We start from the raw sequence: 71,339 nt of genomic DNA on the forward strand, positions 1-71,339 counted from the left end.
GATGTCAAATTATACAGTCGTATTTGCCGTGCGATAACGCGTCTAATGACGTGTAATGTAATGAGATTCCACCACTTTGAAAACGAACTATTTTTGATACACGCAAATGTCCATGGTTTTGCTTCTGAAACCAGCCCCGTTCGAAAGCAGATTGGCGTGCAAACGATACACAATGATTATATAAACATGCATTGCCGTTGTCGTCATAATGGAAATGAACACTAATCTAACAACAGCCACTTTGTGGCGAAAGAGTCAAAGTTCTAAAACGTTTTTTTCCGCTCAAGTGGGGCCAAAAGCAAATTCTGTGTGTGTAAAAAACCGGGGAATGTTCTGTTCCGGTTTACGGGTTTTACACGGAATGACCATTTTTCGATATGATTCCACGTTGGTTGCATCTAACTCAAAACTGAACAGCATTGGACAGTTTAGGTCGCACAATAGCATGGGCAAGGCAATTCTGCGTGTACCGCAACACATTGGCAAGATTTGAAAACGGACGATTTGTGGCTAGTAAGACGTCCCAATCCTGCATCTCTCAAAACAATGGAAAAGAAAGCTGCTTTGACTTGGAAACGATGTAGAACGACTTTGCAATTTGTTGACGACATTCTCAAACCCCGCGTGACGACCAAAAATTTGATTGTGACCATTTTTTCGGAAAAAGTTAAACCTAGAAATTGTTTTTTTTGTTATTAAATTAACGGCCGTAGTCCTTTTAGCGTGTGTATGATGCGGGAAGCGTTTCTGTGCATGTAAACAGTTTCTACAGCAGTTGCAGCTTTTTAAACGCAGCTGGTAAGGATTTTTCAACTAACTCCAAAGAATGCAAGTGAGAAATGTTCCAATAACACCATTGTATTCACCGCCCGATTACAAGTCCAATGACGTATAATATGATAACATTACACTACTTTAAAACTAAACAATTTTTGACACATGCAAATTTCCATGTTTTTTTTCTTAAACCGGCTTCGTGCGAAAGACGATTGCACGTAATTTCGATTGACAATAATGGTACAAACATGCATTGCCGTTGTTGTCAACGTGGAAATGAACACAAATCTCACCATGGCCACTTTGTTGCAAACAAATAAACTTTTAAAACGAATGCTTTGTCGTGTCAAATGACGGCCAATAATACACACTTTAGAGCGTGTGCGAAGTTGGTGTATGTTCTTGCTGTAGAAACTGTTTGCATGCTCTGAAACGCTTGCCGCTTCATCCACACACTAAATTAATCATGCCCTTTCATTCTGCAGTAAAAAGTATCCTTTTAAAAATTTTCGTTTTTTCGAAAAAAAATGATCACACCTATATTTTTTCCTCATCACCCGATGATCAAGAATATAATCAACAACTGTTAACATCATTTGAAAGCAAAAGCAGCTTGCTATTTTAATAGGTTCGAGAGATATGAGGTTGGAACGTTTTGCTACCCAAAAAACAGCCGTTTCAAGTTCTGCGCAGGTGTTGCGTTACACCTGTTGTGACGCAGAATTGCCTTGCCGTGCTATCGTGTGACATAAACTGTCCAATGCCGACAGGTTTTCAGTTAGGTACAACCAACGTGAAATTATTTTTAAAAATAGCCATCTCGTGCAAAACGCGTCAACAGGGACAGAACATGCATCCGCTTCCTACCCGCGCTGAATTTGCTTTTGGCCCTCATTTGAGACAAAATCGTCCGTTCCTAAATTTTGACTTGCTTCGCAACAAAGTGACCGCGGCGAGACTTGTGTTTACTTGGATGTTGACAAGAACGCCACTGAATGTTTGTTCCATCACTGTATATCGTTTGCACGGGCAATATGCTTTCAAACGGAGCGGGTTTCAGAACCGTGCAAATTTGCGCGCATCAAGAATGCTGCATGTTTCAAGTGGTGCAAAGTTGTTGTATTAAAGGTCATTAGACGCGGAATTGCACGGCGAACACGATGGTGTAACTTAAAAGATTAACACGTGTATAGTGTTTATGTTATTTAAAAAACACTCACAAGCCGCGCATGATGCAGATTTTGCAATTGCTGTAGAAACTGTCTAACATGCACGAAACCACTTGCCGCTTCATCCACACACTAAACGGACCATGTCCTTTCATTCTATAACACAAAAGTCGCCTTTAAAATTTTCATTTTTTCAAAAAACAGGTCACGCCCAAATTTTTTCGTCATCACCCGGGGATCCAAAATGTGGTCAACAACTGGTGACATGGTTTTACATCGTTTGCAAAACAAAAACAGCCTTCTATTTTCATTGGTTCGAGAGATATGAGCCTGGAACGTTTTATTACACCAAAAACGGCCGTTTTAAACTCTGCACAAGTGTTGCGTTGCAACTGATTTGACGAAGAATTGCCTTTGCGTGCTATCTTGCGACATAAACTGTCTAATGCCGACAGGTTTTCAGTTAGGTACAACAAACGCGAAGTTATGTTGAAAAATGGCCATCTCGTGAAAAACGCGCCAACCGCCTTAGAACATGCATCCGCGTCCTACGCGCACTGAATTTGCTATTGGCTATCATTGAGACGAAAAAACATCCGTTTCTGATTGGTAAAACAAAGTGGGAGCGACAAGGTTTGTGTTCACTTGCATGTTGACATCAATGCCACTGAATGTTTGTTCCATTATTATGTATCGTTTGCACGGGCAATCTCCTTTCAAACGGAGCGGGTCTCAGAAACAAAGCCATGGAAATTTGCGGCAATCAAGAATGCTAAATGTTTCCAGCAACGCACTGATGTTTTACTATATGTCATTCGACGCGCAATCGCGCGGCGAACACGATGGTATAACTTAAAACATTAACGCACGTACAATTTTGACGTTGTCTCAAAAAAACGCTCTCAAACGGCGTTCGAGGTTGATTTTGCAACTGCTGCACAAGCTGTTTGCATGCACAGAAACACTTGCCGCTGCACTTACACACTAAATGGACCATGCCCTTTCATTCAGAAATGAAAAAGTCGCGTTTGGGAAATTTCATTTTTTCGACTCATTGGCCCCCCACAAAAGTTTTCGGTCGGCGCCCGGTGATCGAAAATGTTGTCAACAAGTGGTAACATCGGTTTACATCGTTTGCAAGTAAAACCACCCTTCGATTTTCAATGGTTCGTTAGAAATGAGTTTGGAACATATTACTACCCGAAAAACGGCTGTTTTCAATCTGAACATGCATCCAATTTGTACGCGTGCTGGATTTCATATTGGCCCTCATACAGGTCGAAAAAACGTCCATTTCTGAAATGGGCAGTTTTTCGCATCAAAGTGGCCACGGCCAGACTTGTGGTCACTTGGATGTTGACAACAGCGCCACTGAATGCTTAATCCACCACTGTGTATCGTCTGCACCGGCAATCTGCTTTAAACGGAGCGGCTCCCAGAATCAAAACCATAGAAATTTGCGGCAATCAAGAATGCTATATGTTTCGAGCAACGCACTAATGTTTTACTATATGTCATTCGACGCGCAATCGCGCGGCGAACACGATGGTATGACTTAAAACATGAACGCACGTATAGTTTTGAAGTTACTTTGAAAAAACTCTCTCAAACGGCGCTCGATGTTGATTTTGCAATTGCTGCACAAGCTTTTTGAATGCACAGAAACACTTGCCGCTGCACTTACACACTAAATGGACCATGCCCTTTCATTCAGAGCTTGAAAAATTGCATTTGGAAAATTGTCCTTTTTTCGACAAAATGGCACCCCCAAAATTTTCAGTCGGCACCCGGTGATCGAAAATGTTGTTAACAAGTGGCAACATCGGTTTACATCGTTTGCAAGTTAAAGCACCCTTTGATTTTCATTGGTTTGTTAGATATGAGTTTGCAACATTCTTCTCCCCGAAAAACGGCTGTTTTCAAGTTGAACATGCACCCTATTTGTACGCGTGTTGGATTTCATATTGGCCCTCATACGGGTCGAAAAAATGTCCGTTTCTGACATGGGCCGTTTTTTCCATCAATCTGGCCGCGGCCAGATTTGTGATCACTTCGATGTTGACAACAGGGCCACTGAATGCTTGTTCCACCACTGTGTATCGTCTGCACCGGCAATCTGCTTTCAAACGGAGCGGCTCTCAGAAACAAAACCATGGAAATTTGCAGCCATCAAGAATGCTATATGTTTCCAGCAACGCACTAAGGTTTAACTCTATGTCATTCGACGCGCAATAACGCTGCGAACACGATGGTATAACTTAAAACATTAACGCACGTATAGCTTTGATGTTATTTCCAAAAACGCTCTCAAACGGCGCTCGATGTTGATTTTGCCATTGCTGCACAAGCTGTTTGCGTGCACAGAAACACTTACCGCTGCACTTACACACTAAATAGACCGTGCCCTTTCATTCAGACATAAAAAAATCGTACTTGGGGAGTTTTCAATTTTTTCTCCACAAAATGGCCCCCCCAAAAAAATTTCCGTCCGCACCCGGTGATCAAAAATGTCGTCAACATGTGGTAACATCGGTTTCCATCGTTTGCAAGTTAAAGCACCCTTCGATTTTCCTTGGTTCGTTAAATATGAGTTTGAAGCATTTCACTACCCGAAAACGGCTGTTTTCAATCTGAACATGCATCCAAGTTGCATGCCTGCTGGATTTCATATTGGCCCTCATACGGGTGGAAAAAATGTCCGTTTCTGAAATGGGCCGTTTTTCTTATCAAAGTGGCCGCAGCCAGATTTGTGATCACTTGTATGTTGGCATCAGCGCCACTGAATGCTTGTTACACCACTGTGTATCGTCTGCACCGACAATCTGCTTTCGAACGGAGCGGCTCTCAGAAACAAAACCATGGAAATTTGCGGCCATCAATAATGCTATATGTTTCCACAACGCACTAATGTTTTACTATATGTCATTCGACGCGCAATAGCGCGGCGAACACGATGGTATAACTTAAAACATTAACGCACGTATAGTTTTGAACTTATTTGCAAAAAAACCCTCTCAAACCACGCTCGATGATGATTTTATAAATGCTGCACAAGTTGTTGCATGCACAGAAACACTTGCCGCTGCACTTACACACTAAATGGACCATGCCCCTTCATTCAGAAATAAAAAAGTGGCGTTTGGAAAATGTTCATTTTTTCGATCAAATCGACCCCCAAAAGAAATGTTCCGTCGGCACCCTGTGATCGAAAATGTTGTCAACAAGTGGTAGCATCGGTTTACATCGTTTGCCAGTTGAAGCATCCTTCGATTTTCATTGGTTCGTTAGATATGAGTTTGGAACATTTCACTACCCGAATAACGGCTGTTTTCATTCTGAACATGCATCCAATTGGTAGGCCTGCTGGATTTCATATTGGCCCTCATACGGGTCCAAAACGTACGTTTCTGAAATGTGCCGTTTTTCACATCAAAGTGTCCGCGGCCAGATTTGTGATCACTTGCATGTTGCCATCAGAGCCACTGCATGCTTGTTGGACCATTGTGTATCGTCTGCACCGGCAATCTGCCTTCAAACGGAGCGGCTCTCAAAAACAAAACCATGGAAGTTTGCCGCCATCAAGAATGCTATATGTTTCCACAACGCACTTTTTTTTTACTATATGTCATTTGACGCGCAATCGCGCGGCGAACACGATGGTGTAACTTAAGACATTAACGCACGTATAGTTTTGAGGGTTTTTTTCTAAAAGACTCTCTCAAACGGCGCTCGATGTTGATTTTGCAATTGGTGCACAAGCTTTTTGCATGCACAGAAACACTTGCCGCTGCACTAACACACTAAATGGACCATGCCCCCTCATTCAGAAATAAAAAAAGTCGCGTTTGGAAAATATTCATTTTTTTCGATCAAATCGCCCCCCCCAAAAAATGTTCCGCCGGCACCCTGTGATCAAAAATGTTGTCAACAAGTGGTAACATCGGTTTACATCGTTTGCAAGTTAAAGCACCCTTCGACATTCATTAGTTCGTTAGATATGAGTTTGGGACATTTCACTACCCGAAGACGGCTGTTATCAAGTTGAACATGCATCCCATTTGTACGCGTGCTGGATTTCATTTTGGCGCTCAAACGGGTCGAAAAAATGTATGTTTCTGACATGGGCCGTTTTTCGCATCAAAGTGTCCGCGGCCAGTTTGTGATCACTTGCATGTTGACATCAGCGCCACTGCATGCTTGTTCGACCACTGTGTATCGTCTGGACCGGCAATCTGCTTTCAAACGGAGCGGCTCCCAGGAAAAAAAACCATGGAAGTTTGCGGCCATCAGGAATGCTATATGTTTCCACAACGCACTAATTTTTTTACTACATGTCATTCGACGCGCAATCGCGCGGCGAACACGATGGTGTAACTTAAGACATTAACGCACGTATAGTTTTGAAGTTACTTTGAAAAAAACTCTCTCAAACGGCGCTCGATGTTGATTTTGCAATAGGTGCACAAGCTTTTTGCATGCACAGAAACACTTTCCGCTGCACTTATACACTAAATGGACCATGCCCTTTCATTGAGAACATAAAAAATTGCGTTTCGAAAATTTTCATTTTTTCGACAAAATGCCCCCCCCCCAACAATTTTCAGTCGGCACAAGGCGATCAAAAATATTGTTAACAAGTGGTAACATCGGTTTAAATCGTTTTGAAGTTAAAGCACCCTTCGATTTTCATTGGTTCGTTAGATATGAGTTTGTAACATTTTTCTCCCCCAAAACGGCTGTTTTCTAGTTGAACATGCATCCAAGTTGTACGCGTGTCGGATTTCATATTGGCCCGTCAAACGGGTCGAAAAAATATCCGGGTCTGACATGGGCCATTTTTCGCATCAATGTGGCCGCGGCCAAATTTGTGAGCACTTGCATGTTGACAACAGCGCCACTGAATGCTTGTTCCACCACTGTGTGTCGTCTGCACCGGCAATCTGCTTTCAAACGCAGCGGCTCTCAGAAAGAAAGCCATGGAAATTTGCGGCTTTCAAGAATGTTATATGATTCCAACACGCACTAATGTTTTACTATATGTTATTCGACGCGCCTTCGCGCGGCAAACACGATGGCATAACTTAAAAAATTAAGGCACGTACAGTTTTGAAACTATCTCCAAAAAACGCTCTCAAACGGCGCTCGTTGTTGATTTTGCAGTTGCTGCACAAGCTGTTTAAATGCACAGAAACACTTGCCGCTGGACGTACACACTAAATGGACCATGCCCTTTCATTCCGAACGTAAAAATCTGCGTTTGGAAAGTTTTAATTTTTATTCGAAAAAATGGCCCCCCCCCAAATTTTCAGTCGGCACCCGGTGATCAAAAATGTTGTTTAACAAGTGGCAACATCGGTTTACATCGTTTGCAAGTTTAAGCACCCTTCGATTTTCATTGGTTCGTTAGATATGAGTTTGTAACATTTTTCTCCCCAAAAACGGCTGTTTTGAAGTTGAACAGGCATCCAATTTGTACGCGTGCTGGATTTCATATTGGCCCTCACACGGGTCGAAAAAATATCCTTTTCTGACATGGGCCGTTTTTCGCATCAATGTGGCCGCGGCCAGATTTGTGATTACTTGCATGTTGACAACAGCGCCCCTGAATGCTTGTTCCACCACTGTGTACCATTTGTGCCATACCACCTCAGGACCTCAAAACCTCAAAACAAGACTCAGGAAGTTTGCGGGAATCAAGAATGCTGCACGTTCAAGTGGTGGAAACTTATTGTATTATAGGTCATTAGACGAAGAATCGCACGGCGAACACGATGGTGTAACTTAAAAAACTTGACACATATACAGTTTTTAAGTTATTTGAAAAAAACGCTCACAAGCCACGCTTGATGCAGATTTTGCAATTCCTGTAGAAACTGTAAACATGCAGAGAAACACATGCCGCTTCATCCACACACTAAATGGACCATGCCATTTCATTCTGTAACATAAAATCGCGTTTGGAAAATTTTCATTTTGTCAAAAAATTTTCCCGCCCAAATTTTTTCGTCATCACTTTGTGATCAAAAATGTGGTCAACAACTGGTAGCATGGTTTACATCGTTTACAAAAAGCGGCCTTCTATTTTCATTGATTCGAGAGATATGAGCTTCGAACGTTTTACTACCCAAAAAACGGCCGTTTTAAAACTCTTCGCAGGTGCTGCGTTACACATGTTTTGACGCAGAACTGCCTTCCCGTGCTATCGTGTGACATAAGCTGTCCAATGCCGATAGAATTTCAGTTAGCTACAACCAACGTGAAATTATGTTAAAAATGGGCATCTCGTGCAAAACGCGTCAACCGGCACATAACATGCATCCCCTTCCTACTCGCGCTGAATTTGCTATTGGCACCCGTTTTAGACGAAAAAACATCCGTTTCTGACTTCTAACTTTTTCGACACAAGGTGGCCTCGGCGAGACTTGTGTTCACAGTCATGTTGACAACAACGCCACCGACTGTTTGTTTCATCATTGTGTATCGTTTGCACGGGATATCTGCTTTAAAACCGAAGCGGGTCTCATAAACAAAGCCATGGAAATTTGCGCACATCAAGAATGCTGCATGTTTCAAGTGGTAGAAACTTGCTGCATTATAGGTCATTAAACGCAGAATCCCACTGCAAACACGATGATGTAACTTAAAAACATAACAAGTGTATAGTTTTGGGTTATTCGAAAAACTACTCACAAGCCGCGCTTGATGCGGATATTCCAATTGCTGTAGGAACTGTTTGCATACACAGAAACACTTGCCGCTTCATCCACACAATAAATCGACCATGCCCTTTCATTCTGTAAGACAAAATTCGCGTTCAAATATTTTCATCTTATCCGAAAAAGGTGTCACGCCCAAATTTTTTCGACATCACCCGATGATCAAAAATGTGGTAAACAACTGGTAACGACGGTACACATCGTTTACAAAAAGGAGCCTTTTATTTTCATTTGTTCGAGAGATATGAGCTTGGAATGTTTTACAACCCCAAAAATGGCCGTTTTCAAATTGTGCACAGGTGTTGCGTTACACCTGTTTTGACTTACAATTGCCTTCCCGTGCTGTCGTGTGACATTAACTGTCCAATGCCGACAGGTTTTCAATTAGGTAGAACCAACGTGAAATTATGTTGAAAAATGGCCATCTCGTGCAAAACGCGTCATCCGGCACAGAACATGCAGCCGCATCGCGCTCGCGCTGAATTTGCTATTGGCACTCTTTTGAGACGAAAATACATCCGTTTCTGAATTTTGACTTTTTCGCAACAAAGTGGTGGCGGCGAGATTTGTGTTCACTTGCAAGTTGACAATTACGCCACTGAGTGCTTGTTGCATTATTGTGTATTGTTTGCACGGGCAATATTCTTTCAAACGGAGCGGGTCTCAGAACCGTGGAATTTGCGCGCATCAAGAATGCTGCATGTTTCAAGTGGGACAAAGTTGTCGTATTTTAGATCATTAGACGCGGAATAGGACGGCAGACACGATGGTGTAACTTAAGAAATTAAGATGTGTATAGTTTTTAAGTTATTTGAAAAAAGCACTCACATGCCGCGCGTGATGCATATTTTGCAATTGCTGTAGAAACTGTTTTCATGCGCAGAAATACTTGCCGCTTAATCCACACACTAAATGGACATGAACTTTCATTCTGCAACAAAAAATTGCGTTTAAAAGTTTTCATTTTTTCGAAAAAAAATTGTCACGCTTAAATTTTTTCCTCATCACCCTTTGATCCAAAATGTAGTCAGCACCTCGTAAGATCGTTTTACATTGTTTAAAAAAGCAGCCTTCTATTTTCATTGGTGCGAGAGATATGACCATGGAGCGTCTTAGTACCCAAAAAAACGGCCGTTTTCTAAGTCTGCACAGGTATTGCGTTACATCTGTTATGACACACAGTTCTGACGACAGCCTTCCCGTGCTGTCGTGTGACATAAACTGTCCAATGCCGACAGGTTTTCAGTTGGTTACAACCAACGCGAAATCATGTTAAACATGGCAGTCCGTGCCAAACACGTCAACCGGCACAAAACATGCATCCGCATCGTACTCGCGATGAATTTGCTATTGGCCATCATTTGAGACGAAAAAGCATCGCTTTCTGATTCGTAAAACAAAGTGGCCGCGGTAAGATTTGTGTTCACTTGCATGTTGACATCAACGCCACGGAATGTTTCTTCCATCATTGTGTATCGTTTGCACGGGCAATCTGATTTCAAACGGAGCGGGTTTCAGAAACAAAACCATGGAAAGTTGGGCGCATCAAGAATGCTGCATGTTTCAAGTGGTGAAATCTTATTGCATTATAGGTCATTAGACGCGGAATCGCACGGCGAACACGTTGGTATAACTTAAAATATAAACACGCGTATAGGTTTTGAGCTTTTTGAGAAAAAACACTCACAAGCCACGCTTGATGCAAATTTTGCAATTGCTGTAGAAGCTATTTACATGCACACACACACTTGCCGCCTTATCCATACACTAAATGGACCATGCCCTTCCATTCTGGAAAAAATCGCCTTTAGAAAATTTTCATTTCTTTCGAAAAAATGGTCACGCCAAAATTTTTTCGTCATCACCCGGTGATGAAAAATGTGGGCAACAACTGGGAACATCGTTTTACATCGTTTGCAACTAAAAGCAGCCTTCTAATTTCATTGGTTCGAGAGATATGAGCATGCAACGTTTAACTACGCAAAAAACGGCCGTATTCAAATTCTGCACAGGTGCTGCGTTACACCTGTTTTGACGCATAGTTGCCCTCCCGTGCTTTGGTGTGACATAAGCTGTCCATTGCGGACAGGTTTTCAGTCTGGTACAACCAACGTGAAATTATGTTGAAAAAGTGGGCATCTCGTGCAAAACGCGTCAACCGGCACAGAACATGCATCCGCGTCCTAGTCGCGCTGTATTTGCTATTGGCCCTCATTTGGGACAAAAAAAACATTCGTTTCTGAATTTGAACTTTTTTCGCAAAAAAGTGGCCGAGGGGAAATTTGTGTTCACTTGGCTGTTGACAACAACGCTACGGAATATTTGTTGCATCATCATGTATCGTTTGCACGGGCTGCTTTTAAACGGAGAGGGTCTCAGAAACAAAACTGTGGAAATTTGCGTGCATCAAGAATGCTGCATATTTCAAGTGGTGGAAACGTATTCTATCATAAGTTATTAGACGCGGAATCGCACGGCGAACACGATGGTGTAACTTAAAATATTAAACAGTGTATAGTTTTGGGGTTATTTTAAAAACACTCACATGCCGCGCTTGATGCAAATTTAGCAAGTGCTGTAGAAACTCCTTACATGCACAGAAACACTTGCCGCATCATCCACACACTAAATGAACCATGCCCTTTCATTCTGTAACAAAACACTGCGCTTGGCATATTTTTATTGTTCGAAAAAATGTTCATGCCCAATTTTTTTTCTTCATCACCCGATGATCATAAGTGTAGGCAACAACTCTTAATATCGTTTTACATCTTTTGGCAAAATTGCAGCCTTCTATTGTCATTGCTTCGACAGATATGAGCTTGAAACATTTTACTACCCCAAAAACGGCCGTTTTCAAAAAGTGCACAGGTGTTGCGTTACACCTGTGTTGACACAGAATTGCCTTCCCGTGCTATCGTGTGACATAAACTGTCCAATGCCGATAGGTTTTCAGATAGGTAAAACCAACGTGAAACTATGTTGAAAAATTGCCACCTCATACACAACGCGTCAACCTTCATAGAACATGCATTCGCTTCCTACGCGCGCTGAATTTGTTATTGGCCATCATTTGAGACGAAAAAAGCATCCGTTTCTGATTGGGAAAGCAAAGTGGCCGCGGCGAGATTTGTGTTCATTTGCATGTTGACAACAACGCCACTGAATGATAATTCCATCATTGTGTATGGTTTGCACGGGCAATCTGCTTTCAAACGGAGCGGGTCTCAGAAACAAAGCCATGTAAATTTCCGCGCATGAAGAATGCTGCATGTTTCAAGTGTTCCAAATTATTGTATTATAGGTCCATAGACGCGCAACACTCAGCGAACGCGGTAGTATAACTTAAAAAATAAACACGTGTATAGTGTTTGAGTTCTATAAAAAACACTCAAAAGCCGCGCTTGATGCAGATTTTACAAGTTCTTCAGAAACTGTTTACATGCACAGAAACATTTACCGCTTCATCCACAAAACAAATGGACCATGCCCTCTCTTCCTGTAAGGGAAAAATCGCCTTTGAAAAATTTCACTTGTTTTCCCAATAATGGTCACACTCAAATTATTTCAACACCCGGCGATCAAAAATGCTGTCAACAACTGGTAAGATAGTTTTACATCATTTGCAAAAAAGCAGTCTTCTATTTTCATTGTTTCGAGAGACATGAGCTTGGAACGTTTCACTACCCAAAAACGGCCATTTTCAAATGCTGCACATGTGTTGTCTTAAACCTGTTTTGACGCAGAATTGCCTTCCCGCGCCATCGTGTGACATAAACTGTCCAGTGCTGATAGGTTTTTATTTAGGTACCACCAACGTGAAATCATGTTGAAAAATGGCCATCTCGTGCAAAACGCGTCAACCGGCTTAGAACATGCATCCGCTTCCTACGCGCGCTGAATTTGCTATTGGCCATCATTTGAGACGAAAAAACATCCTTTTCTGATTCGCAAAAAAGTGGCCGCGGAAAGAATTGTGTTCACATGGATGTTGACAACAACGCCACGGAATGTTTTTTCCATCATTGTGCATCATTTCCACGGGCAATCTGCTTTCAAACGGAGCGGGTCTCAGAAACAAAACAATGGAAAGTTGCGCACGACAAGAATGCTGCATGTTTCAAGTGGTGGAAACCTATTGCATGATAGGTCATTAGACGCGGAATCCCACAGCAAACAAAATGGTGCAACTTAAAAAACTTAACACGTGTATAGTTCTTGAGTTATTTGAAAAACCACTCACAAGCCGCGCTTGATGCAGATTTTCCAATAGCTGTAGAAACTGTTTGCATGCACAGAAACACTTGTCGCTTCATTTACACACTCAGCGGACCATGCCCTTTCATTGTACAATAACAAAATCGGGTTTAAATATTTCCATCTTATTCGAAGAAAGTGTCACGCCCAAATTTGTTCGTCATCACGCGGTTATCAAAAATGTGATAAAAACTGGTAACATCGTTTTACATCGTTTGCACAATAGCAGCCTTTTATTTTCAGTTGTTCGAGAGATATGAGCTTGGAACGTTTTACAACCCAAAGAACGCCCGTTTTCAAATTCTGCACAGGTTTTGCGTTACGCCTGTTTAGACGCACAGGTGCCTTCCCGTGTTGTCGTGTGACATGAACTGTCCAATGCCGATAGGTTTTCAGTTGGTTGCAACCAACGTGAAATTATATTAAGAAATGGCAATCCCGTGCAAATCGCGTCAGCCGGCACAGAACATGCATCCGCTTCCTACTCGCGCTGAAATTGCTATTGACTCTAATCTGAGCCAAAAAAACATCCGTTTCTCAATTTGTCCTTTTTCGAAACAAGGTGGCGGCGGCGAGATTTGTGTTCAATGGGATGTTGACAACAACGTCACTGAATGCTTTTCCATCACTGTGTATCGGCTGCACGTGCAATCTGCTTTCAAAACGGAGCTAGTCTCAGAAACCAACATGCAAGTGACCACAAATTGTGCCGCGCCCACTTTCTTGGAAAAAAATCATAATTCAGAAGCAGACATTTTTTCGTCTGAGTGAGAGCCAATACCAAATTCGGCGCGAGTTCAAAGCGGATGCATGCTCTGTGCCCGTTGACGTGTTTTGTACGAGATGGCCATTTTCAACAAAATTTCACGTTGTTTGCACCTAACTGAAAACTTGTCGGCACTGGACAGTTTATGTCACACCATAACACGGGATGGCAATTGTGGGTCAAAACAGCTGTAACACGACACCTGTGCAGAATTGCGCCGCTGCCGACCCAGTCGCCCTCCAGCGGCTCGTCGGCAGCGCGCCAGCACCGGCGGCCGCGGCGCCCGGCCCAGCCGCGGCCGGGGGCATCGGTGAGCCGCCGCAGGTGCAGCCCCGCCCGGTCTCCCGCACCACCCAGTGGCGTCGCCGGCGAGGTGCTGCTGCGGCGGCCGCCGCTGCCGCCGGTGATGCGCCGCCGCCGCCCCTGCCCCGTCGGCGCAATGTTTACCGCTGCAGGGTGTGTGGGTGGCCCATGACCGACGCCGGTCATACACAGTTCCGCGGGCAGCGGTTCTGCCCGCACAACCCCCTGCAGCGGCTGTCGGCGGCCGAATGGCTGGCCGAGCGACGGGCGGAGGCGGCGCGTAAAGGCGGAGAGTAGTGTTTTTTTGTGTGTTTTATCATGACTTTGCCAAACACTTTCCCCAAAATAAAGTTGGCGAAGTCGAATGTTGGTCTTTTTGTTGACATCACTGCAGTGTCCAGCGTGCCATGACGCACGGAAGCACAGTTAAATGGCAATGTCATTGCTACATCAGCAAATGTTGGTACTTGGTGTACGCACTGATCGTTCACGCCTTCATCGCGCCCGGCACGTAAACGCCCTCTTGTCGGCCGGCTGACGGCTGCGTTGCGTCGGCGCCGTTTACCGGCCGACGCAGCCAGCCGCCTGCCGGCGGCGGTCTGAAACTCGCCTCTTTTCCCCTCCCCTTCCCCATCTTTTCCCCCGGCACGGGGAACTTTATCCTCCAATCGCTTTGAGGTCTCCGTCAATATGAAACAGAAATGAAACAAATTAGAACAAATTGGAACACGAATGACACAACTTGGAACGATTTAGAACCGGGCATCTACCAATCACCATCCAGCTTTTCCCCCTTTAACCAATCACTGGTCACCTCACAGATGGCGGCCCGGTCGACCAATCAGCGATCGCGCAACAGCCGCGATCGGTGTGGCGAAGGATGCTGGTTCAAGTCCGGCTGTGGTAGTTTTTTTCACATGTGAGACGTCCATGCGAGTTGACCGATGCGGCGAAGGAAACAAACGATACTGAAGGCAACCGTGTTTTCTTCGTGCACGTGGCAGGAGCTCGCTTTGCGCCATGAATGTTGTCTACTTGAACAGTTTTGCTGTCAGTGCTGTTCATATCTCCCAGCTTTCCGGTGCCCAAACAGTCCGAACATGTGGCAGCAGTCGGAAAAGGCGCCGCAGCACGCTGGGGAGTCCGACGCCAATACCGTAGCATGGGGTATTATGATAGAGACGTGTTCCTGTTTCCTCCCATTCAAGCTTCAGTTTCATGGTGAAGATCAGTGTCTTGACCTCAAGTACCCTACATCATTATCATCATCGCAAAACCCACAGCATCCTCAGCATATCTGCCTGCGGCTCCGGTAAGCATTGCGATGGGTAAGGCTGGATTGCATTGCGATGGAAGTCGCGGTCGTCGTGACAGCTGGCCTTCCTGGCGGACTGTCAGTGCCTCAAGTTGTATAGCATTGTTGCAACGTGACGACGGATCTCCAAGCTGGAGGCGCCAGAGACCAGGACGCACGGTCTTGCTCAGAGTGTTCAAGGTTACTTGGAAACATGAAAAAGACGCCAATTCGAAGCGACGCGGCATAAGAGGCGCAGGCCACTTCTCTGCAAGATAAGAGGGTAACCCATGTGTTATACCATTTCCAAATCCACTAAGTGTCGGGTGAATGCGGTCAAGGTGCGTAGCAATAGATCATGCCCCAGGACAGTGTCAACATGTAAGCCGAGTGGGGCAATGTTTCACGTCCAAGTGAGGGAAACGGTCACGGCTCGGGGGCAGTGCGTTAGCCCGTAGACACGCCGATGGGGTGGGACGCGGTGGCGCCGGCGAGTCGCACGCCGATCTTGTTGCAGGTGGCTTGGGAGGAGGATGGGAGGTGCTGCTCCTCGGGGGGCGTAGGGCGAGTTTCGCTGTCGGCGTTGCGTGCGGCAGTTCGCCTTTATATGTGGGGGGCGGGGGGATCCGGCCGAGACTTCATGTGATCACCGAATACAAGACGTGCAATCAATGACAGGCAGAAGCTGGTTGCAGGATGTCATTATGTAGGTGTTACATGAGTATCTCTTGATGTCGATGGCGCGGTTGTGTTCTGGAAGGAGGACCGCGTGCTTCTCGTGGGAAGGGATCAGTGGTGTATGGCTGTCATGTGCCAATAACGTTTATGGTTGTCGCCACCAAGGGAACGCGCGGTTTATGGTGTTTGTCGCGAGGTGGGAGGGGAGGGCGCAGGGCATGGTGTACCACGCGGGCCCTATAGCAGGCAGTATTCCCCCCTTGGTCAGTCGGAGTCGGACGCTGTTGCAGGATGCCAAAGCTTGGAAAGTCTGATGCGGAGTGGCGGGCCATTCTGTCTCGCGTTGCCGCGGGGGAGCGCCTCGGCAAGGGGCAGTACCCAGGCAGGGGTTCCCGCTGGGCAAGGGCTATCCAAGCCATCCAGGCGTGTCCAAGGACCTCTGGCGCCCGGCGGGATCCCCTGAACCGGCCAGTCGCGTGCACCTGCTCCTACCACCGGGTAAGCTGTGCCATGTCGCGCATCTGGCTCAAGCGCACATTCTGTCGTCGAGCTGACTCGACGTTGATGAGTGCTCACAATCAATGCGTGTTCCATGTGTGTTGGGAAATGATCGGCATTGCTGCCCATTGTAATGTCGGCACTGTTTCAGGACGTGGGTGGTGCGACTGGTCGTCCTGCCCCTTCCGGCGGTGCTGCCCCGTTGGCCAGCCAGCCGGCAAGGCCTGCCACTCCCCCCGCGCCCGCCCCCGCTTCCTCTGCCAGCCAGCCGGCACCAGCGCCGCAGCCTGTCCAGGGGCCATCCCGGCCACCGGTAAGCGATAGCGTTGTACCGAAGCGTCGTTTCATAGAAAAGTGGTGTGTAGGCGTCCTCACATGTCGAATACGGTAGTGGCCGTAAACAGCTCGAACGGCTCATTGTTTTCTGGCGGTTCAATTGCTAGCCGTTTCATCATTGCGATCGCTGAGCATGTCTCAGTCATGTCTTTGACCTCTCCAGAGGGTAGCGCTGCCCGGCGCCGTGCAGCGCTACATCGACAGTGGTCGTCGGATGGACCCTGCGCCGCCGCGGCGCGTGCTGGGGGGCCAAGCTGGAGGCCGAGGCCCGGACGTCCGCTGCTGCAGTCGGCGCCGCCCCTGTCCGGCCGTCCGACCGGGTCTGGCCGGATGAGGAGCTTCCGCCTGACTGGTCGGCTGGCGATCCCAGCGCCGCCAGCGCCGCCGGCCCCAGTGCCACCGACCCCAGCGCCGCCGGCCCCAGTGCCGCCGGCCCCAGTGCCGCCGCGCCGGCTAGAGCAGCGTCCTCCGGACAGGTCGCTCAGCAGCTGCCTGCGGCTCTGGTAAGTATTGCCATGGAGATATGACTGGGCCTGTATTGTTGTTGTCACCTTGTGTATACGAGCACCGCGCACGCGTGTGCACGTACTCAACGATGAACCTTTCCGGCAGGTGGAGACCATCACAGCCGAGCCCCAGCCGCAGCTCCTGTTCTCGCGCTGTCCGGAGGACAACCTGCCGACCGGTTGGCGGCAGGGTGTCGCGCTCGCCAACCAGGCCTGGATCGGCGAGCGCCTGTTCTCGGCACCCCACGTGCTGCGCCCGACCGCCGAGCTGTGGTACCATCCGCCGGCCAGCAGCGCGCCGCTGTGCCGCACCCAGCCCACTCCTGGTGGCTACCTTACGCGCCGCCTCTTCCTGTGGATGCCCAGGAAGATGTGGCATGTGGACCTCAAGTGTCCTCGGTGCTCACCCGTCAGGTAAGCGGCTTGCAACATAGGGGGCGTTGCGAGACAAAGCCATCTGCCAGTCGAACTCTTTCAGTGGTGGATAATGTGTGCAGTCGCCGGCTTTGGATATTGTGGCAGATGTGTGTGTCGCATGCGTGTGTACCTGTTTGCCGCAGCTCCGTCGGGCACGAATGACACGGTCACTCTGTGCTCTCCAGGTCGCTCCGGTCGAAGGGCGTCTACCACAAGGTTCGCCATGTGGTCGACGCCTCAGACTGGTACTACCTGGCGGCTGAGTACCACTACTGCCCGGCGTGCGCAGGCACCTACATCGCCTACGATGCCCGGCTGCTGAAACAGCTGTTGGACGGGCTCCGGGGGCGGTTCCCAGCGGTGTTGACGCACAAACTCACATGTGACCGAGCTGTCATCACCATGCTGCGGGCCCGCACCCTGGGGAACAGTCCGACGGCGTTGCGGCAGAACGTGGCTGAGGTCCACAGCCAGGAGTGGTCGCTGCGCCTGCTGGCCTACCTGGCGGACTGCCAGCGCCACAAGTAAGTGTGATTCTTGTAAAGTACCCGCTCGGCGTGGGGTGCCGGCCGTTTGGTGCGCGCTATGTCGCTGGTGGTCTAATGTGAGCTGTTGTCTGCGCCTGCTCCAGGAGTACCCGGGACGGCGGCGGCCCACCGCCAACCAGCCTCGCCAGGTGTCGCGCCGGCGCCTTATCCTGGCGGCGTACGACCGGGTGCGGGGGAGGCTGCACAACAGCCCAGCGCTCCTGGAGGGTACCGGCATCCAGCTGTACCCTCTCAACGAGAGAACGCTCGGCAAGTGGTGAGTACCTGGCGCGAGGGAGTGTTTTTTTTTCAAGTGATATCAGCTCGCGTCCTCCTGACAACGCCAGTGACTGTGCCTAATATCCGCTGTCTTGCCACCTGAGAGTGATTGATTGGTTGATGCTCTGTCGTTTGTCGAAGGCACAAAGGCCGCACGCATCCGGACGCAACTCATGTGAGTGACGCGCTATTCGTCGTCTTTGGCAGGTTCAAGGACCGGACGCGTCTGGACGAGGTCCGCACGCTTCTGCAGGGCCGGGACCTGCCTGCCGAGCAACCCTTTGCGGCAGAACACCTACCTGCAGCAGCGACGCGTCCGGTCACGCCTCCCCCACGCCAGCATCCGGCCGTGCAACTGCCGGAGCCAGCCGACACCGTTGGCGAGGCGTCGGTGCGCCGCCCGGCCAGCTCGCCGGCGCCGCCACCTCCTGCCGCGCTGACAGCACCGCCAGTTGTCGTGGTGCTGCCGTACGTTGCCGGTGACCCAGCCGCCCTCCAGCGCCTCCTAGGCGCCGCTGCCGACCCAGCCGCCCTCCAGCGACCCGTCGTCAGCGCGCCAGCACCGGCGGCCGCGGCGCCCGGCCCAGCCGCTGCCGGGGGCATCGGTGAGCCGCCGCAGGTGCAGCCCCGCCCGGTCTCCCGCACCACCCAGTGGCGTCGCCGGCGAGGTGCTGCCGCGGCGGCCGCCGCTGCCGCCGGTGATGCGCCGCCGCCGCCTCCGCCCCGCCAGCGCAATGTTTACCGCTGCAGGGTGTGTGGGCGGCCCGTGACCGACGCTGGTCATACACAGTTTCGCGGGCAGCGGTTCTGCCCGCACAACCCCCTGCAGCGGCTGACGGCGGCCGAATGGCTGGCGGAGCGGCGGGCGGAGGCGGCGCGCAAAGGCGGGAAGTGATGTATGTGTTTTGTCATGAGTTTGCCCAGAAACGTTTGCCAAAATACAGTTGGCGAAGTCGAATGTTGGCCTTTTTGTTGACATCACTGCAGTGTTGGCCATGAATCAGCAAATGTTGGTACTTGGTGTACCCACTGATCGTTCATGCCTTCATCGCGCCCGGCACGTAAACGCCCTCTTGTCGGCCGGCTGACGGCTGCGTTGCGTCGGCGCCGTCTACCGGCCGACGCAGCCCGCCGCCTGCCGGCGCGGTCTGAAACTCGCCTCTTTCCCCCCCGCCCCCTCCCCTTCCCCATCTTTTCCTCCGCGACGGGGAACTTTATCCTCCAGTCGCCTGAGACGTCCGTGTGAGTTGACCCATGCGGCGAAGGAAATAAACGATGCTGAAGGCAGCCGTGTTTTTTCGTGCACGTGGCAGGAGCTTTGCGCCATAAATGTTGGTTACTTGAACAGTTTTGCTGTCAGTGCTGTTGATATCCCCCAGCTTTCCGGTGCCCCAAAGACAATCAAAATATTTTAGCACGTGCCCGGGTGTCGGTTGAATACCCTTTCCTCGGATTGGGATCAATTTGATCCCCTGAGATCGCGAAAACTAAGAGGGCTAGAAACATGAGACTGGTGTAGGTATACACCGGTACCTAATGTTAGAAAAAATCATTGTACATCATTCGTCGTGTTGAAGGCGGAACATATCGCAAATAATCGTAAAACAGGTAGATTGATGCTCCTACCTTCGAATTTTAATAACTACGATAGCGAGCTCCCGAGCGCCGCACGCACCCGACCGCCTCGACTCCCCAGCGCCGTTTCTGCGTTATCGTTGCGTAATTACAATATTTCTGCTTATCAAGAACCATAAAAACTGTACGGGGCCAAGGTAACAATAATCATGCAATGAAAAACGTTTCTTATCGCGTCTAGATACGCTTATGAAACGGACAGGTCAGAATTGCCCAGAACATAGACTAAAGTAGCTTAACCTAACCTAACCTAACCTGGCCTAACCTAACTTAACCTAACCTAACCTAACCTAACCTAGCCTAGCCTAAGTTAACAACCTAACCTAACCTAACCTTGCCTGGCCTAACCTAACCTAACCTAACCCCCCCCCTATCGCATTCAACCCAGTGTCCCATTGGCATCCATGTTCCATGCCATATATATATATATATATATATATATATATATATATATATATATATATACATATGTACCGTATTAAGAAGTTTTGTTTAGCCGCCATATTCTCATTTGGCTTTTCATTCCCACCCAAGAACGTCATATTTCCCCACCATGTCGACCAATCTACAAACAATACGGAAGACTGCTTGGATACGCAAGAAACATATTTTTATTGTTACCTTGGCCTCGTGCATTTTTATGGTTCTTGACGCGCAGTAATGTTGTGATCATGGGTAGCAACGGCGCCGGGGTCGAAGTTCCAAGGTAAGAGCTTAGATGACCAAGGCAAGACATTCAACCGACCGTCAAACTGTTTTATCAAAATCAAATGACATCTGCCCACAAACAGGACGAAAAAGCTTTACGGGAAATTATCTCTCAACATGTTAAAGGCAGAAACGACCACAAAATAGACATTACCATTTACTATTGTAATAAGAAAATATCGAACTTCCTTGTGAGAGCAGCCCAGACAAACCCGACAAACTAAAATGCACCAATGTAGTGTATCAATTCCAATGCAACATCGAAGGCTGCAAACTTCGTCCCATACGCTACATTGGTGTGACCACAACGACACTCTCACGACGCCTGACAATGCACTTACGTGACGGGGCACCTATGGACCACATGCGACAGGAACACGACATGACATTGACACAACAACTGACAGACAGCACTGACATTTTACGAACGTGCAGTGACAGAAGACGCCTTCAAATTTGGGAAAGCATAGTCATTAACGAACTCTCTCCGGCCTTAAACAGACAAATTCTTGCAGAACTCATGAACTACTAGGTGGTGGGCGGTGAGCACTTCTGATGTGATCGTGACAATAGTGTTCCCATTGTGTCTTTGTGATGTTCCCATGATGAGTGTTTCTTACATGTATGAAAATGAAAACAGCAATCCGTCTTACTTCAATTAGTTATGCTTCATTTATGTTCTCCGTACCAAAAGATGTTTTCCAACAGTAGTGCACAATTTTCCATCCTTTAAAACTCAAAACTTATTTCTTGTGCAAGTTAGTTAGTTCTCCGAAGATGAGATAAGATCTCGAAACGTTAGAATGGAAGGAGTGATGAATATATGAGTAATTTGTGCGAACCATCTTTAATCTAAGCGATGACGCAAAGTGAAAGGCCCGGAAACTAGAACGATGCATCGAAAAGCTCGTCAATGCTGAGTCAGCAGTTATTTTTGATCAAACATATACCTATATATATATATATATATATATATATATATATATATATATATAGGAAAGGAGGGAATTTAGAGAGTTGATTTATTTGCGGCAATAGTTACAGGCTCTGGTTTATATCGGACACAATTCTGCACTTATGTTCCCTGTATGGTGACGATGCAAACGAAGGAATGAGCTTCAGGCATCAGATTGAAGGATGTCTTTTACGATTGCAACGCCTTACGTTCTTGAGTTTGTATCCACTGCTGTGATCATTCGTTCCCATACCCTGTCATTTTTGTTCGTCCATTGTGAAATTGGTTTGTGGTTGTGCACTCGGTGTGTTTGTATTTAGTTGTCTATAGCTCGGCTACGGCTGTGACTCTACGGCCCACTCAGGCGTCGAGGGCATGTGGCGTCGCTTGCTTCTTACCCCGGGAGGAAGGGCGGACACTGCGAGGAATCGAATCGAATCCCGTATCCCTGAATTTTTTTAGACGCGTTTGGCTTGTCCACTCCACTGTCGGCACTTCTATGCATTCAACTGTGATGAAAGTCAACATACGATATGTTTTCACAGGTACTGGACTGAACTACTGAGCAGCACAGACGCTAGAAGGATCTGGTGGTCCTCACTGTTCGAGCTGCAAGAAGCAGAGTTTCCGGGAAAGAGGATCAGCCCACAGCGAGTCATCTTTCACCAGCCCAGCCAGCAGTTCACTGTTATCCATGTAGTCCGTTCCTCGCTAGCCCAGCTCCCTCCAGAGACGTCCCTCCTTTCCTCGCTGGCTCAGCCCCTTCATAACGCCTGTTGGATTCCCCGTCAGCCGAGCTCCCTGCAGGACCACCCATCTGATCCCTGCGAATCCAGCTTCCGCTACAAACACTTAACTGGCCGTCGCCAACCCAGCTTCCCCATACGAAACCCACCCGTTCTCCGTCAGCCTTGCTCCCCCATAAAACACCCTAGGTCAGTCTTCAGCGCACCTCCGTCGTACCGCACCCGCCGGATCCTCGCCAGCCCAGCCCCCTTGTTCCGAAGCCACCTGTTCCCTGGAAGCCGACGTCCCTCGACCGCACCCACCGCCGCGATGAGGACTTGTGGCGGTTGACCTGTGTGCGTCCAAACGCTGCATCAAGCATGCGTTTTCCCGGCCAATTTCGTGTATCATACATTTGCCGGTGATTCGGGTTATGCGCAGAAGCGGATACAAGTACTACAACGTGAAGCCGAGTAGGGAAAGCTGCAACTTACATCGCAACTCTGCTGGGTATGAAAAAGGACCGCGTCGTGCATCCTCAATATCCTGCTTTTGCCACGACTTTGAGGTGCCTTGCAGCGACGTTTTTCTGGTCGTCAGATATGTAATATGGATATGTAATCACACATGCAATATACCGTTTCAGACGCGTCGGCCTGTACAGCTCCCCCGCCTGGCGCAGCGAAGGGTAGGGGAGCGCAGTCGTAAACAAGAAGGTTATAACCCACCCCACCTCATCTGGCGAGGGGAGTCGGATGCTTTGAAACGCCGCCGGACTAAATTCTACCAGGGCTGAGCCTCAAGCCGTATATAGGTCACTACCAAGAATATGTAGTCCATGGGTCACCACAAAGAATTACAATCGGCCAGAATGGTTCCGTAACAGAAGATCATCTATCGCTCCGCTGAAACGGTGGCATCCCGCGCTGGTTAACGTGAAATGGCATTATTGCTAGTGACACTATTGGCGCCCATTATTCTACCTTTGTGCAATAGAAGGCTGTTGGTACTGCGGTTCCTTCCATGCATTCCTGGCGTGGAAGCTTTTACACGACTATCGCTTTTTCAGACAGCCGGTTTGTGCAGGGTCTTGAACTGGCACGTATGAAATGTGTTCTGCTAGCAAACAGCACCCGGATTCTGGAGCGACATGCTTAAAATACGCCCTCGGCAAGTGGGCCTGGTACAAGAGGATCGCTGCCGACGTCATCAGCGGACCATGCGCGTGTTCACGTTGTTCTCGAGTCTTGTATGCATTTTCATCAAGTCAAAAGAATGGCCCGTAATCCTCGCCCCGATTCACCGTTTTCCTAACACGGACTGATGGGCAGGGTATGCGATCTCCCTCGCGTTTCTTCGCGATTCCCATCACAGCTGGCGGAAAACATAAGTGGTTTGGTCTCAACGGGATCTGGCGATTAGCGCTAGTTTTTAAGCTGTTTGTTTAATAATTGAGCCCATTACTGCAGGTCTAAGGTCGAACTTTCCAGAGAATCGCGATCGCGCCCAAGTTTTCAGTGGCCTGTGAGGTATCCATTTGTCTGTTTCAACACCAAAATCGTGTTCCTAGCTTTTCTGGTTTCGGAGCAGCGGCGGTTTTTGGGGAAAGACTGCACGGCGATATACGGCCAAGGCGTGCGACGGGCAGCAACCAACGATCCCGTGGAATACACGCGGCGGACCGACATTGTCACATTAGCGCAGCAATATGCCATAACTGAATGCTCAAAACACAAAAATACGCAATTGTGCTCCAAATGGAATACGAAATGCGTCTGTCAAAGTTTTGTGGTGCCGCAAGGAACGTCGTCGTATGGATAATGCTGCCAAACTGGAAAGGTGTGAATATCTGGAAAGTTCGACCTTAGACCTGCCATAAAGGGCTTAATTATTAAACCAACAGCTTAAAAACTAGTACCAATCGCCAGATCCCGTTGAGACCAAACCACCGATGTTTTCCGCCAGTTGTGATGGGGATCGCGCAGAAACGCGAGGGAGATCTCATACGCTGCCCATCAGTCCGCGTTAGGAAAACGGTGAATCGGGGCGAGGATTACGGGCCATTCTTTTGACTTGATGAAAATGCATACAAGACAAGAACAACGTGAACACGCGCATGGTCCGCTGATGGCGTTGGCAATGATCCTCTTGTACTAGGCTCACTCTTCGAGGGCATATTTTAAGTATAGTCGCTCCAGTATCCGGGTGTTGTATTGCTAGCAGAACACATTTCATACGTGCCAGTTCAAGACCTTGAACAAACCGGCTGTTTGAAGAAGCGATAGTCGTGTAAAAGCTTCCACGCCAGGAATGCATGGAAGGAACCGCAGTACCAACAGCCTTCTATTGCGCAGTGGTAGAATAATGGGCGCTTATAGTGTCACTAGCAATAATGCGCTTTCACATTAACCAGCGCGGGATGCCACCGTTTCAGCGGAGCGATAGACGATCTTCTGTTGCGGAACCATTCTGGCCGATTGCAATTCTTCGTGGTGACCCATGGACTACATATCCTTCGTAGTGACCCTATACAGATTACTATGCAAATTATATACAGGTTCGTAGTGACCATATACGGCTTGAGGCTCAGCCCTGGTAGAATTTAGTCCGGCGGCATTTCAAAGCATCCGACTCCCCTCGCCAGATCAGATGGTGTGGGTGATAACCTTCCTGTTTACGACTGCCCTCCCCAACCCTTCGCTGCGCCAGGCGGGGGAGCTGTACAGGCCGCCGCGCCCGGAACGGTCGCGTCGGTCCCCGCGCGTTGGCCAAACGCTATGAACAGCATGGCTGCCAGACGCACGCGCCAGGAATCTTTTTTGCGGTTAAACTTGTGTTTGTTGCTCGGTCATCTCCTGTCGAATCGAAGCACTAAGACCTAACGTTCGACTTTTTTCTAAATTGCGGGCCGATTCGCAACAAATTTCGCGCAAACTCAGCAATGGGTTCATGAAATATTTATCAATTTTGCTTCCTTAGATATTCACTGTGATGTTTGGCAATTGTGCGAGAAGACGAACACTTCATATGCGTTCATAATGCATTTGAGTATCAAACGTTTGAAAAACAAGCACATTATGCGTTCATATTCGTATCCTAACATCTAAGCATATTTACATTACCTTTCAGCATGCTTCCATTACATCTCAGCTTGTAGTGTTTCAATTTGGTTCGGTATCCGTTGATTGTTCTATGATTGCAAATGAATTAGGAATGAAAAATCCTGGAAATAAGAAGTAAAGTAATGGCGTCCTTTCATGGCGAGTACATCAAGCAAGGGTAAAAAGGTCAATGACACTTTTCTTCTTTTTAAGGAAAAGTTACGGTGCTGTGTAAATCACGCGACCAGATTCGTGTGTCGGGTTGTGTCTTACGTCAGAGCCAACGACTGCTGTGTTCCCAAGACGCACTGATAAAACCATTTCACCAGTCGTAGTCCCATGAACTTAACATTGGCTTTGCTTTTGGAAACCTAATTTTCTGTGACGACTCGCTGAATTTTTGGAGCTATGGCAAAATTTTAACCATGGCTGTAAAGCTCGGTGCAAGTTTTTTTATTCCCTATGAGCCATCTGTGGGTGCCGAAAGTGCAGTGGTACAAGCATCTCGTAAACTTCTGTGCCTCTGGGAAACCAGAGGTACGGGGTTCGAGTTACGGCGGTGCCTGCCAGGGTAAGAGGCAAGTAACGCGATATAGCCCCAGCAGCTAAGTGAGTCGTAAAGCAACAGTGACGACGACAATGACCTATAACCTATTTTAATCTACATACAAGTGTGATGCTTTTGTTTTCAGTCGGTCATAACTGTACCATTTTTGATAAGCTTTTATACAACTTGCTTTATTATCTAACTTTTATCAACAGCCAACTTTGTCAGCCTTTGGATCAGTACACTGAGAATGAAACAGTAATTGACAGTGTTGAGCAGCGCGTCAAAATATGCATTAAGTGCATGTCGACAAGTTGCAAGCAAGGGAAATTGCAAAGTTGTTTGCCTTTTTTGTATAGTTCCATGCAATGTTGCTTGTTGGTTAACCCGCTTTTGAAGCAAGATGACCTTTTGGGGTTCATCGTACTTAATACGTGCGAGCAATATCTTTGTTACGTAGGAAACACAACAAAAAGTTAAATCTGATCATATAGTAATGTCGAACTAAATGTAAGGAGATAATCCTGTCAGGTTTCATTTTCCCGAAATGCACAACTTAAAAACATTATATGTCGGAGTCTCATAGACTTTTGTAGATGTTAAACACTCCAGACGGGACATTTCGAACACGTGTATCTGTAACATTTGGTTGATTTTGACATCACTTAAAGCTTCCAAGAGTATAGAAGACAACGAAAAAAGTAATTTCCTCACGTAATGCAACAATTTTTACAGGTTTTGTTACGTTTCATTTCCGCACTTCAATGCCTGAAATTGGCACCTTTGTGGTACCTTGCTAATTCGACCCAGCCTAGCTTGAAACATCGACGTGCCAATGACTTTTCACATCCGACTTCTTGCAGCCCGTCAAAATTTGTGGTAAATAATTGACGGCATGTGGAAATCAACGCTTTTTAAAGTTGCATGGTATATTTTGTTATCAAATGATAAGGTATTATTAAGCTCATGGCTCGGCTTCCTTACAAGATGGAATGACGCAAATAGTTGCGATCAAAGGACAATACAAAGTGCTATCTTCGGTAGGAAACATGACTGGAAATGTTAGATGACACGCTTTATTATAATCAAACAACATATGAAGCACGTAAAAAATACCTCCAAGAGCTCTGACTAACGTCAAAATATGAAATCCATCTCAACAAAGAATGTGAGTGTACTGTCGTGTTTTACGTCTTGTCACACAATGTCATACCCGTGACACGGTGAGTGAATTTCCAGAACCATAGCTCTGATCGCTTAAATAAATTTCTAAGCAACACTGGGATAATGATTGTTGCTTGACCAACAGGTCACTTTCCAATTCATTTTTCGGAGGTAGATTGCGCAAGAAAAGGCACATTCCACACTGAACGTGCGTGAGCGGCCAGGATCGTAAGGTATTTTGTTTTGGAATAACCGCTAGCGATAACCATTGTACGCGTCTGTGATGTTTCGTGGGGATGGTCGGTGTCTGAGAACTAACACAAGTTGGCGATTTTATTCCTGTCGGCGGTGAATTTATTCTCGCTAGGAAAGTTGATGCGGTGGATTCATTCTCAATTCCAAAAGCCTTTTCATGTCACTTCCGGTTAAGCTATGGTCATGAAATTCACCATGGCACTAGTTTGATTCATTATGAACACAAAATTTAGGGAACCGAAATCAGCAAGCCGATTTGATGCCTTATCTCCGTTAATGCGTATATAGGTTACTGTTGGAACGCAGCGATTAGCCTTAATTTAAGTTAGTACGGTAAGGATACTGGTCAACGGGTCTTCTCGAGGTGAAGCATAGATAAGGCGAGACATCAAAAGGAGTCTGAATTTTTAGGCTTTTGAAATAATTCAATTTTGAACCGAGCTACAGCCAAAAATTGATTTTCGCGTAGCGGTATTGGGAAACGTTTCTTTTTTATATACATATCAAAGCTTATGGAGGCTTATAACCGGCACTCCGATATGCACATTATTGGTTGCAATGTACTCGGCCCAGTGTAACGACAGCGACGTTTCTTTTTGATATTATCATGTTGGAGACGAGTGACCGGTCCAAGATAATTACAAGCGCCAGACATGCATTGATCTAGTTTCGTGAAGCTAGGACCCCGTAGCGTGATAAAGTTGGCTTGTTTTGAACATAAGGAATCTCATACGTCTCACGTACGGGTGCAGACAGGGGAGGGGTGGAAGTAGGCACAAGGGGCACGTGGCCCCTTCGGTCCCTCGAGAGGATCCCGAGGGATCCTTCGGTCTCTAGGGATTGACAATCAACGGCCCGATTACAGGGCTCGAAGAGCCGAAGAGCTGGCCGGAGGCCTACACTCCGAAGGACCGGGACCCTTTGGTGTCAATCAGACGGCCTCTGGCGGTGAAAGAGGCCCCTCTGAAAAAGTCCATCACTTCGGTCGAGATCACCAACAACCGGCCCTTTGTCTGACTGAGGCCCATTTTCCAAGCATGGACGAGGTCTGGGCCCACGAATGACATTCAGAAGACCTCGCAAGTCGCATTGGTCGGGGTTCCATTGTCGGGCAGGATGTCCTCTGATCACAGTGCATACATAATAGGAAATTATGTGCTGCTCGAGCTGGCCAGAGGCCCATTTGAAACCCATCACAGCCCATGCACGTTTCCAAACCACTTCCACCACGCTCCCTGCCGACCACCAACCGGCCAACCCTTCCGCGTCCCGGGAGCAACCCGCACTGACATGGGAGTTGGGATCCCAAAATAGTGAAGGTTTTCTTTTCCCATCGAACGAAAAGAAATTCACGACGTTCACCTCTAAACGGCCTCATTTCCTCTGTCCAGCCATGGGCTACCGGGCTGCTCCCCCACTTTTAGTACGGATGGGCACTAAACGCCGTTTCCCTCTTAGCAAGAATTCGTACTAAATATTCTCGAGGGTGTATTGGAATCTCAAACCAAGCACGTCTTGTCCACTCACATCTTCGACCGTGGACGTCAGTGTCGGCATGAGGCTGAATACCTGGTAGAGGTCAAATCAACATCATCACTCTTGCAAAGATGAGGTTTCGGTGGGCGATTGCATCTAACAACACATTTCTGCACATTTGCAGGAAATATTGTCAAGGTAAGCTTTGTGCCTGTTGTATGCACGTGGAATGGTGGGACCGGCTTCGAACATTTCGTTCTGTTGGTGTAGAAAGTCATGTTACCCTTTCATCCAGAGTCCATTTCATTGTTATCATTCTTGAAATTTTCTTGCAGGATATTTCTGCTGGGTTTGGGTGTAGTAATCTGTTGAGGGTTGATGACATCAAAACAAGGTTACATTACTACTGAATGTTAGGCTCCAAGATTGAGGTGCAATAGCTAAATATGGCAAGTTGAAAAATAATATTTGGTTTTGGCCAGTATATCTGAACAGGTGCTACTTTTTCCTAATGATTTTACTGGATGAAGGAGTATGTTCACCATGTATGTCAGTTATATGCTCACCATGTATTGGCATGCTCCATGTGTCACAAAAACAGATACAGAATTGTTTTGGTTCTCAGTTCTGTTGCAGAAGTCTCCCATTGTGAGAGGGCTTGGGCATCTAAACTGGGCTGCTTATGTGGTTGTTGGTTGTGCCTTGTGTCCTAGATTTTTGATGATGTGGTACCCTCATTATCAGGATTGTGCTAATTTTGCAATGTAGAACTGATGCCTGTGTGCATGCAAACTGTCACAAGTTGCAAAAAAGAGCAGTTGGTATCATCTACTTGGCTTTGTGGAGGAACATGTGACTGACAGCTGAGTTGGACAATGTAAATGAGGTATCACCTGCAGTCATAGATGGTGCATTAGATGCAAATGTTTGAAGCCATTGGTGAAAATGTTTGAAGTTAATGCAAAATGGATGAAAAGGAAATATGATGTTGATGTACTTGCTATGCTAGCCACTATATATGGCCATCACTTTCATTGTACTTTGTGAAGTAGTTGAGCACTGGAATCACTCCTAATATGCGAAGGATGTTGCAATATTTCTATGGCAAATGATCAACATGGGAATCTAGATGTGTCTTACACCATTCTTTGTTAAGTATGCTGTGTAATGATCCTGTCCCAGAGGTGCTGACACAAGAATTTGGTCAAATTTCTTTAAAAAGGAAAAGGTTCATTCCCTTGGAAGTGAAGTTTCAACACTGTTTTTTAAGGATTTGATTAATATGTATGTGATTCAAGTATTATGTAGTGTCAGCCAGCAGTGCAGAAATGACTATGTTTGCAAGATGTCAGACTCTTGTCAATAACATCCAAGTTATTTATTTTTAGGCTGTGCTGCAGCAGTGTAACTTATTGACTTCTCTCCTCTCTGAGTCAAAATATTTTGATGTGACTTTAAATTTCAGGAACAGGTGGCAGAGATCCTGCAGCATTCTTCTTCAATGGCAGGGTGCAGAACGTATTGTTCCAGCTGAATGACCGTCAGCATGACCAAGTGTTCAAGCCTCGGAAGCTTGGACAGAAGCTTGAGGCCCCTCAATACCTCTTCATGACTGAGGAGGACATAACCAAAGTAAGAGGCCAGTCCATTTTGTAATGTCATGTTGCAGTTTCAGTAGACCTCTGTCTCACTGATTAATGCTGGAATGATTGCTGGCAGGCTTGTTGGATTTATAACTCAGTCAGCTAGGTATGTAAGCCCACTGTTCCCAGATTAGGTGCTTGAATGATGTCATCAGTGCCATGTTTTTTTCTAATCATAGCACTTTTTTGATGCCCAGAATTTTGATAAAATTGTGATACCTTCATCAGTCCAGAGTGAAGAGCTTGTTTCTTTGCTCATTGCTCCAACATATTACATGATGGCATGTGTGGGCATGGTCTGTGGCTCTGACAGATCAGCTGTGTCTCCAGGAGCAACACCGGATCTCCAGCGGGCTGCGCGAGAAGCTGCAGGTGCCGCCTGTTCTGAATGCACGCAAGCCTGTGGAGTGCACCCTGGCCACAGATCCTGGTCTGGTCGGTCTGTATGACAGCAAGCTGGTGTGCATCGACATCTCGCCAGACTTGTCGGATCGGGTGAGACTACTGGGACGTGTTACCTTAACTCTGGCTGAAGGGATAAGCTGGGGTAGTGGTGGTCCATAGGCCCTGGGTTTGGACCCCACAGGAGACAGTTTGACATGCAAATGCATATTATGATCAGCTGGCAATTGGTGGGGAAAGGCCCAGGCTGGAGGCAGAACTATCCCTTGGGCTTTAGTGCCAGTGCTCGGTGGTAGGCTCATGCCACAGGAAGCGTTTTAAGTTTACTCATTTAAAGACATCTTAACACTGCAGGTAAGGTCGCGTACAACACGCCGTTGAGCCTCGTCCAGCTTTCAACCCATTTCCCATTCTCACTTCTGCTGTGGCCATGTATGTGGAAGATCGTGCTAAGTGTACATTGACTTGGGCACCATGAAAACATAAAATTGCACCTGTCATAAGCCAAATGGTGATAGATGCGGTTATTGGGTGCTACCTGGTGGACATTTGGTTCTGCACTCAAAATTTTTATGTATATTATTTCGAATAATGCTCTAAGAAAAGATCAGAACCTAACAATACAAACTTTTGACAACCATGTCAGCATTATGAAATGCCTTTTCTGCACTCTTGGTACTGTATGTAGTATTTGACATGAGCCACTCACGTGGTGTTTGGTCGTGGTTGTGGGAAGCTGATCTGCAGTACGTCACCGATCGCATGTTACGTTCCAGAAGCGGATGGTCTGTGTCCGTGAGACGGATGGGACTCTTCGTACGGCCAACTGGGACGAGCGATCCAGAATGTGCCAGATATTCATACCCGTCGAGGGGAGGAGCGTCACAACTCCAATGATGTTCACAGAGCCACATCTCAAGGTGTGTCCACTTACATAACCCTGCAGCGTTTCTGTGTCGGTACTGATTCGAATACCGACCGGGTCTGAGCCGAACATTCTACGGAAAGCAGCCAGATATCCGAAAACCACTATTTTTTATCGAGCGCACGTGGGAGCCGCTGTGCACGCTCACCGCGAGGCGCGTTGCCGCCCGGCCAGCCGGGCATCATCTCCCAGTGTGCTGCCGGCTGAGCCCCGAACGGTCTCCCAGCGAGCGGCGCGGCGAGGCGGCGCTCAGCGGGCGCCGAGTCGGCAGCGCTCCGTGCGCCCTCGTGCGCGCGCGGACGCCCGGTCTTTAGGTCGGCGGTCGGGGCGGACCGTGAGCGTGACTGGTCTCTGTCACGACAGGCATGTCTAAAGGCAAGGTTCCTCCCATCTTCTGGAGCGAAGATGAACTGATTACCGACATATCCAGATACGGTGACTCCCGTCGTTGCAGCCAAGCCAGTTGCGTGGCTTAAAAACCAGATAAGCTCGGATGTTTCATTTGAAATTGCAAGTTTTGTCTTATTGTTCTATCCAACTCTTTGTTTCTATATAGCGTTTGGTAAGCGAGATTGTTATGCCATTTAATATCATGCAGTCATGGTGGGTCAAATCTAACAACTTTAGATACTTTTGGAGACTTTGTGTGACCTTTGATGCCTGGTCCGGTGTATCATTGGCCGTATTGGCCAGCATATCATTCAGCTCGGCAAGCACCATCTAATGTGTAGTATCTCAGCGTGCTCGGTTTTTTAAAACAAGTTCGTCGGACCAATGCTCACTGGTATTGACCCATATGATCTGATTTGGTATGTCGCAGGTCAGTCACATGTAGAGTTGAGTTACTATCGGCGTGCCTTCCAGTGCTTCGAGCGTGCACCATACTACCATTTCGCTGTCGTAGCATCCGTCGCTTGTAAGATTAAACGGAGACCACAAAGGCGGCTGTCGCTGATTGCCATTGACGCTGACCTGCTGTGGCTTTAGCCAACTGTCTGACGCTGTGTTCCGAGTGGCTTTAGCCTGCCGAGGCGCTCCTAGGCCGGGTAGCCTTTGATGGCCACTCGTCTGGCGAAGGTCGGAAGTTGTCCGCCCGGTCGTGTCCGGCGCGTCTCTGACCCGTCTGCGTCACGGCAGGCCTGCCTTGACCGGGAGGACTACACGCTGGTGCTGGACCGCGCCTGCCTGCAGTTCGAGCCGGACGACCCCGACTACATCCGGGTCACCAGCGCCACCTACGACCACGTGGACGGCACGCGACTGTACGACCGTCTGCAGAACACGCGCCACTTCGGCGCGCTGGCCTTCTACCTGGCCTGGCACCGGCGCATCGACAACCTGCTGCTGCACTTCATCCAACTGGAGAAGTGGGTGCCCCCTCGCCCCTCCTTGTGACCCCAGTCCCTGTTCCCGTTTATGGCGGTGGTTGTTCCTGCTAGTATGGGGATTTATGTGCTTGTCATTCAGGGTATTATTACCTTTCACTTGGGTTGCGAGTGCTGACTCTGGTGTTTTTTTTATCTCTGGTTGGGAGGTATTGCGCATCGAGTATGGGATGTCCAAACATTGAATCACACGGCCTAAAGTGAAGACTTGAAATTGAGAAGGCTTACCTGATTGTGTCTTGTACAGAAGAGCAAGATGGCGCACAAACTTGCACTAATTGCGCCTCTGTCGAAAAAGTTTTTCCACGGCATTGCCTCATTTTGTACCGCCGCATTATCGGCCAGCTGGAGCATCGTCCCTAGTGCTGGCGTCAGTTAGCGTTGCACGCCGTCGGCTGTCAAAATCCCTGTCGGCGGCATAAGACCGGGGTCATGTGATTTACAGTGTAGCTCTAACGGTGGCGTCATGCACGGCCGAAGATCCGCGCCCGTTGATAACACCGCTGGTGCCGAGCACACCAGCGCCACTCACCAAAGCGCTGTCACCAGTCACGTCAGTGACCGTAGACGACACCGACGGCACCTGACCCCCGGCCGGCCGTTGCCGCTGCGGCACTTGGAAGGTGCTGCTGGCGTCGCCGGCCGCGACGCCGTCGGTTGGGGTGGCGCCGGCGACGCTGGCTGCGCAGGGGCGGCTGCGGCCTCATCACGCGGGAGCGAGGAAGGGGGGGGGGGGGGGCAGCGGCCCCTGCTGGCGGCTGGTATGACGTCGGCGTGGCGCTGGTGAGGGCGCCGACGGTCGTGGGTGAGGACTCCACCGCGCCGTAGCCAGACGAGACCCGTGACTCGTGACGCTCTGATGTGGGAAACGGTTGAGACCGGCTGGAAGCGGCGGGTGCTCTCCTCCCGACGGACGCTCGGCGGACTCCCTCCAGCCATCTGTCCTCGGCGCGCCGGCCTACCTCCGCCGGCATATCCGCGCGTCACCTTGAGAAGGTGTCAGTGACCGTATGGTCCTCACCTGCAGGAGGCCCTGAGGTTCAGCGACAGCAGCTGCTCTCGGAGTCGCTGCGGCCGAGGCGTCTCGTTTCCGTTCGGGCCGGGCGTGTTCAGGGCTGGCACCAGACGGCGACACCTGTGGTCGGCCCGCATCGCCGCGGGGCTCCAGCTCGATCTTCCTTCTAATATTCCCTTTCCTCTGGTGGTCTTCCTTCGTCCTCGTTTTGGTATTTTCCGCGACCACCAGCGCCCACCATCCCGTTGGCTCCATTGCTGGCGCGACGATTCCTTTCAGGTCAGCCTGTGGGCTCGGACCACGAATGTCGTGTCGTTCTGCGGGATCTGTACTGGGCGTGCCGCGAGCGGCTCCATCCGGCCCGAGAGGCCACGTCCGTCGACTGACCCCGAATGAGCCGTCCGCTCCCCAACCGCCCGCCGAGCCGCGTCGAGCTGAGCCACGCACGGCGCGGTGCCCGGGCAGCTGGTGCTGCGCGCGGTCCTGGTCTGGGCGGCACTGGTGCGTGGCGGCACACGTTTCGCTCTGATCTCCGCAGGGGGTCACTGTGGCAAATAGCAACGCGTAAAAATCCTCTTTGGGTCAGTGCGTTTATTTGACTTTAAGCGTCGAGTACCACGTGCTGCAAAACGCCAGACGATGGCCGCGGTCCATCGACGTTAGGTTGGGTTGTCGACGGTTTTCATGTGTCACCGGAGGGGAAGAGGACGTGGCGCCAGCCGCGCCGCCGGCACCCGGGCGCGGGCCAGGCGCAGGGACCCGTCAGTCCGCCGGGAGCTCCATACCCTGATGTGTCGCGCGGTGCGATGATAAGAGCTCAGGTGGTGCGGCTGCATCGCTGGAGGCAACGCTCCGCTTGGCACCGTCGTTGATTCGCTGGGACCCTCTCCTCCGACGCGGTGCTGGGAACTGCTCTAACACTTGTCAGCTACTGCAGTGCCGACAGCGCCGTTTGTACGTAGTGGCGACGTCTGTGGACTCTAGCACCAGACAGCGTGCAAATGTGTGCCCAGGAATTAGGCGCCGATAGATCGGAGTCAGTATGCTCCGGTTTTCCACCAACAATATTTTTAAACTATGGGTGCGATGAGCGTACTTACCTTTAAAAGACGTTGCTTTTACAAGCTGGGTGAGACTTTTAGCGTTGCATTCCATGACTTTGAGCGTAAAGATTGCCATCCTCGGGCATGACATTTCTTTGTACATGCAACTCCCTGCTAGCGGCTTCTCCAGCCGCCATCAGGGTATGTCGGGTCCCGATGAAAACCACTTCAGGTTTGTTACACAGCCGTGCACGATGGAGGCACACACCGGGCGTAAACTTTGGGCGGTCTGCGGCTTTGAACTCAACCCAAAGTATTACACATAGTGGAACGCGACGACCACCGAGCTGTTGAGCATGCTGTTGGGCGTGAGCGCTGTTGAGCAGTGCGATGGGGCAACAAACTATCATGCACGGCAAGTGCACAGCAGGTACAATAGTGACAAGTAACATGTCATGAGTGCGACGCACCCAGTAAGTTATGCGGGGGAATTCACCTTTGGTGCACTCCACGCTGTTTGCAATGCGTACATCGATACACAAGAGTATTGATGCGCACAAAGCTTGTTCAGCAGAGATGCATCACCTTTGTCACATTGTCCTGATACCAGTCAAGTGGGTACCACGGTTTTTCTCACTGGTATATGGGCATGCTTCGTCGGCAACAGAGCTAGAACGTGCGATAGAAATTTGACTTCCTTAACTCAGACTGGCATAATTGAAAACATAAAGACTAGTTCGTCTGCAGCTCATTCCTCTTTCTTCGCAAGCATCTCCCAAACCGCGTAGAAATATTGGCCACTTCTATCTGGTTATCTTTTGTTTTTTGGGGGGGGGAGATTGCTGCGCTTACCCCATGTCTCTTAAATTGACCAAATGCGCCCCATTCGTTCTAGAAACATTTTGTCCATTGCGGGTTCAAGTCTTCCACATGGATAGTGTTCTGGCTCTACGGTGCCTTATAAAAATATGTCTGTACATTCACGCAAGTTCGTGGTGAGTTGACGCTCCACACTTTTGAGTAGCGTTCATGAATTATTTTAACAAAAATTGTATGATTTTGGTGTGGTTGTGTGGTTCCGGAATTGAAGTTGGAAACTCATTCAACTACGGACCGTTTTTTCCCAGGCTGGACAAGGCTGTACACTTGATTGCCTTATTTCGACTCCTGCGTTCGACGGAACCAATCAGCGAAGAGGCCACGCCCTCTCAGCAGACCGGGAGCCAATCTGTCAGCGAGTCGACTTCCGATTCAGACTCGTCATCCGACTCAGATCAGGACGCAGAGGAGGCCAACATCGACGCAATACGGGTCAGCGGCATGCCATGACTGACATCGTCTTCACAGGAATTGGTGGCCGCGGCACCACGCAGTAGTGTACAGCAGTGCACCCCGCCACACTTCGTCGTCTTCACAGGAATTGGTGGCCGCGGCACCACGCAGTAGTGTACAGCAGCGCACCCCGCCACACTGCCTCGCCTTCACAGGAATTGGTGGCCGCGACACCACGCAGTTGTCTGTTTTAGCCTGTGTGCTGAGCGTAGCCCGCAGCGGGTGTGGCATTGATGCGCCTCGGAGCATTGATCCGGGTTGATCATAGGTGTCGTGGCATTAATGTTCTATAGCCCGTGCGTGGCGATAACGGCGGTGCGCCGACGCGTTTCGATATCTGATAGCAATCCGATGGTTCTGCTCATCGGAAAGTACGAGAGGCCTCGTACACCATATAGCAGTGAGAGCGGCAGCTGTGTCGAGACAGGGCGCCTTCGCCGGGTGGTGCCAGGTCGCCACCTCAGCGGGGCGTGGCGTATGGCGCGTCGCTATCGGGTGGCCCGGCCGGGGCGGGACCATCCGCAGACGGTCCGTGCGCGCCTGACGCCGGCCCGGCCGTCCTCCGTCCGCAGGAGTACATTGAGACGGCGTCGGTGAAGCGAGCTGTGCTGGAGCTGGCGCTGCAGCAGTACCAGCAGGTGGTCCGCGGACGCCGAGAGCGGGCGCCGTTGCGGGCCGACGCCGGGCACTGACCGCTCCGACGAGCAGGCCGTTACAGCCGCCGGGCCTCCGCCTCGGGCCGGGGTGGCGTGCTGCGAACCGACCGGGTCGGGAGAGGCGCGAGGCTGTCCGCCGTGTCATTGTGTGGTGCTGAGGGCCATGCTGTGTTTCGATTGAGCCACCCGCGGCCGTGGTGCAGCGTGGCGTACGTTTAAACGGAATATAGTGTCTGACTGCGGTCTTGTGTAGTGGTTGGCGTGTTGGTCTTGACATGGAAGGTGTTCTGCCGTCGTGGCCCTGGCCACGTGTCATCAGATGTATGCAGATTGTAAGCTCACAATTTGCGCTCGTTTGGGCCCGTATTTGTAGCACTATTGGCGGCGAGCACGGCGAGATCAATAGACGATCAACGAACTGAGGCACCGATTCCGGCGTCCAATATCTGTTGTATTGCACAAAACAAGGAAAAGGCTGAAGCGCTAAAACTTCCGAAATCGTAGCCCAGCCTTCCACAGATGGTGCGTGTTTCGGAGGTAATGAGGCGACTTAGATCGATCGGGCCGGCCGAGGCACTAGCGGCCGTCAAAACATAACAATTGCACTGAACGCAGCTCCCAGGCGTAGATGACGCCAACATGACGCGTGCAGCACCCCGTCAAGAGCGGCGCCCGAGCTGGGCTCCCTGTGAGGGGCCAGCCTCGAGCTGGGCTCTCTGGCAGGGGTTAGCTTCGGGCTGGGCTCCCTGCCAGGGACCGACCCCGAGCTGGGCTCCCTGCGAGGGGCCGACGCCGAGCTGGGCTCCCGGTGAGGGACCGACCCCGAGCTGGGTTCCCAGTCAAGCACCCCCGGGATGCGGCTCCCAGCTGCGGGCTTCCCCTCCCGGAGGGCGGCGCCCGCAGCGTCGACACTAGCCGAGGGTGCTGCTCAGTGGTCGTGACCGTCGCCCTCGTAGTGGCCGTCCCCAAAGTGTTCGTCGCCGTGGTGTCGGAAGTCGCCGTCGTCATCGCCGCCGTGACCTCTAAAGTCGCCGCCTCCGAAGTCGCCGCCTCCGAAGTCGCCGCCACCGTAGTCCCCGCCATCGTAATCCAAACCGTGACCGCCGTCGTAGTCGCCGCCGCCGTGGCCGCCATCGTAGTCGCCTGGGGGCGGTCGGCGTTATCAGGGGGATAGCGCACTCCCCGGGTCGGGACCAGCACTGCGCGCTGTTTGTATGCTCGGGGATGACGCTGCAATGGCGACTGACTCCAAGCCAAAACCCTTCCCTCGGAAATACACGCTCGGTTATGCAGTCGACGCGCCCGAAAACTCCAATAAGCAAGCAATGAATACGCGAGGAAGTTTCAGAAGCCGCCAGCTCTTCCGCTGCATTCGGTGGTAAGGAAACGCGGTGGCAGGCCCTGTGGGAACACGCATGGTGGCTGGTGGTTGTGGCTGTCCGGACAACAGTGGCCCCTGTTCGGCGCGCTAAAGTGTCGTACCTCCATCTCCGTAGTCGTACTGCGCGCTGGTCAGCGCCATCAGGGCAAATGCCAGCAACAGAATGTGCATCTGAAAAAGGCGCGCCGAGGTATTCAAGAAGCAGAGAAAAGTACGCGCCCGCAGTTCACAATCAGATCAAATGTCTCAAGATGTCCAAAAAAATGAGCGCATGATACATGGTATACAGGCAAGATGTGTGGGTAACGATATGCGTTGCCCCTCCCCCAGAAAACGAATTGAAGCGGTAGTAAATGAATGAATGAACTGTGGCGGTGGGACTCCGCGATCGGACCTGCGTCTCGTAAAGACAGGTCCGTTGCTGCTCAAGAAACCACCGTGCAGATTGTAATGGGAGACAACACGGGTGGTATTGAGCTCACGATTGCAATGACGGCTGCGGGGCGTTTGGGTGCCATTAAAAAAGGCACCAATCTCGGAGTATTTTCTGAGTGGTCAGCTGATTGATCAGTTATGTCGACTTTGGGCCACTGCGACAATGCGGCCGTGCAGCACGTTGCATGTCATGCAGGTCATGCAGTTGCGCGGTTGGTTAACAACACAAACCGACCAGCAAGTTAACAGAATCATTGCGACCCAGGGACATTCCTTAAGCGGATGTTGTTTTCAACGTTGAGGCCACGTCATCTCGATGGATTCCATGGGCTTTTGTGGTCTGGGCGCCCCCAAGCGTGTCACGGTCTCGTTTTGCCCCCGGGCGGCGGATCAGCCGTGCCAGCTTACCGTCGAGGTGAGCTTCATGCTGCTGGGGATTGCTTCACCGTGTTCCACCGACCGCTGTCAGCTGGCGAGTGAATGTCCTGGCTTCCTAGCTGGGGTCTTTTGTAGTGGTGCGGTGCCTGCGGGCGGCGCGTGCCCATTGACGGCAGGCCACCGCCACGCACTCCAGCTTGGGCAAGAGCCGGCCGGCGCAGCGTCACGGTGCGCGGGGGGCCGCCGGCGCGACGTGACGTGACGTGACGCGACGTGACGCGGCCGGCGGCGCCCCCAAAAGTTACGCGATCATGCGGCGCGACACGCGCGTTGTCTGCGAAGTGGCGTCACACGATTATCGATGCCCGCCGACGTGCACGTAACGCCGTAGCATAGCAACCACGGAGTTGCCGAAACGTTGCCATGGACACCGTGACCGATAGGTTGCGTCGATTGGTATGGTGGTTGCACTGTCCGCCGATGGGGTCATCAGGCGTTGCTGAAGTGTTCGAGCGCTTTGGCAATGGCGCCGGCGGTCACACGAGCGAGAAGGCGCAGCGCCCCTCCCCCCCGCTGTCGCCAGGGGCACGGCACAATTCGCGGGTGATCGTGACTAACCACGAAGTGTGCTCGCTCGGCCCAAAACGCCAAAAAAACTGTCAGCGCATGTATTATATGCTTTTCGCTGGGCACAGCCACTTTCCAATCTCGGTCCTCGAGAACTGCAACGTGAACAGTGTAAGTGAAGGATGCGACCGCTGTTCAAATAGCGATCGTTCAAGGTCAACAATCAAGCGTAGGCTGTATTAAACTTACGTGAATCATATTTCAGCACAAAGCAGTGCAGAGACGCTTTATGGTTAGAGTCAACCTTACTCCTGAACTAGTGATTCTAACCAGGTGTTGATAGCAGGTGGTAGGCAAGAGGCGAGTGGCCGTCTCCGACACGAGTGGACGTCTCCGACACGAGTGGCTGTCTCCGACACGAGCGGCCGTCTCCGACACGAGTGGCCGTCTCCGACACGAGTGGACGTCTCCGACACGAGTGGCCGTCTCCGACACGAGTGGGCGTCTTGCCCGGCTATCGCCGACGACGCTGGTTTAGTGATGATGCAAACGTTGACTGATGTGTTGGCGCAGTATCCCCGGCTAGCAGAACGAGAAACGCTTCCTCTAGCAGCCAGCATGAGACGCAAAGCAGAGCCATATCAACTACCGGAACCTCGCTCATCAGTGGGCAGGGCGCGGGGGTGAGTTGCGCTGACTGGGTGTAATCGGGATCCAAAAAGTGCGTACAAACAAATATTTGAACAAAAGGCAGTCTGAGCTTGCAGATATCTCCAGAGACTCGGCAGCTATCTAATCGCTTGTCCACACCGCCGTAGCTGATCTAGCCCGGAACTGAAGGCCACCTGACCTGCTCACATTTTCGTGGCTCGGGTTTCACTGCTTATGGCCGAACTATCTGAGAACGGCTGACAGAAAAACTTCCGCGATGCGAATGGAGGACAGGTACCAAAAAGATGATTGCTTTTTCACTCATAAGACACCTGCAATATGCACGTGTCTTATTACGTTTCACCAGGTACACCCTATGCGACGATGCCTCATCCTAGGACACTGCCAAGCCACCGCGCCGCCACGCAAACTTCCTCAAAAACGCTTGGATCAAACGGATCGACACCAGCTGAAAGGAGCCGGGACCTGATGAGTGATGCTCAGGAGAAAGATGACCATAGGTATGTAATACCACATGGTGTAAGATATTTACGGCAGTGACCCTGTATTACGTCGTCCAAATAAGCGGTCAAGTCCTGTGTTGCGATGAGGCGATATGGTAGCCGCTAAGGGGAATGCTTTACATTTGAAGATGTTGAAGCAAGCATCAGATATGATGAAACAAACCCACTTATGACCAGTGGTATACTTTTTAAGTAGAAGAGACTGCTTTAGACAGCACAATTCTCTGTTTAGTACATACACGTCATGGTTTGATTGCGTCATCGTACCTTGCACATCATTGGTTGAGAGCCAATTGACGGCCGTTGTATCTGGAGACCGCGCACATGAACGCCTGATACGAAAGCCTCGGCAATTCTATTTTTCTTGGCCTTGATCGTCGCATGGCTTATGGAATTGCACACTTTCAATGATGTGTATGACGTCATGAACGCCGAGGTCACTGAAATACTTTCCCCGATATACCTTTCCCCATTTTGGCAAGCGTCCTAGCTCAGAAAGTGAAGCGGCTTAGGTCTTAAGAAGGGGCGGATGGTGAACAGCACCTAAGGTTCAAGATGGCTTTTCCGTTCAAAACCCCATATAATGTGGAATACTCCCGTAAACACCCAGGAAGCAACCTCTCGGTCTTACAACTTTACTAGTTTTATAGCTTTCACGCAATTTGTTCTTTGTGAAAACGCACAGTCTGAGTATCGCCACATATGAGTATCGCCACTAGTCTCAGGGACTAAACAACCACAGGGTTGGATAGAACCGGGGACATCCAAGGTTTATGACATTTCATTCTGTGCAACGCTTTAAAAGCATAATATCAAATTCTGTAGAATTTGAGTGCGACGTGTCTCTGACGCCCCTAACGATACATGACATATATGTCGCACTAGAAGTACCGACTGGATTTCAATTGATTGAAATTCCAAAATTTTCAGAGTTCAATTTATATTTTTTTCTATACCGTTACCCAAGAACAGGTAGCCAGGAGTGCCCCTCCCTCCATCCCAGCGACGCAATAAACCGTACGTTAACACCAGAAAACATCAGATCAAGTCGCGGCACTCCCAGCTAGGAAGAGGAAACAAACATAAGGAAGCAGGCGAAGAGGTGGTGCAGACCCGAAGGAATTGTGTTATGCAATAGGCAAGGACAAATCATACGTGGGAAGGCTTAAAGTAGTCATTAACCAAAGTCAGCTAATGACAGCCCGCTACAACCACCCAATAAGCCACAATCACCCATTCACAATGTTAGCAAGGGTTGTACAGTCACACAAGTCGGAGGGGCAATTACCTGGTCATTTTCGTGCTGGGTTTTGAGTTGGATGTCCAGGGAGTCCACCCAGCTGAGCAAAGCTTGCTGCTGGAAGAACTTCCGGAGCCAGCGCCATGAATTTGGGTACATGTGCATGACTATAACCATATGAGAACGTGATTATGGAGCATGAGGGAGGTTAAACATGAAGTGGGTTACATGCGTGCAGCGCAAAAGATTGCAATATCTTAAAATATGTTGGATTACGTTAATATGCATTCGCGAAATGCTTGCGGATGATGTTCTTAACGACGGTTTTTGATGCAGAGATTTGATCAGTTATTCTTGGAAAATATAAAACCATAGCGTTGTTCCACAGCTTAGGGCCAAAGCAAGATGTTGTAAATACCCTACAATTACGATTAGAGAAAGGCTGGTCTAAATGGTTTGCTCGCCTCATATCCATTTCATTTGACTCGTAGAGCTTGTACGTTAAATCGAATTATGCAGGAAACTGTGAAGTTAGAAATTTGTGCATCACAATGAACATTTGGGATTTAGCGATATCCCATTACTTCAAAATGTTGCATCGTTTAGAGATTGACTGGGAGATTTGTCGAGGATACACACTTTTCCATCACGCGCACAGCCCTTTTTTGTCAAATTACTAATCGATCTAGTTGAGAAGCATAATTTACACCCCAAATCAAGCAGCAGTAATTTAAATGAGGAAGAATTTAAGTAGTATAGAGTAGATGTGACGTTGTTTTGTCAATGAAGTATTTAACCCTTCTTATTATCCCAATATTTCTACGTAATATGTCTGCAACAAAATTCATGTGGCGCGTAAATTTAAGCGATTTGTCAATGAGCACACCAAAGTATTTGATTTTTCTTTTCTCTTCGATAGCTGAATTGTTACTTTGCACATTTAGTTGGAAATGCGAAGAAGGGGTAGTGCAATGCTATGTAAATGTTTTTGATGCGTTCAGTGAAAGAAAATTAGCACTAAACCAGGAAGTCATTAGGAGCAAAAGCGTATTGACATTGTTTTGAAGTTCCACAATACTTTTATTTTTGGAAATAATCGCAGCACCATCAGGGTAAGAGAGAGAATTGGGAGAATTGGGAGAACAGTAGCAAAAACATGTCAATTTTTGGAAAGCTGATATCATTCTGTCGTGTCGGAACTTTGGTTATCTTCACAGAAGCCCGGGATACACATGCTTACCCACCAGCAATTTTTCTTTTCATTCGATTCGAGTGAGAGAATGCGGCAACGCGGGTAGTGAGTGGGGTTGATGGTTTAAGGCTGTAGCTGTTTGAACTGAATTTTTTTGGACAACCTGATTTTTTGGACACTTTCTGGACTGACAGCTGGTCCAACCTTGGACTTCGGATCGGACTTTGGACAAGAACTTCCGGAAAACGGAATCCTTTGTATCGCTTCCCCACCGTCGTATGAGACACAGTATCGTTGCCACATCAAGCATCGTCGCTGACCCCCTAAGGTTGCTTTTACCAGCACCCGACGCAACTCCAAACCGTCATTTTGAACAGACGCACCATCAGGGGGGGGGGGGGGGAGCTGTGCGCAGCAACGGCTGCAAACATTTCATCACAGGGCATGAAGAGCATCACAGCCAACGGTAACAAGACGCGGAAAAGAACGGGTAATTAGCATGGTATCGCTTAACTTCGTTTTTAACTGGATGGAATGCATGAACGAAATCGTATAGCACGACGTAATACCACCTCTCGCACACCACTCAGGGCTTATGGGCCTGCTTCACTCAGCGATGAAACCGACTCATTGAACACGCATGTAAATACTTGTTTTTTTCTTATCTCGTCACGACCGTGACGAACGGGGCCCCGACCAATGTAAATCACTGGCCCGGCTCTGCCTCTGCCTCTGCGGCCCTCAGACCCATGCGAACGCTGAGCCGACTGTGGTAATGATGGGGCCTGACCAACAGAGGCCTTCATCGACCAAGGCGATCTCGATCCACGCAAACGACCCTCTGATTGGCATTTGAGTGCCCAGTCCAGCGGGCCGGGGCCATTGAATACCACCTCCGGCCAGCTCTCGGACGCTCAAAGCGGACCCTTTATCGTCGGTGCCGAGAGGCCCTTCGGGCCCCTCTGGATCTAAGATGGAGACACTTGTCCCTTGTGCCCCCTGCCTGCTCCGCTGCGTCGAATTACATGGCGTCGCCGATGCATACCTGCCAGCCGGTCTCGCCGGTCAACTCAGCCGCCCCGTCACCATTTTGTTCTGTGTTGATTTCGTTGTGTTGTTTGTTGTGTGCGCTTTGTGTGTGTGTGTTGCACGCAAAATCTGAGCACGCTTTGACGCGCGGTTGTTGTGAGACAGTTGTTCTCTGTCCCGCAATTGTAGTGCTTTTAGCACCTGTCTTCTTTTACCTTATTCTCGCACTTTTCGCAAGCGTGACCCATTGAGAGAGTTAATGGTGTGGGTTCATGACGACATATATCTGCGCTCAGTGACCGAGCTTTGCCTCCAACAGCAAATTCGGCTAAAACGTGCTCCCACCATGGGGTCGACCACGACAAAAACCACCATATCAGGTCACCATTGACTATGTGTGCGTCCCAGTGCACTTGACCGTTTGTTGTCTGCCTGTAAAGTGTCTTCGGTGTTTTATTTCAAATGCATGCAGTGCGGGATGATGGTGATCAAATCTCTTTCGATATTTTTTTGCGTTCTGCCGCGATTAAAAAAAAAAAAACACCGATGGAGGCTACGTGAGTACTGCCCAGTTGTTCCCAGCAGCCTTCTCTGCATAAAAAGCGAACAGCTTTTTTGTCAGATATCTTGCAGCTCATTCTTCACAGAATCTGAGCAGCTCCTTTTGCATCTGTCTTTGCAACGGACTGCAGTGATGCACTCTGTTTCACAGTGGCGCACCAGCTGTGCCCGGCACGAATAAATGAACGATAGGTAAGCAAACCATGGTAATAGAAAAACCAAATAAACTACCCCTGACCGTCGGCTCACACATGGCGCACGCGCATTCAGACGCATTGCATAAGAAAACACCCGGTGGCAGCGACTGGGTGATCAGGCATCGATTACCCCGGGGTGATCGAGCGGCGGCATTTGGACGTCGCAAAAAAAAACAAACTGTAACCCTTCATGTAAAGCTGATGTTCTTACTATTGCCGTGCGCGGAATGGGGAATAAATGGGCGGCAAATGCAAGTAATGAATCGGTGCACGCGATGGTGTAGACATTGCCCCGACCCTGGCGAGTTCCCGCGGCAACGTGTTGTATTATGTAGTTTTTCCAAATGCCGACATCGCCGGCTCGCGCGATTACTGCACGACCGTGCTGCCCACATGCATTGCAAGTGGTGCGTTCGTTGACGCTTTGAAGTTGGATTCATGTCTCCATCCCTCTGGCTGCCGGCTGGTGACATCACACGTTCAAAACTGTTAACAACGGGCAAATCCATCATGACCGCTTCTGTACGACTGCGGCGTGGCACGTGCCATCGCATGCGTGTTGCCCACGTATGGGCACGATTTCGTCAACAGTTGCTCACCGTCTTAGGCGCGATGCACACTGGCCGAGCAGCCCAAAGCCCCCTGCCAATTCGTGGACTCGCCATTCCTGGTGGATTAGCTGTCAAAAGTTTTAGAACGTGCGGGCATTATCCACATTGCAGTGCATCTAGTCAAGCATTTTGCGGCTATTTTCGTGTGTTAGAGAACTATGCATATCCTCTGGTCACTAAGCGTACGTCTGTTAACTGCACATTTTGGGGAATACTAGACTCCAACGCGGCGTACGTGTATCTGGGAGTCTCGATCGCCCAAAATGTAAATGCGCTGTGCACCTCGCGTCCCTGTGAAACTATTTTCATGAACTTTTTTCTGGTTTTGAGTTAAACGGTTTGTCATCATCAGCAAGAGTCGACGTATGTTGGAACTCAATGCAATACACGTGGACATGCACTACTATCGGGCAATCGGAATTGCCACGCCCCATTCTTCGCTGACGCTTCATGGTCCGATTCCCATGCTTCAAGCCGAATCAGACTTGATTTAACTGATTCACAGCCAACATATATGGAACCATATCCGATTCTGGTTTACGCCGAAAGCCGGGGATCAAATCAAGCTTCATTGACGGTGAATTATGACGAGAATTGATTTCAATCTAAAGCAGCCACGGGCCCGTGATACATTTTCATCGAGTCTCACACTAGCCAGCCCTGCAGCATGGCGCTCACAATCAGCCAGTTAAGATTAAAGCTTTCGTCTCATCAATTTACACGATTCTAGATATGCCGTCAACTGCCGAGGTGTGCTTCACAGATCACCCTTGTTTTCATGTTGGCAGCCTGTGTGTACCTCTTCCCACCGTACTGCCACCTCCCCCCCCCCCCACCACACGCACACATAAACGGTCGTGTATTGGCTGACCAGAGATACGCTCCGGACCCACGGCAGTCTGCTCGCCGGTGACGCCCCGTTCCCGTGCAGCTGACCCGCCACGGGCTGATCAGTGATCGGGCCCACGGGGCAGTCGCCTCGGGCCCGCTGCGAACCTTCCATTGGTGGCTATTGACACAGGAAGATTGGCTGCCCACGCTGGCCCGTCGTTGCGGGTGCCTTTCAGGTCATCATCGCGGGGTCACAGGTCATCAATAGACGAAAGGTCGCGGGACCGGTGCCGACCACTCCCACAGGCCCCATAAAATGGTTCGCATCGCGCTCGCGCTGCATGGTGTTTGCCATGAATACAATGAACATGTCACAATGCCTCGGCAAATCCCATTGCAGCGGCATAGAAATTCTCGTAAAACACTGTCTTTGGCAGCAAATGTATCTGCAGCTCCCAGCGGGGCTATTTGAAACACAACATGCGTGCTAAAACCACCCAGAAATATGAATGCCCATTAATAATAATGTCGTTGTGGAGCATAGTAACACGAGCTACGACACTTCGCGCACTGAGCTTTCGTAAACACGGCTAAAATTGAAGATCCAACGTGCGGACCAAGTTCTTCAGCCCTCTTCTCTTGATCTCCTGAGTGCCAGCAGAGAGAAAGAGAGAGACAGAGAGAGAGAGACTGATTCGTGCTTGGCTTGCGACAGCGGAGCCGGCCTCTGCCCCGAGCCGTCTCGGACGGCCTGACACAGAGCCCGTCTGGTGCGAAGAGGCGCCCACCTCCGGAGCGCGAGCCGGCCCGGAGCAGCCAACGCCGGTCACGAGTCGCCCGCCGCCGGGTCAGCGCGCCGCCTCTGCTGAGAGCGCGCCACCGCCTGCCCGGGCGACAGCTGATCAGTGTCAGGGGCAGCTTACTAGGTCGCGACACCAATACAAGGTCACAGTAGCGCACCACGCAGGACTCGTCCCACCACAGGGCCGAGTATACCCAGCGTCGTGTCATGACACCGCACCACACCGATGTGTCACACTGCAGGGTCTTGGGGGGAGTGTCACAGCGCGTGTCAGTGACTTATGGCATCGACACAGTCGCAGTCGTCGCAGCTACGTCGTGGCGTAGCCAAGGAGGAGTTCATGAGACCATGCCCCCTCTCCCCTCCCGCCTAATGGTGGCTGGGACCCCTGAGGTTAAAGGCCCCTGTACTAATGTCATCAGGCACCGGCAGAGCTTCTTAAACATAAAAAGAACCCCGAGGCATCAGAGTAGGGCCTGAGCTTAAAATAAATCTCCGGAGTAAAAAAAGCGGCTGTAGTGCCGAAAGGGACGCCTTGGCTGAATAAGTGCCCTATGACCCGATCGAGCTCCTTCCTGAGTGAAATCCTGGCCACGCCACTTCAGTCACGTGCGCGGCGAGCGCCCGGGTGTGAAGCCCGTGGGGCTAACCGAGGATCTGCGCGGACGATGGGTGGAGAAACATGGGATAGTTTGGATCTGGAGCTGGGTCTGGTTCTGGATCTGGATATTGAGAAACAGCACACGATCTGGGAGAGGGAGGGACAGGCCAACCACGGGATGGTCAGCGTCGAAACCAGGCCCCGCAGGATCGTCGCTGCCGTCGGAGGGGACGAGGGATGGGGGGGGGGGGGCATGAGCCTGACCTGACCCCGCCATTTACGACGCCTGTGGACCCGTGTCATCACACCACACCCACGTGATGCCCCCCTTCGAGATCGACGCACGGGACCGAATCAGGCCGGCGCATCAGATCGGTTCATTTCAACAGCACAGCGCCGTTAGAAGGCCTTCGGTACCGATGTAAAGTTAAGTTTGTTAAGTCTAGGTTTAGGCTTGCATACGTCCTCAGAGCAGAAAATATGACTCAAGCGGGCGTATGCAGAGGCGTAAAGATTGAGTCAAAGCACGCCACCGGTTCTGAAAGATAATGTGAACATGACACTGATATGATCATATATGATATAACATAACTGAATATGATAAGTATTCACTAGCGTTGCCTGAAGTGATTCCAGACTCGACCCAACATGAAGACCGCCTAGACTGACCCACACATCATCACTAAGACCTCTCATATGTTTTTGTCCAAACCACCACAATTTTGTGAACTAATGTGATCCAACCGCCAGATTCGCATTGCCAAAACCTTAACCTTAAAACCTTAACCCCGCGTGACCATCAGAAAGGAAAGACTAGTGACAACGTAACTATGTGCCTACCCCACATATTTGCAACCAACGCAGAGGCTCTGGTACAAAGAGCAGGCATGCGTCTCAGAGCCCTCTTATCCCAGCTCCTACCTGCACAGGCCATGGAGTGCGAGGTTACACGCGAGTGACTGGGCAAGTTAGAAACCTCGAGCCTGCACATCAGGCGCGCCAGGTGCAAGAGGTAGGCCAAGACTCGACATGATGTGCCAAGCGGTTTGGGAATGCCTTCGAAGAACGGTATAGATGCGGCGAGGGCTGACCCAGCCATCTGTCCAACGCTATCTTTTCGTGCACTTACCACCACACCACAGGAACATGTCAACGATACCACCACACGACAGAGACATGTCAATAATACCACCACACGACAGACGTGTCAACAATACCACCACACCACAGACATGCCAACGATGCCATCACACCACAGACATGTCAACGATGCCATCACACCACAGACATGTCAACGATGCCACCAAACCACAGACATGTCAACGATGCCACCACACGACACAGACATGCCAACGATACCACCACGCAGCAGACATGTCAACGATACTACCACACAGCAGACATGTCAACGATACCACCACACCATATACATGTCAACGATACCGCCATGCCACAGATATTCCGACGATATCACACCGCAGAGACATGTTACCGACACCACCACAGGACTGAGACATGTCAATAATACCACCACACGACAGACATGTCAACGATACCACCACACGAGACATGTCAACGGTACCTTCACACCGCAGACATGTCAACAATATCACCACACCACAGACATGTCCACGATGCCACTACACCACAGACATGTCAACGATACCACCACACCACATACATGTCAACGATATCACCACACAACATACATGTCAACGATACCACCACACCACATACATGTCAAAGATATCACCACACGACAGGGACATGCCGTCACACCACCAGGAGGCGTCATCATACGACAGGGTCGGTTTGGCGCGCGCCACGCCGCAGGCCCCGTCCGCCAGATGCCACCCGCAGCCCACCTGCTGGATCTGCTCACGGACCCGCTGCAGCCTGGCGCCCGTCTCCTCTTCGACTCCCGGCCGATCCGGTCGGTCTGCCGGCCCACCGGTCCGGCCCGGCCTGCCGACGGACCCGCAGACATCATCAGCCCGCCGCGGGCACGCCTGCCGGCCAGCGGCGAGGCCTCGCCGTCCGCCGGCGCCGTGCCGTGCCGGTACGTGACGGTCATCAGTGAGGGGACAACCGGTGCGATTGGGGGACCACAAATTACGTCGGACCGTGCTATGGGCACCCGCTGCCAACGCAAATGGATCCCTCGTCTTGCGGGAAATGCGTGACGGTGAGGAAGACAGTTCATGTGAAGTCTAATATAGAACAGTTGCGCTCCCCATCCCTGCACTTTGTTCCCGTCTTGGACCTACAGCTCTTACCTGGAGTAATTACGCATCATACATTTCGCGGCGCATCGTGTGTGCATTATCTGGCTGCGTCCACTTGTACCATGTCACTTTTGCCCAGTGATGCGCTGACACGCTTCACTGTATGCACGAAGGATTTCTCCAAGGAGATCGGGGTCACCCTAGAGTCAGGTCCATGATGCTCCTCCAGGCTCACCTGCTCCTCCTGAACACGATACGTCTCGCGGGCCGGCCGGCCGCTCTGGGTTCCGGCGGAGGCGGCGGCGCCACCTGGGGTGGCAGCGGCAGAGGCGCCACCCGCGGCGGCCCCTCGGTCCGTCCGGGGGACGGCTGTGTCGGCAGCGGGAGGCGGGGGCCGATCAGCGCGGCCGGCGGCGGCTCCGGCGGCGGGGGCGCCGCGCCGCCGCCAGACGGCCCCGGGCCCACCCCGGCGCCCAGCAGCCCGGCGCCCGCAGCCGCTGTTCTGCCCGGCTGCCTCCCACTGCCCTGGCATCTGAAGCAGAAGCTTCACGTTAAACGGGACAGGGGACCAGGCCCAGGTGAGCCGACTACACGTGGTAGGAGCCGCCAGTCAGCAGCAGCAGCCAGCACATCGTCACACGGTTTCCGTGTGGTCCCCGAGCCCACGCCGGCCCGGTGGCGGACACTGACCTGGCCAAGCCGGCGCGGTAGTAGGAGCGCCGCCAGCGGAGCTTGTCGGCCGTCTCGGCAGGTGTCTCGAGCTCGGGGGCGTAGCAGACCTTTAGGTGCGTGCCGAAGAAGTTGCGATCGTCCAGCTGACTCTTGGCCAGCCTGCCGGCGGCGGCGCATCCTCCACTCAGTCCACACGCACCACCTCGCAGCCACAAACACCAGCAGAAACCGGTCAGCACGCGACAGAGAGAGCACTGACGCGCCGCCCAAAGGTCCGGTTCGGCTGGGTGACTGCTCGGGCGCGCATCGCTTCCTGACGAATCGTCACATTGTGTGGTAGACTCGGGGTGACTGAGCGCGCGAAGGCAGCCCTTACTCTGGTGCGTACGAATCACGCTGGAAGTAGAGCGCCGTGCCGTAAAAGCACGTATCACGGAAGAGGCCTGCCCGCTATCTCGCTCGGGTGTGTGAATATCTGCTAGGCGTGCGTTGAACACCATTCAAATCAAATGCAGTGCATGCAATGCAATTTTGCATTATGGTGCTTAATTTCAGTGACCGCATGTAGATTTGGACAGGGAAGCGGACGAAGTCCACGAGCCCTCCGGCAACTGACATACATCGCCGTTGGACAATGAAGCTCCATTGCTGTCACACATTACCACTGGCACGGCAAAATCACGAACGTATGACACTGCTACATTCAACCCCCGTGAAGAACACCGCAGCCCCGCGCACACCTTCTGCACAATACAGCGCGCTCGAGAGCGCAGGATCTCGTCCGGCTACAGACCCAGAGCAGCATCACCGGTCAAACCCTCACCTGGCCGCGGCCATGCGCCGGTACTGCGCGTGGTACACCTGGGTGAACCGCTCCGTTTCGTAGTCATCGACAGCATTCAGTCGCTGCAGCGGACCAAAGCGGCGGCACAGCGCCTCCAGCTCGTCCCGCACGTCCACCGAGGTCACGTTCTGCAGCAGCAGGTGGCGCGACTCGTCGGCCACCGTGTACACCTGCAGCAGGCGGCCAACCGTCACAGGCGCAGCTGTAGCGCCAGACCGTCACATGTGCAGCCGTAGCGCCAGACCGTCACATGTGCATCTGTAGCGCCAGACCGTCACATGTGCAGCTGTGGCGCCAGACCGTCACATGTGCAGCTGTAGCGCCAGACCGTCAGATGTGCAGCCGTAGCGCCAGAGTCACATGTGCAGCTGTAGCGCCAGACCGTCACATGTGCAGCTGTGGCGCCAGACCGTCACATGTGCAGCTGTAGCGCCAGACCGTCAGATGTGCAGCCGTAGCGCCAGACCGTCACATGTGCAGCTGTAGCGCCAGACCGTCACACGTGCAGTGTAGCGCCAGACCGTCACATGGCAGCTGTGGCGCCAGACCGTCACATGTGCATCTGTAGCGCCAAGACCGTCACGTGTGCAGCTGTGGCGCCAGACCGTCACAGTGCAGCTGTAGCGCCAGACCGTCACATGTGCAGCTGTAGCGCCAGGCCGTCACATGTGCAGCTGTAGCGCCAGCCACATGTGCAGCCCACGTCACATGTGCAGCTGTAGCGCCGACCGCAAACCGTCACATGTGCAGCTGTAGCGCCAGACCGTGACGTGCTGGAGCTGCGGAAACCGGACCGCCACATGTGCGGACCAGCCGCTACAAGATTAACAGCCGCCTGCAGCAGCGAAAAACATCAAATGCGTACCTAGCATCGAGCGACCAATCGAAACGCCACACACCCGCAGCAGGCGCGCTACCCATCCCGTCTGCAGCGCGCTACTCGTCTCGTCTGCGGCAGACCAGCCGTCACGTCTGCAAGCAGACCAACCGTCACGTCTGCAGCAGACCAACCGTCACGTCTGCAGTGGACCGACTGTCACGTCTGCAGCGGAACTGACCGTCACGTCTGCAGCGGACTGACCGTCACGTCTGCAGCGGACTAACCGCCATGTCTGCAGCGGACTAAACACCGCGTCTGCAGCGGGATTAACCGTCACGGACGCACGCCTCCCGCAGCGGACTAACCGCCACGTCTGCAGCGGACTAACCGTCACGCCTGCAGCGGACTAACCGGCACGCCTGCAGCGGACTAATTGTCACGCCTGCAGCGGACTAACCGCCACGTCTGCAGCGGACTAACCGGCACGTCTGAGGCGGACTAACCGGCACGTCTGAGGCGGACTAACCGGCACGTCTGAGGCGGACTAACCGGCACGTCTGAGGCGGACTAACCGGCACGTCTGAGGCGGACTAACCGGCACGTCTGAGGCGGACTAACCGGCACGTCTGAGGCGGACTAATCGGCACGTCTGAGGCGGACTAATCGGCACGTCTGAGGCGGACTAATCGGCAAGTATCCAGGCGCGGCGGAGCCCGCATATAACCAGCCATCACATATGCAACTGCAGAGCTAGACAATGGCATCATATGCACTTTAGCACACACGCAACAGCTGATAAGCTGGGGAAGTGCAACAGGCCAACAGCCACATGCACAAAAAGCAGCATCTACAAATGGAATTGGAATGCGCTGTGCATTGCAGCCAACCGAGGCGAATTTCCCCGCCGCTCAGCATCTGTTCCCCTGTGAACCATAAATGACGCCAGACTAGCCTCTCGAGCCCCTCTTTCCAGTTCGAAGTTTGGTGCTCTTAACAAGCTCTTGTTCGGAGGGCGTTTCATGCACTGTTCGGCAAATCCCAGCAAATGCTGGCTACTTGAACTTGAAGCCTGCTTTAAACCCTTCTAAAAGCTTTCAGTTCTCGCTATGAATCTCATAGTTCCTTTCGTGTTCGGGGCATCTGCGCGGTACCATGCGTAAAGTCTGTCTGGCTAAAGCGACAGGTGCTGTTTCCCAGCTACGCGCAGAAAAGTTCGTTTCCTGGTGCTGACTTCCAGGACGTCACGTGATCATGCGAGGACAATCGTTCATGCCCGTGACATGCACAAGGACCAGTAGAAAATGTAGCATGACAGGCGGTCGCCTCGGCGACATAGCTACCAGTCCTTCACAGCCGCCTGCATCTGCTACATGGCTGCTATGGAATGTCTGTATTAGTACAAAAACCGGCAAGAACAAGAACTTGCACTGTCAGGTCCCGCAGAAAGGTCGGTAAGATAGGCAAGACACTTCTTAGAACGTGCACGAGCAGCTCCATCCCTGTGGCGACGACCACGGTCGGCAGGAAGGACACTTCGCGACAAGAGGCAGCCGGTCCGTGGTCCGTCCATTCGCGACGGTGACCACACGCGATGTCGAAGAACACTATTTAGCACGTGTTCTTCGAGACGACCATTCAAAACCATCACACTACGCGAGCCTTGTACAGGACACATCATCTAACGCCAACCCAGTTACAGACGCAGGGAGTTGCTCGGCAAGGCATCCGGAACCGTTGCCAACAAGTAATCACTCTAGTTCCGTGTCCTCGCCGTAGCTTGCCGCCGCTCTCCAGACCGAGCCGGTGCCAGACGCAGACCATGTTGTTGTGCGTCACGGCCACTAGGTATCGCTCGTCCTCGCTCACGCACACCCGGTTCACCAGGATGTCGAACTCGTGCAGCGGCACCTTGCGCGCGCGCATCCAGCTCGTCGTCGACGGGCCGCGGCCAGCGCAGCGTGTGGATCGGCTCATCGCCACCGCCGCCTGTCGTTGGCGCTCCAGTCGTACAGCCAGACGTCACCACAGTCGTCTCCGGCGGCCAGCAGGCGGCGGCCGGCGCCCAATCCCAGATAGGCCGCCTCCGTGTCGCTCCAGCGGAGGACACGGTGCGGCGCCGCCGCCAGGTCCACGCAACGCTCGGCCGGCCCCGGCACCGGCAGCAGGGCAGCCAGCGGCCAGACCAGGATCTGGCCGCGGCCGGAGCACTTCACAGCCAGTCGGGCGCCGCCCAGCACCGCCAGCGCGTCGACGCGCTCGCCCGAGCCAGCCGGCGGCGGCGGCAGGGTGTACTGCAGCCGCTGCGGCGGCTGGACGGCGCGCAACGCATCGGGCACCAGCCGCCAGCCGCATAGACCGTCCTCGCTGCCGGCCAGCAGCAGCTCCTGGTCGGCGGCCAGCGCCAGCGCCAGCGGCGGCGCGGCCGTCTCCAGTGTCAGCAGCCGCCGGGGCCGCACCTGATAGTGCGGCGGCGCCGGCACACCGACATCCCAGAGGGAAACGTGGCAGTCGCCCGTGGCGCACAGCAGCCAGCGCGAGCGGCGCGGGTGGAAGAGCAGCGCCGTGACCTCCCGGCAGCCGGCGCCGCCCGCCGCGAAGCTGGCGTACCACGTCAGGTTGTCCGGATGCAGCAGGTGCACGTGACGCGCGCCGCCAACGGCCAGCACGGAGAGCCGCCGCGAGCCGACCTCATCCAGTCGCAGCCGACTCCAGGCCAGCGCGCCCAACCGCTCGCGCAGGTCCGGGTGGGAGAACTTCTTGAGCAGCAGACCAGAGCCGGCGTCCAGCAGGCAGACAGAGCGGCCGCCGCACGTCGCCACCACCGCGCCGCCGCCCGGCTCGAACTTGCAGTCCCACAGCTCCGTGTGCACGTCGGCCGGGTCGTCGCGCGCCGAGTGGCAGCGCAGGAAGTGCGCCGGGCGAAACGCGGGTGGCGCGCAGCAGTCGTCCGCGGCCGGCGACTCGTCCTCCGGCGGGTCGTAGCGCAGCAGCGTCTGCCGCTCGGCCAGCGTCAGCTCGCCGCCGTCGGCCTCGCTCCTCGCAGTCCGTCCGCCCCGTCCTCCAGCGGAGCACGCCACGCCTCCGTCCGCGCTCTGGTGACCGCTTATGGAACTGGGGCTGGTTCCACTGGCCCGCCTGCCGCGCGACGGAGTGGCAGGAGACACGTCTTTACTGGCTCTCCCGCGACGCGACGGAGTGGCGCGAGACACGTCTTTACTGGCTCTCCCGCGACGCGACGGAGTGGCGGGAGACACGTCTTTACTGGCTCGCCTGCGACGCGACAGAGTGGCGGGAGACACGTCTTTACTGGCTCGCCTGCCACGAGACGGAGTGGCAGGAGACACGTCTTTGCTGGCCCGCCTGCGACGCGACAGAGTGGCGGGAGACACGTCTTTGCTGGCCCGCCTGCGACGAGACGGAGTGACAGGAGACGCGTCTCCGCTGGCTCGCCTGCGACGCGACGGAGTGGCAGGAGACACGTCTCCGCTGGCTCGCCTGCGACGCGGCGGAGTGGCAGGAGACACGTCTCCGCTGGCTCGCCTGCGACGCGACGGAGTGGCAGGAGACACGTCTTTGCTGGCTCGCCTGCGACGCGACGGAGTGGCAGGAGACACGTCTTTACTGGCCCGCCTCCTTCGGGTCGGAGTGGCCGGAGTCACGTCCCTGGCGGGCTTCTTCCCGCCTCCCAGCGCGGTGACGGAGGAGGCGTCTGCGCCGGTCCTGCTCCGACGTCGCGGTGAGCCGGGAGACGAGCAGCCGTCGGCTGGCGGCTGGCGCGCCTCGGCGGCCGGGGACTGCAGCGCGCGCTTCCTTTTCCAGCGCGGCATGGCACGGCTTCAGGACAGAGACAACCACCTATCAGAGGCAACAAACAAGGGCAGAGACCTTTCATGTCCATCCGAAATCGGTAATCGGTAAAAAGACATTCATGCATATTTCGGGGCGGGGAGGGGAGAGGGCTCAAAAGACGAGCTGATCTCACCAAGCTCTCAGCCTGAATGCTGATTCAGAGCGCATCGGAGAAAACTAATTCAGATACGAGACCCTGCTGTTGCACTGACATAATATGGTACCGCCTGAGCAGCACTTACCGCCGACTACACCGTCCATTGCCGAGACCTATTTGATCCACCTTTTACTACGCAGAAGACCTATCTAAGCCGGCGCGTGCACCTAGTGCCCCAATGGACGCGCTGTCACTGCATGCGGAGCCACCGGTCCATTGCATGTCCGTACCAACCATTGGGTGGCCACCTCCCCGGCGGGCGATGTCACACCCCGCCGTTCGTACCTCGGCCGCAATACAAACGTTCACTGCACGCTTCAACACGATATCATAGCGACATACCGCGGCATTACCTTAACAGCAGTAAGCTTCTTGCCCTGCCTATACTTGGCTCGTGTTTCGCAGAGTGGCTCTTGGTCGTGGTGGGGTAGCTTGACGATCTTCCCCGCCGCACGGACAGGCTCGCTGCTCTCTTCCATGCAGTACCTGGAGCAATCCAAGGAATCAGAGGTCCACATCATTGGGTGATTCACTGTAAACTTCAGTTGTGCTCAATGAAGCATATCCACACCTACAAACACAGTGACTCAAGTAAGCTTGAAGGAGTGGCAGGGGTGGTGTGGTGGTGTGCTCAGACTCACCATCACATGAAATGTATTATTTCCATTCTATGTAGAATTTGTTCAAATGAGCCTGACTCACTGCTTTGCAGATATAGCTTTAGATGAGAGGCTAATGTGTCAAAATTCAAGATTTCGGGTGGACATACTATCTTTTACAGGCAATGTTGGACTCTTAATTGTGCCATTTTCTTACCTTTTTTATTACCTCAGTCTCCAACTTATGCATGCATTTCCTACTGATTTAAGTCTCCTCCAGGGTTTCAGTGAAGCCATTTCTGTCTCTGCAGTGCTTTTAATGCAGCTGTTTTGGCACAATATCAGAAGGGCCCCTGAACATCTCAAGGTGAAGACATCAACCTTGGTTTTCCATTAGAATGATTCTAGCTGTAGAGGACTTTGCTCAAACCTTCTAAAAAGCTCCCACAAAGGCACAGCATAACAGCAATGTTCCTGCTTAGTCCTGGTTGCCAGATGGCTGTCACTGACAGGGCAGATATGTTTAATATTGGGATGTAAATCTGTGTCTGCCTGACTGAAAAATCTATGTCTGAAATATTTCTAGAGCATAATTCAAAAGGGCCAGTTCAGTGCCCACTGAATATTCCTAGAGCATAATTCAAAAGGGCCAGTTCAGTGCCCACTGATGAGGAAATTACACACAATGCCAACCACTTCTGTTTAATGCCCACTTGCTTATGATGGCATGCACATGTGACCTTCAGGCACAACAATATTGGTGCATTGCACAGGGTCTACTGGCAATCTTTTGGGTGGTCTTGAAAATTCTGCCTAGTTGCCCTCAGCCATAATTCACAAGTGACACAGATGCAGCCACTAGATAGTAGAAAACTCTTTCTGAAATGTTAAAAAGTTTGATTTATCTGTTGGTTTGGAGAGCTCTCTCATGATTTTCCACCTGACCCAAAATCTTGACTGCATGAAAGACTCACAACACCTTCACATTTTCAGACCCATTTATCAACAGCACCTAGCATATACAATGCCGAGCAAACTTAATGCCAGCCATTTTTTATATCCCTTTTAGAGCTCATTACCATGGGACCAGTGGAGGTGAATCTTCTGTGGGGATAGGGGTGACCAATGGTGGGGAGGAGGGTATATCATTTTTACCTTGTTGCTTTCTGTGCGCAGACACAGTTTGAATACTGCCTGTTGTTGGGAAGGTGGCTGCCCCTTGCCCCTCCCTCACAAGCAACAACTGTTTGGTACAGGTGGGGGGCATCAATTTGAGACATTAGGTGCAGGTAGGCATTGCTGCTTTAGATCTAATAGGAAATACCAGCTAGTGTGTAATAATATACATATACAATTGTATATTTTCATTAAAAAAGCACTTGAAGCCTGCACAGCATGGATATTAAAAGAGACATAGAATAGATAACAATAATGCTTTTGTAGGCATATCTGTAGCCTATAGATACCTCCAACTACCATGCAGGCTACAACAGTACCTACAGGCCAAACTACAACAAACACATGTTATACTGAACATGTTCAGGACATCTTCCATGAACAATTTCAACATACATAGCCATACATCTGAGCACAAAGAAATTGGCAAAAGTTTGTCATAAATTTTAGTACAAAGGACCAATGTTTCAAGGAATCATTTTGGGTCTGTTCTGGCCACTCCTCCAAAAAGAGAAGCTTAGCATGGAGAATGATCCAGGAGTGATGGATCTGCATTGAATCTGCTGCCAACAGAATAACTTTGGGGAAGGGAAAAGCTGTCTGAACACAATTTAAACCAATAGTTTTTGCACACTAATAACAAATAGCTAAGATGTTGTGATCATTGAAAAACATATTCAACAATGTAAATATGTGCAATAATAATTCTGAAACTATATGGTTGACTGAGGATATAACCTATTAGCACCAAGTCACACAGCAGACATTTGTTATGTGCCAAGAAAAAGACCAAAAAAGAATATGAATAAGCTGTCCCACCAATTTCTACAACTGCTCCAAACTCTCCTGAAAAACTATCTTTCTTTTCAGAGATTAGAGGGTGGCAAGCAACAACCTCCAATCCAATGGCAAGCTCTGCAAAGGTTAGAGGAGGTTAAAGGAGCAACAGGAATAGATCCTATGTTACAAATATAATCTTAGGCACAATGCTCCATAATGTTTTTTTCTTCTTTTAATTCCCCAAAAATTTCCCTGGCCTCAGTTTAGAGGACTTCAGCAATAGGGCAACTGGCACACAAATGCATTGTTACCTGTTCTACCTTGTGTACACCTGTGCCTTCAACACAAAGAATGATATCATGGTAGCCTCTGATTGTGCCTACATATGGACACCAGCACTGAAACAAATGTTAATATGCATTCACAATGCCACGCTTCTTTTGATGCACATTCCATGGGTGCATCCTTACTTCTTATCAGGCATAGCTCTGTCATACACAAGAGAGGGTGGTGGCCAAGAAATGAATCTGTGCTGTGGAAATACATTGATAATGTCCAGTTTAACATGCACAGTAATGGGAAATGTTATGCAGGTGTCAGGGTATTCTCCAAAGTAGACATCACCTACGTTTCACTTCGCTCGTGGTGCATGCTAAAGCGAAATTAAATTTACGTGGTTGCAGAGGCAAACTCATGCGAGCAGCACACATCAAAACGAAATGCACAAATACCCACCCAATTCCAATAGCACCTCCTCCGTCGCATCCGCCACGACGCGTCTCCCGCCAGATCCAACATCCCAGAAGTTCGTACGCGAGCACTTACGAGAGAGACTAAACGACTGACAAAACCTGCTGGCAACCTTATTCTCCGAGCCTATGTAGCTGATCAACACGAAATCTTTACCATGCGATAGAACTTGGTTCGTAATCTACTCTAGCCAGAAGATAGTGACCGGGTCAGGTGACTAGTAACCAAAATGCAAAAAATCTAAAAAATCAGTTTGCAGACAACCAGTGCTCCGAGCCCTCGGCGCAGATTACCACAAAACCTTCTCTGGTCCATGCGCCACAGCCGATATCCGATCATTTCCAGAACATGGTGACCTTAGGCCAAGTCAAAGGTCACCAAGAGACAAAAAAAACCGAATGAGCTGCAGACAGCCCCATGCTCAGGGCCTAACCCCTTTAGATGTTGAGTTGAGGGCTTTCTGCCTGCTAAGCGCCCCGCTTTCTCGCGGGAAGTCCCCCCCCCCCCGCTTCTTTTATTCTCGCGACTATCTTGACACCAGCATTTTAGCTACTCGGGACTCTTTTGCCAGCTTATAAGCCCCTCCTTCTGCCCAAAAATCATTTTTGCTCTCTGAAAATCAATCAGTTAACCCCTCAAGCATACTCGCACTGAGTGCTCAACCATGCGGAAGCCTGTTTTCCAGCACCAATGTAATTTCTTCGACCGACCGGGCTTCACTCTTTGATCCAGCACATGTATCCCTTCACCAATCTGATGCTCAACGTTTTTCCATTTCTCCTGTCATCAGCCCCGCCTCTCGCTCACCGCATTGAGGCTAATTCGCGCCACTTGGAATGCGTCGCGGGATCGTCAGGTCACGACTGACCGCGCCTCCTCGGCTGACTCAGCGGCCATACGGTCCCCGCCGAGGCAATGATCTACTGGCGTCTTCGCTTTCCTGTCGAACGTGAGAAAGAGCGGCGTGTCTCTTGTCGACTTCTGCGTTGCCGTTCGATAGGCGAGGATAATTTCAGGCAGATACTTATCCCAGTCTAATTCCTAGCGGCAAATGTCCGTAGCATTCTGGCGAGGGCGCTGTTGAAATGTTTCATTTAACCGTTTATGGAGGGCGTAGAAGGAAAGCTGTCTGATACTGAGCTCTATGCAAAAACTGTTCATCACTGTATTCCTGAAAGTGGTACGGTTATCACTCAACCATACTTCAGTAGCTCCGTACACAACGATATCTCTCAACAACACTTCAGAAGCATCGTAAGTGTCCAGTGGTCGGTGATGACATACACCTTCCTCCCCAGCGGATAACTTCGAAGATGGTTACATGTATGGAGTAAATCTAGTATCTCCATCCCTGGGGATGAATATGCTCTCTATTGTCATCAAACTTATACGGCCTTGCTGCCTCCAAATAGGTTGTTCTTAACGGTGCGCCTTTCTCTGCGGTAAGCATAGCTGCTTTCTTCATGTGGGCTGCGGTGAAACTTGGCAGACCCCAGAAGTGGAGTCATTCTTCCGCCAGCTGATTAATTTGTATGTGTTTTTTTCCCGGAGATCTTGTTCTTGACCCTTTTCTCGAGCATCTGGAGTACCGTCACTGTTATAGAATTCAAAACATCATCTCGCCTTGTCTCAGGATTCGAGCCTTCTTCGCCATGCACTGCCCCAACCGTCTCATCAAACGTCCCACATCCCTTCTGTCAAGCCGCCCGACGTAAATATGGCTTTCGTCCTTTGAAACAAACGTTTAAGGTTTTTAGGTCGTCTAGAACTCACGGCTTTCACTTTTTCAGTCGCTTCATCCTTCCGCGTGTTCTTGATCTGCTGCAAATTGATGCCATGGGCTCGACACGGTTCGGCAGGCTGCATGCGCCAGCCACGAGTGGGCCGAGAGGCCCCCTGGAGGGGGCCCCGACCGCACACCCAGCGCATACCCCGCAGAGGGGCACTGCTCGAGCTAAGTTCGCCGGTTGGCCGCCCAGGCACATGCAGTTCTGCCCCACCGTTATTCAGTCTCCTTTATCCCCGAAATGCGTTGAAATGACCAATTCTAGCTGAATGGGCTCTAATCCAAATAACCAGCGAACCAACCATGTAAGGCTTTCTTCGTCGCTAACCGCTAAGAACTCTTTGCCTATGTGACGCGCATGCCTTCCTCCGCGGCTACCCGCGAGGGGTTATTGAGTAAAGCACATGTGATGCATTTAGCCCGTCATGACAATAACATTCAATTGCACTCGCGGGAAATTTCGAGTTGCCTCCAAGCTATACACTTTATATGTAACTATGCGATATTGAGATATTGACGTAGAAACAAGGATCTGACTACGGTGCGTCATGTCTTACGTCGTTTGGCTTCGACATGGCCCTGGAGTGTGCGTACTAGCACATTAAACGGCAGCATGTGGCCCGCGGCGGATAAATACGCCGCGCGCCACGAGAGCGCCTTATGCGGCCCGCCGGAGTGATCACATATATGTTACGAAGCATTCTACCGAGAGACAAAATCGGTCAAACCCGTGCTTAGACTACACATAGTGCAAGCTCAGCGCAGAAACCAAATTTGGTGATGAAGGTGCTTACAGATCTTATTTCTGGACACAAATTTGCAAATTTCCCAGAAAAACTTACAGTGTTTTTCAGCCAAATGTGCTTGACAAATCTCGGGACCATAGCCGTTGCGTTATACAACCGGAAAGCTGGTTTCCTAGACCTAGCCTATTTTGACCACCAATCAGTGTTCGGTCATACTTTACAGTCATACCTGCTGTTTGGCCTATAGCGAGGAAGGGTGCAATTTTCTCACGGGCGCAATTATCCCATCCCCCGCCATCTAACTTCGTTAACCAAAGATCTGCTATTCGATTGCCTACAGGTGTGCGAGGTTTGTCGTGGTTACGCTGCTACGCTCATGCATTATTCTACAAGATCTTTTGGGGGTGAATTTGATCCCACACTCGAGCGGACGTTATCCCTTGCCCTGAAAGGGGGTCGATGCGACCCAGCCCTAATAATTTTTGTTGTTGAAAATAGCTGCCTGGCATGCTGCACAATCTCGTCCATCTTTTGAATAGCCACTGGTGCGTTCTAATTTGACGATGTGTATCAGGTAGCTATTGCACGTGTTTTCACAAAAAAAAAACGTTACTACGTTTTCTGGTTTCGGAACAGCGGTGTTTTTTTAGGTACACCACACAGCAATCTATGGCCGACGCAGGCGGTGGGCGGCGACCGACGATGCTGCGGAACTCGGGCGTCGCGCCGACATTGTTGTATTCACCGAGCCACATGTAATAAATATATGCTCAAAACACATACAAAGACACACCATTGTACTCAGAATCAAACAAGAAACATTTCAAATTTTGCACCACGAATCATGATCTCGTATGTATGATGTAAGGCTGAAAAAGTTTGAAATAGTATCAATAGCGAGGCTCGTTGAGACAAATCTACCGGTGCTTTCTGTTCAGCTCTATCGTTATTAGTTTGGAATAATCAGGGGGCTGGGGCGCACCAACCCCCTATCGTTCATCATTACGAAAAACGGCGAATCATGGTGAACCGTAGCGAGAGTTACGAAACAAAGTACGTGACGGGTGATGCTCGGACTATGAATCGCGCAGGCTAGACACCTCAGAGACGGGGCAAGGTGCAATCAGGCGAGTTGCGAGTTCAGTGTACATTCAGTGGGCATTTCCGATGACGGCCGGAAGGCAACCATGGGAAAGTTTTGAGAGCAGAAGAGTGAGTGACACGAAAGCAGCACGTGCTACGCTGTTGTTCACCACTGCTGGTTCATTTGCTGATGCTTGCGTTGAATAAGAAATGCAGTTTCTGTGCTGCTATCAGGTGCCTATATATATATATATATATATATATATATATATATATATATATATATATATGTATATATATATATATAAACATATATGCATATATATACATATATATATATATATGTATATATATACATATATATACATATATATTTATATATGCGTATATACCAGGTGCCTATAGCTATAGGTGGTAGGATTTAATGTTAACTGCGTTGGAAGCTGCTTTCCAGTTATTTTCAGGACACCACAACTGTGTTTATGGTCCTTTTAGAGTCCCAGAACCTGCATTGTTACAACAGTGAGTGTCATGAGAATGCCTAACTGCTTTGTGCTATGTGACATTTTGCTAACCTGATGACTTGGTACACACGTGTACTTCCTTAGGTGCGAATACATAAGTGTGATGCTATAACACTATAGTCCTTAAGCATATTATATATCCATATACACACACACACATATATATATATATATATATATATATATATATATATATATATATATCGTCATGCTCACTAGTAGACCTGAGTTTGTTCACCATTCTGCTCACCAGAAATCCGACTGAACAGAGCGTGCCTTTCTAAGCCTTCGTCGTAACAGAGGATCTCCGTGGACTCACTGACGTTACGGCGAAAGTTCCGGGCGTGCACGAGACGTGGGGGGAGGAGAACCGGTTCCGCGGCCCAGCTCTCACCGCTGCCTTGTGCTCCAACGGGCGGCATCCACGCCACAAGCCGTCCCTTCTCCAGCGCAAGCCAGCACAAGGCTAAAGGAGACTGGGAGCACCGCTCCTGTTAGCTGCACGTGTTCGCCGACGCCGTTAAGCACAGCGTGTTGAACTGTACCCGACACGGAATACAAGCGTGGCTAAGGCCGGCCAGCCGCGCGAGTTATTCTTTGACTTTTCGAGGACACCTTGCACTTACTGATATATTCGGATCATGTGGACGCGCATACCGCCAGAATAATTTCCTGAGCGTGCCCACACCCTGCTCGGCGTTTTCCTTCCGCTCGGTCCAAGTTGCCGGGGTGCCGGCGGCGGTCACGTGCGCGTAAATGCGTCGTTGGAGCGGCTCGCAGCCGGACCCGCGTGCTGCTATGCAGTGGAGTGCCGGTCGCTGCGGTGAGTTGCGTAACGAAGGGCGACGGAACGCTGCTGCACGGATGCGTCGGGACTAGCAGCGGCGTGATGCCGGGAGCCGTCAGGCAGTAATGGACGATGATCATACGAGATCGACGGACAGAAACGACATTGTGCAGTTATGATCCAGTCCGGGCGCACCTTTGATCGGACTCCACATTGAAGGTCAATATATATATATATATATATATATATGTGTGTGTGTGTGTGTGTGTGTGTGTGTGTGTGTGTGTGTGTGTGTGTGTGTGTGTGTGTGGTGGTGGTGTGTGTGTGTGTGTGTGTGTGTGTGTGTGTGTGTTGTGTGTGGTGTGTGTGTGTGTGTGTGTGTGTGTGTGGTGTGTGTGTGTGTGTGTGTGTGTGTGTGTGTGTGTGTGTGTGTGTGTGTGTGTGTGTGGTGTGTGTGTGTACGTGTGTGTGTGTGTGTTGTGTGTGTGTGTGTGTGTGTGTGTGTGTACGTGTGTGTGTGTGTGTGTGTGTGTGTGTGTGCGCGCGCGCGCTCGCCCGACACATGCCTATAATGGGCAAACACATTGGTACCGAGCCCTATCCGTTTGGCTCCTCGAAACGACCGAGCCGTGCATGTTACGCAGATGCTGCAGAAGAAGCCGTCACAGCCACCGGGACTCCGGGCGGGGGACACCACTGTCATATCCTTGTACCGCTGGTTTACAGCATTTACAATAACGTCTTGCGTTGGCACGTGAAAGATTGAGACTGTCCAGCATTCGGAAAGCGCTCAGGGACTTTTTTGGGCTCGAACCACAATATTGTTGAAGTGCCGAAAGTGTAGCATAATTAGTTGCTGTTACGTAGTGCTTTTCCAGCATCATACATTAGGTACTAGCAGAAAGCAGCTGAGTGGTTTTGAATCACGTCAAAATCCTAAAGCTCAGCTCGTGTTGCACTGAACAGCAGAGGTGCAATTATCCGTGGGAGCAGAACCTTTAATAGCCTTCGTAATATCAATCGGCATATGATCCTAGAAGAGCACATTGATCACCTGGTAAGATGCTGCTCTGTAGCGTTTTTCTCTACATGCACACGGGTTTTAATGAGAAACCGGGATATGTCTATTCGGCTGCACGTTCAAGTCTCGCGGTTGGCTGCTCGCGGGTCGACTAGTCGCGGCCACACTGTGACCGCCTCACATCGGCCATCACCTCATCAGACCCTCGCACGCATACCGTTCTCTTATTGCACTACCGGGACACCCGAAGCAGTGCCGAAAACACTCGCCAGGAGCGTATTTCGCGACAGGCTCTCCACTGTGCACGGCCCGATCAACAACCGCTCCCTCACCAGCCGTCCGGCCGCTGAGCGCGCTCATCGTACCGGGACCAGCGGCCAAGGCCAGGCGACCCCCAACGACAGGCGACACGCAGTGCCCGGGGCCACCAGGCCTGTCAGGTCGGCCAGAAGCGCACATCCGTCTCGTCTCCCACGCAAAAGCTCGCACCAAAGAGGGAACACTCTGCGCACGCCGCGGCAGTGTTGTGCCTTGCTCTGCCGATTGAAGTACTGAAGTGTGTGAGGCCGTCGCCAGTTAAGTGCTCCAGGCAGAGCTCAGACGACGCCGGTAAGCAGCTGCCGACTCGAGGCCGATCGGGTTAAAAACCCCCCGCAATCAGGCGACGGCTGGACCGCGAATTGTACGCGCGTGACGACCCAGCTCTCTGTGGTACTTCCACGTTCAACTCATCTGGTGATTCCATTGTGAATCACATTGGTGAAGGCGGATGACAGCCATTTTTATCGATCGATATGTTTGATGCGCGCAGTAGACGAATGCCTGAACGAACAGAATGGAGAAGAACAGCATTTACCACAGCAGTCAATAGAACACCCAAACATCGGCTTAGCTGGCTGGTTTCAATGAATATAGGTGCGACCAACCTTGAATTTACAGTCGCGCATAAACACGACGCGAGACGCGTTCGCTACGTCCGTCCTTGGATGACGGCACAGCCCGTGCGCGGCTGAAGACTCGCTGTTCATCCCCGGGAAGGACACCAGAGCTCGAACCACTTCTGGTCCGACAACACTTTGAAATAAGCAATAATTAAAATAAAATAAGAAAAATAAATATGTACAATGAATGCGGTAATACATAAACGACTGGCCGTCTATTTGTACGTGCTTGCAGCTACGGGCTGCAGGGATGTGGCCCCGTTCCGGCCGCTGGTGACGACCCGAACATCATGCTACTCACCTCCGACGTACTGGACGCTAGGAGGAGGAGGGACCCCAGCTGGTAAGTCATGTGTTCGCATCCTTCGCCATGCTGGTATCCGAGGGCCTTCTGTCCAACCCCCCCAGCTTACGCGCTTTACATGTGATACGTTTCACACAATACTCTGTTCCCACACTACGGTGAATACTTATGCACCATCATTTACTGTACTTTCCCAACCGCGAACTCAGTAATCATATCTAAGATGCCTAACGATCTTAATACCGCCATATCCAAATGAGAGCTCCACATTGATATGGCTGTGGTAAGCACGAATACTTTCAGCTGCACAGATGGATTCGTCCGGAGCCCGGCTGTGCCGCATCCCAAAAACTACAACTACTATGGAGCATCGCTCAATAACGCAGGTCGACCGGAGCCCAGCTGTGCCGCATCACAACACTCAGCTACTATGGAGCATCACTCAATGTACGTGCCACCGCGGAGCCCGGCTGTGCCGCATCACAACACTACAACTGCTATGGAGCATTACTTAATACCGTGTACTGGAGCCCGGCTGTGCCGCATCACCAAACTACAACTACTATGGAGCATCACTCAATGCACGAGTCGCCCGGAGCCCGGCTGTGTCGCATCATGACACTACAGCTGCTATGGAGCATCGCTCAATACACGTGCGACATGGCTGCTATAGTTAACAGCGTCCACGGCGCGCAATCCCCGCGAACCCAGCTGGCGCCACGGACCCACACTGGCGCACCTCGCCTCACCGGTCGCCGCAGTCGCGTCGCGGCGGTGCTAGGAACAGGTGCTGCGTGCGGGTTCCCGCTCCAAAATCCGTACCGGTCGCCGGCAGCGCGCGGAGCGGTGCGCCGACAGGAAACGGCCGACGCGGTGCGGCTGCGGCGGACGGCAAAGGGCCCGGGCGCGGCAGGTAAGCAAGCAGCAGAGGGTGGTGTGCGGCGGAACTCGACGAAAGACTAACACAAGCGAGCGAAAGGCCACCCTCGCAGCTTGGCACGCTGAGACGCGTTCAGAACATCTCAGGGGCATGGCACGGTTGTCTATAAATCGAATGCGGCTTTGTTGCCCTGGATGGGGCACCGTTGCGTACTTTTAAATCCCAATAATTTGTGTCTGACCGACGATGATCCTCACATTTCACTAAAATATCGAACAACGACCAACAAACAACAGGTCGTCTTGTATTATCGGAAGAAAAAGAGAGAGAGAGAGACAGAGAGAGAGAGAGAGAGAGAGGAGAGAGGAGAGAGAGAGACAAGGACAGAGGAAGGGAGAGAGAGAGAGAGAGAGATAGAGAGAGAGAGAGAGAGAGAGAGAGAGAGAGAGAGAGAGAGAGAGAGAGATAGAGAGAGAAGAGAGAGAGGAGAAGAGAGAGAGAGAGAGAGAGGAGAGAGAGAGAGAGAGAGAGAGAGAGAGAGAGAGAGAGAGAGAGAGAGAGAGAGGAGAGAAAGAGGAGAGAGAGAGAGAGAGAGAGAGGAGAGAGAGAGAGAGGAGAGAGGAAGAAGAGAGAGAGAGAGAAGGAGAGAGAGAGAGAGAGAGAGAGAGAGAGAGAGAGAGAGAGAGAGAGAGAGAGAGAGAGAGAGAGAGAGAGAGAGAGAGAGAGAGAGAGAGAGAGAGAGAGAGAGAGAGAGAGAGAGAGAGAGAGAGAGAGGAGAGAGAGAGAGAGAGAGAGAGAGGGGGGGGGGGGAAGAGGAGAACCCTAATTGAAAAGTACGAAAGACCAAGGAAGCGACGCTCGTGGCACTGGCTCAATCCTGCCAACAAGCTCAGTGACCAGTGAGGTAGCAGCCCGGTAATGACATCCTATGCTAAAAAGGCCAAAATACGGAAGACAAATGACTGGAACTTCTATGGCAAACGGCACTCTCGGTGGCCTTATTCATTGGTGGTCTGATCCCACGTGGTCTAATACAAACATCAACGTGTCCTTCTCTGGACCAACTGACGCTTGACGACGGCCAGGGGAAAACCAACAGAAACGCTGCTGATGAGAGCAACAATCCGAACCATGATTAAACCTGTGCCATACGAAAGAGCAAAGAGGCGACGCGCGTGACGCAGACTGCAAATCCCGTTAGCAAACCTAATGAGACAGCAGCTTCGTAAGACATCCTAGGCCAAACAAGCCCAAAATTGTATAAGGTGTATTGATGCTAGTTTTGGTGCGATTTAGTCAATAACTGTTCCCATTATGACAGGCCAAATATCAAATTGTCCAGAAACGCGCACTTTTTCTGGCTTCACAGCCAGCCCCAGCAATCTAAACAGGCGAATTTCTCGTTCAAATCTGAGTACATTAGTGTATATCTCATGTCTTTTGATTATTTATCAATCTATGATTTATAGCTGTGCGAATGTAACAATGTCGGGCCGTTGCACGCCTTCTTCGGTATCATCGGCTGCCGCCCTTCGCTCGCGCCGCCTTAGATCATCGTGCAGTGCTCTTCAAAAACTGCCGCTGCTCCGAAACCAGAAAAGCTAGGAACACGTTTTGGCATCAAAACACGTGCAAGTGATGCTCCATAGACAACTGAAAAATTGGGCGCGATCGCCAAACATGCTAAAGAGGTATTATCAAAACAGCTTAGGGGGCTGCATCAGCCCCCCGCCCCACACCAGGCCGAGGATGAACGCATTGACTCCAGGAGAAATAAATGAAAAGTCTACCGGAGGTCCTTTCTCCGTTTTATCAGGAAAAACAAGTCGCAGAGAAAAGTTCAGCGGAAGTTACAGGAAGAGCCTTAAACCCAGCAACGAGCCGCACGCATGAATATGTCGTGTGACGGTAAAACGCGAAGGTGTTTCAATAAGTAATACATGCAAGCATTCCAATAACCAAACCAATAACCCTAAACAGCTGAGTGCGTCGTAAAGCCCCAATGACAACATGTCAAGATACCTGGGGCTAAATATGAGCGCTCCATAGCCCATGCCAAATGAAATGGTTATGTAAAAAGATGCAAATGTATTTTATTCGACTGGCCGGAGGCTAGGGGAGCAAGAGTACTGCACAGAAACACAGAAAATAGGAAACTTGCCGGCCTGCAATAGTATAAGGAGAAATATCCTGGGAATTTGACGGTTTTCAGTACGTGTTAGCAGTGAGGAGACCACTCAGAGTTACAAAGCATGCAAGAGGGCCTTGAAAGAGGATTTACGCAGGATAGCGTGTATTGCTTATCCATGTCGCAGATCTCGTTAGGAAGCTTTGCCACGACTTAGCTCAAGTTTCATCAGATCTCCAGGTGTGGCCCATCGTCACGTGGGTAGAATCCCTGAAATTCTCCACATACTGTACAGATAAGGGGTATAAAGTACAATTATGGATCGAAACATAAGAAAACTACAGTACTCCCTGAAGATAAATGGTACCGAAGATTGATAACAGGCATGCAGGCAGTCCCTCGCGGTGTGCCTGATGTAGGTAATGCAGCAACACAGCTGCTTTGTCCGTGCAACGATTACAGGTAGGAAATCGATTGACTGCAAGTCAGTTACAGGTAGATAATCTAAAATTCTGATTTTGGTTTGAGGTCGTTGAGGACTGGGGGGGGGGAGGGTGGAGGGGTTAGTAGAGTGCCAAGACACAAACTTGAAGGTGGCACATGTCATAGCTGAGAAACAGCGGAACGTTCCTCTTTATGGAAAATTTGCGCAATATATCGCGCTTGGTTTGCCGCGCCGGTCCAAAAACCGAAGCATGTAAGCCGAAGACCATCTGACCCTGGTGCTTCGTAACAAGGGCTCCGGACCCGGCCTGAGTAAAGCATTTTTGGTGTCA

The 71,339-nt window shown here is 50.8% G+C and overlaps 4 protein-coding genes across 4 annotated transcripts in view; 2 read left to right on the forward strand and 2 right to left on the reverse strand.

Moving 5' to 3' along the window:
• Positions 1–29,000: 29,000 nt before the first annotated feature.
• On the forward strand, positions 29,001–37,746 carry mRpS22 (mitochondrial ribosomal protein S22). The gene is made up of 7 exons (XM_037234463.1): positions 29,001–29,288; positions 30,556–30,722; positions 31,064–31,228; positions 31,912–32,055; positions 33,198–33,427; positions 36,631–36,814; positions 37,408–37,746. The coding sequence occupies exons 1-7, from the start codon at positions 29,222–29,224 to the stop codon at positions 37,525–37,527; spliced, it is 1,077 nt and encodes a 358-aa protein (XP_037090358.1). The 5' UTR covers positions 29,001–29,221; the 3' UTR covers positions 37,528–37,746.
• A 273-nt stretch (positions 37,747–38,019) lies between these two features.
• On the reverse strand, positions 38,020–39,923 carry LOC119110585 (glycine-rich cell wall structural protein). The gene is made up of 3 exons (XM_037234464.1): positions 39,716–39,923; positions 38,974–39,043; positions 38,020–38,634 (listed from the first exon to the last, which is right to left on the reverse strand). The coding sequence occupies exons 1-3, from the start codon at positions 39,731–39,733 to the stop codon at positions 38,420–38,422; spliced, it is 303 nt and encodes a 100-aa protein (XP_037090359.1). The 5' UTR covers positions 39,734–39,923; the 3' UTR covers positions 38,020–38,419.
• An 11,024-nt stretch (positions 39,924–50,947) lies between these two features.
• Positions 50,948–60,317, reverse strand: LOC119109889 (RNA-binding protein 48). The gene is made up of 6 exons (XM_037233640.1): positions 60,242–60,317; positions 57,412–57,544; positions 52,212–52,402; positions 51,407–51,547; positions 51,177–51,248; positions 50,948–50,960 (listed from the first exon to the last, which is right to left on the reverse strand). The coding sequence occupies exons 1-6, from the start codon at positions 60,262–60,264 to the stop codon at positions 50,948–50,950; spliced, it is 573 nt and encodes a 190-aa protein (XP_037089535.1). The 5' UTR covers positions 60,265–60,317.
• Positions 60,318–68,326: 8,009 nt separating this feature from the next.
• LOC119110325 (metalloreductase STEAP3) overlaps positions 68,327–71,339 on the forward strand; it is a 22,867-nt gene continuing 19,854 nt past the window's right edge. The window contains exon 1 of the mRNA XM_037234099.1: positions 68,327–68,468. The gene's annotated coding sequence lies outside the window, so the exon portion shown is untranslated. The remainder of the gene's footprint in view (positions 68,469–71,339) is intronic.

Source organism: Pollicipes pollicipes, unplaced genomic scaffold, assembly GCF_011947565.3.
Source record: "Pollicipes pollicipes isolate AB1234 unplaced genomic scaffold, Ppol_2.1 Scaffold_7231;HRSCAF=8579_pilon_pilon_pilon, whole genome shotgun sequence".
NCBI lineage: Eukaryota > Metazoa > Arthropoda > Thecostraca > Pollicipedomorpha > Pollicipedidae > Pollicipes > Pollicipes pollicipes.

Excerpts from the sequence above, each read along its gene's own strand:
- mRpS22 (XM_037234463.1), top strand. The coding sequence starts at position 29,222 with ATGAGGTTTCGGTGGGCGATTGCATCTAACAACACATTTCTGCACATT. Across the intron at positions 31,229-31,911 it reads CGCCAGACTTGTCGGATCGG|AAGCGGATGGTCTGTGTCCG; the intron begins GTGAGACTACTG and ends GTTACGTTCCAG. Across the intron at positions 33,428-36,630 it reads CACTTCATCCAACTGGAGAA|GCTGGACAAGGCTGTACACT; the intron begins GTGGGTGCCCCC and ends GTTTTTTCCCAG.
- LOC119110585 (XM_037234464.1), bottom strand. Across the intron at positions 38,635-38,973 it reads GTACGACTACGGAGATGGAG|GCGACTACGATGGCGGCCAC; the intron begins GTACGACACTTT and ends GACCGCCCCCAG.
- LOC119109889 (XM_037233640.1), bottom strand. The coding sequence starts at position 60,264 with ATGCACCACGAGCGAAGTGAAAC. Across the intron at positions 57,545-60,241 it reads CACCACGAGCGAAGTGAAAC|GTACTGCATGGAAGAGAGCA; the intron begins GTAGGTGATGTC and ends GGATTGCTCCAG. Across the intron at positions 51,249-51,406 it reads TACCGCGCCGGCTTGGCCAG|ATGCCAGGGCAGTGGGAGGC; the intron begins GTCAGTGTCCGC and ends CTTCTGCTTCAG.